The sequence below is a fragment of the Henckelia pumila genome, chromosome 1, assembly GCF_033568475.1.
Source record: "Henckelia pumila isolate YLH828 chromosome 1, ASM3356847v2, whole genome shotgun sequence".
Lineage (NCBI taxonomy): Eukaryota > Viridiplantae > Streptophyta > Magnoliopsida > Lamiales > Gesneriaceae > Henckelia > Henckelia pumila.
The window spans coordinates 91,410,805-91,482,893 of NC_133120.1; the positions used below are offsets into that span (position 1 = coordinate 91,410,805).

A 72,089-nucleotide genomic window follows, 5' to 3' on the forward strand; every position below is an offset into this window, starting at 1 on the left:
AAAATCACAGACCGGAAAATCTCTGACAGAGAGAGGGAGGGGCGGCCGAATTTCTAGAGAGAGCTAGGGTTTTTTTTCGAAAACTGTCTCTCAAAATTATGACCAACTGTGTGTAATTTCTGTACTGCAATAACTTATTTATAATGCAGGCCACTAACACCTTAGGGCCCATTAGTCATAAGTTGAGGCCCGACAAGCAAAGCCCGCATGTTCAAAAATTAATATAAAATTCATCGTGACTCCGATTGATAAACCGATTTTACCAATGTGCACAGAAACCATTTCTGCACATTTTAAAGTCAAGATAAATTTTCCTGAATCCGAATTCAGTGGTTTCCAAAATTGTACATCCCTATGTCATTTTAGGAAATCCTACTCCCTTACTCTTATTTAAGAAGTCCAACTTCTTTATTCATTAAATTTAACTCTTTAAATTTAACTATCTCAACGGGGATTAAAACTCCATTACACTGTGTGACCCTCAATGGTTCAGGGATACAGCTAGCCGTGGGCTCACAACTCCTTGTGACTCGGAACAACGATTTCCGACTTGCCCAACGAATCATGGTAAAGCGCCTAGCAACATCGCCCCATGATTCCCTAGGTATCACTGATAGTGCCTACAAGAACCAGTAGATTTTGGTTAGCGTACAGTACGGTCCCTTCATCCATATATCCCGATCGAATCAACAACCATTGGTATATCGAGAGTCGCTCAAGATTCGATAACTATGCAATACATCTTAAAGATCAAATTAGTGACATCGCATGTGCTACTAAGAAACCATTTCTTAAATCACATCAAGTACTCTGGCCAGAGATTCGTCACACTAATATCTCCTCAGATCGCATAGGATATCCACACTCGCAAGTATGTGGTGAATCCTTGACAACAATGCATCGACTCCTATATGTGTTGTAACTGTACCCAATCCCGACACCTGATGACCCCCATAGAGTCGGTAAACGAGTCAAAGCACAGTAATAGCATATAGAGTCTCCATGATGTTTCAAGTAGTAAGGACTAATGGTGTACAACCAAAACCGCGGACTTTATCCACTCGATAAGTGATAACCACTTGGAAAGTCCGGATAGGGTAGTTCGATCATTCATCATATGAATATCCATTTGCATGCTTCGAACATCTCTATGTTCCCTACCAATGAAACGTGGTACTCTGCATCGCAAATGCTAGTCTCACACTCGAGCGATCCTTATCCTTATTATCGGACGGCTCAATCGACTAGGAACAGTTTAGAATATACAGTGACTATAAGATGTGTTTCATGATAGACATCCCCATGTTCTACCACATCTTACATACACTATAGTATATTCAAGGTCTTTATCAAAACAACAATAGTATATCACAATATAACAATATGAAGAAAGATAAAGTCATTGCCATTAATAAAAGTGTAAATTATATTAAACAAAAGATTGTTTATACAAGGAGTCATCAAAGCCCTTAGCCACAAGTTGGCTCACTGGGCACCCACTCTTTCAATCTCCCACTTGCCCTATAGCCAACTAGTCATACTACGTAGACCCATTGCTTCGCGATGTTTGTCAAATAATGGTCCTGGCAAGGGCTTAGTAAGTGGATCAGCGATATTGTCTGCAGAGGCCACTCTTTCGACAGTAATGTCTCCTCTTTCCACAATCTCCCGGATGATGTGGTATTTCCTCAGTACGTGTTTGGATCTTTGATGAGACCTTGGTTCCTTTGCCTGAGCAACGGCACCCGTGTTGTCACAGTACACCGGGACTGGACCAACAACTTCAGGAATGACGCCCAACTCTTGGACGAAATTCCTCATCCAAACGGCCTCTTTAGCAGCAGCTGATGCTGCAATGTATTCAGCTTCAGTGGTGGAATCCGCTGTGGTGTCCTTCTTGGAACTCTTCCAAGAGACAGCACCGCCATTGAGCATGAACACAAATCCAGAGGTTGACTTCGAGTCATCCACGTCACTTTGGAAGCTAGAGTCGGTATAGCCTTCCAATTTTAGTTTTCTTCCTCCATATACCATGAACATATTCTTAGTCCTTCGTAAGTACTTAAGAATGTCCTTCACGGCTTTCCAATGCATTTGACCGGGATTAGCTTGATATCTGCTCGTGACACTCAGAGCAAATGCTACATCCGGTCTGGTAGATATCATCCCATACATGATACTACCTATGGCTGATGCATATGGTACATGTGTCATTTTCTCTATCTCTTCATCGGTCTTGGGACACATAGACTTGGATAGAGAAACTCCATGACACATGGGTAGATGTCCTCTCTTGGACCCATCCATTGAAAACCGTTTCAATATGGTGTCGATGTAGGTTGATTGAGTGAGTCCTATCATTCTCTTAGATCTATCTCTATAGATCTGTATCCCAAGAATATAGGATGCCTCACCCAAATCCTTCATCGAGAATCTACCTGATAACCATATCTTTGTTGACTACAACATCCCTACATCATTCCCAATGAGTAGGATGTCATCAACATAAAGTACTAAGAATGTCACAGCATCCTTAACTACTTTCTTGTACACGCATGGTTCCTCCGGATTCTTGATGAAACCAAAATCTTTTATTGTTTCATCAAATTTTTGGTTCCAACTTCTTGATGCTTGTTTTAGACCATAAATTGATCTCTGAAGCTTGCATACCTTATGCTCGCTTCCCATGGATGTGAACCCCTCAGGCTGCTTCATATAGATCTCTTCCTTAATGTCTCCATTAAGAAAAGCAGTCTTCACATCCATTTGCCATATCTCATAGTCATACCATGCAGCTATGGCAATAAGGATTCTTATGGACTTGAACATTGCAACTGGTGAAAAGGTTTCATCATAGTCAACTCCTTGTCTTTGAGTATAACCTTTCGCCACCAATCGCGCCTTGTAGGTCAATACCTTACCATCAGGCCCAAGCTTTCTCTTGTAGATCCATTTACACCCTATTGGAACAATTCCATCGGGAGGATCTACTAAAGACCAAACTTGGTTTGTATGCATCGAATCTATTTCCGACTGCATAGCTTCAAGCCATAAATTTGAATCCGCATCAGAAATTGCTTCCTTGAAGTTTCTTGGATCACATCCAACATCGGGTTCATCTTGATCCCCTTCAAGAAGAAGACCATATCGAATAGGAGGTCTAGAAGTCCTCTCGGATCTTCTAGGTATAGGCGTGTCCAGCAATGGTTCCTGAGGTGTAGGATCGTTATTTTGTATTTCGGGTTCTTATCGAATTTCTTCGAGTTCCATCATCTCGCCTTTCTTATCCAATAAGAACATCTTTTCTAAGAAGGTGGCATTACTTGAAACAAACACCTTTGTTTCAGCAGGATAATAGAAATAATATCCGATTGAATTCTTCGGATACCCTACAAAATAACATAAGCTGGATCGACTATCCAACTTATCTCCCACTGTCCGCTTCACGTAAGCTGGACATCCCCAAATCCTCAAGTACGAATACTTAGGAGCTTTGCCATTCCATAACTCGTATGGTGTTTTGTCCACTGCTTTAGTGTGGACGTTGTTCAACAACAATACCGCCGTTTCAAGCGCATAGCCCCAAAACGAAGGTGGAAGCTCAGTGAAGCTCATCATGGATCGAACCATGTCCAACAAAGTTCGATTACGACGCTCCGATACACCATTCAGCTGTGGTGTCATAGGAGGAGTCCACTGAGAGAGAATCCCATTCTCTTTCAGATAGTCCAAAAACTCGGTACTCAAGTATTCTCCACCTCGATCCGATCGAAGTGCTTTAATACTTTTACCTAGCTTGTTTTCTACTTCAGCCTTGAATTCTTTGAACTTTTCAAATGCTTCAGACTTATATTTCATTAAATATAAATACCCATACCTTGAATAATCATCAGTAAAGGTAATGAAGTAGGTGTGGCCATATTGAGTCCCAACTCTAAATGGACCACAAACATCTGTATGGATCAAATCCAACAGATTTTGACTACGCTCAGGTTTCCCCTTAAAAGGAGATTTAGTCATTTTTCCTTTTAGGCAGGATTCACAAGTAGGTAGAGAGTTAATATCAGACATATCAAACATGCCCTCTCCCACTAGCTTGTTCATCCTCCTTGAGGAAATATGACCTAGCCTAGCGTGCCAAAGGTTTGCCGGGTTTTTGCTATCGATTTTCCTTTTGTTTGTTGTTGCCGGTTTATCAGCATAATTTATTGGAACGTCTTTTAGTTTTAAGTTGTATAGATCGTTTTCAAGTTGTCCATTTCCAATCAAACATTCATTCTTGTAAATATTGCAAATCTCATTCACAAAATTGCAAGAATAACTATCTCTATCAAGCATAGAAACAGAAATAATGTTTTTAATCAAATCTGGAACAAATAAAACATCTCTCAAAAAACTTAAAATTGTTCTGCAAAAATGTCTCCTATAGCTTTGGATTTATCTCTGGAACCATTCCCGAGCCTTGACTGGGTCTCACCCATCCTTAGCCTATTACTTCTTGTCATCATTTGCAACTCATTGCAAATATGAGATCTACATCTGGTATCCAATACCCAAGAAGTAGTATTAAGAAAAACATTTTAATGTAAAACATACCCTTTGCAGTTCGCAACTGCTTGAGGTATTACTTGCAGTTACGTTTCCAATGACCGGGTTTCTTGCAGTGATGGCAAACTTGTTTAGACTTGTCCAATTTTGCATGTAACATTTGGCCTTGAGATCATGGTCCAACCATTTCTCTAGTTCGGCCAACCTTTCGGCAGTTACATCAGCCGGGGCTGTTTTCGGAGAAGCCTTTTCTAACACTTTAGAAAATCTTTTCCGAACTTAGGACAATCTTAACTTATGGAATCATTCTGTATTGTTTGCGCCAGTAAGTTTGTTTTGTTGGAGAATAGAAACATGTGGATTACTGAGATGAAACAGACAATTATCGATGATTGTTTAAGCAATTTACTAAGACATAAAATAGGCGAAATTTATTCTATGAATCTCACTCCCACTATTTTAACGATTTCACTACCCTCTAGTGAAAACGGGAAACTGTTTTCCTTAGTGAGAACATGGAGTCCAATTGACAAACTTATGGTCCCGAATAATATCAGCCAACCATAATTTTCAAATGGTAGAGCCCAATTGCTTCCAAAGCAACCTCCATGTTTTTACCTCATGTCCAATAAGGGCCCAATAATATGACGCCATTTATTGTGACATGTCAAGATGACCCATCAATATTAAGTTGTGATGGACGGTCGCCATGTGGATCCCCCAATAATATGAGCCGATCCCATGGGAGTTCCACCCAACTTACAACATGTGTCGATCCAATGTACAGCTTTCCGACGAACGGGCCCCCCCCAATAATATGAGCCGGACCGTATCCGCGGGTAGCATCTCATACATTGATCGTTGATGGAAGGTAGGAACATTTAAACAAATTTAAATTTCCTTTATTTATCTTGATATCAATTTTAAATCATATTTAAAATGAGGGATTTTTAATTATAAAAATTTGTCTCATCATTTTTAAAATTTTGTATGCTTGTCGGATTCACACAATTATGTCTAAAACATGCATACAACTAAAATATCACATATTATATAGGATGATCGATTCCATTTCTAATCGACCCGTGGTTGCCAATCACGAGTCTTAGTCCAATCCTAGGTAATATGCAGTATGCAATGCAATCCTATTACATTTGTTTCCAATTTACATTTCTTCTGTCTTTATTGTCTGCTGGGCCCACCTCCATCTTCAAATCTTGATCTCCCACTAAATCTAATGTATTTACAATAAATAACAATGACAAGTAGGGATACATTTTTAAGGGTGGGAACGGGCCATAAACCAAGCCCGCTTTTATTACATATGACATTCATATTGGGCCATAAACCAGGCCCATTAATAAAACCAACAACAATAAAACAAATGTAAATTCCTAACATACACCTATAAAATTGGTCATGGCAATCGATCATCCTTATCCAATAACATTTAATTCAAAATTAATTTATTGGATAACATGCAATGGCAATTTAAATTTAAAAAGATAAAATCATATCTCATACATAAAATCTTATTTTACATATAAAATCATATTTTATCTTTTTATCAAATAAAATCATATTTTATCTATAAAATCCAATTTTATACATAAAATCATATTTTACTCAATATATCCATAAGATCATATCTTATCATCAATTGTACCAAAAAGTAATTAATTTCAAAATTCAATTAAAGGATAAAATATTAAAATTTTCCAAAAATTCAAATTTATCCAAAAATCAATTTTAAAATTTTCGGACTCGAACAATTCGATCCGACGCCTCGTGAACCAATCAAAAACAATTTTTGACCGGACAAAAATAAAATTTTAACACATTAAAATTAATTTAAATAAAAAAATAATTTTTCCCGCGGGCCGCCCGGGACACTCCCGGGCCGGCCCGCACTCGTGGGCGCGGGCCGGGGCAGCCCGGCTGCCCCTTTAGGGCAGCGACAATCGCTGCCCTGGCGGAGCCTGGCGCCGCCCCTGGGCGGCGCCGTGCGCTGCCCTGCGCAGCGCTGGGCAGCGCCGAGCGCTGCCCTGGCGGCGCTAAGCGCCGCCCCTGGGCGCGCGACGTGCGCCGCCGTGGGCGGCGCTGTGCACCCCCTTTGGGCGGCGCCGTGCGCCGCCCGGGGCAGCGACCGTCGCTGCCCGGGTTTTGCCCGAAAAAAAAAAATTTTTTATTTAAAATATTTATTTTGTTTTAAAAAAACCAAGACTCAAAAATTTTTGTACAATCGATTAATTTAATCATTTGATCTGAGCAACCTGGCTCTGATACCACTGTTGGAGTGCGCGGCGTTCAGATCAATCACGATTGATACCCGGTGCAGCGGAAGTTTAAAATTTTTAGTATGGAACAATTCCATAGTGTGGGTATCAACCATACGATTAAATTATTTGTGTGTGTAAAATTAAATAACTATTATTAAATTTTACCTTCAATCTCGAAGCGAGATTATTGGACACCACACAGATTTCTCTGCGCTTCTTGTATCTCCCTGGAACTGATGAACAAGCTTTCCTTCAATCAGGTCCACGAATGGAGGTTTAATCCCTCTGATAGATTGCACTAGAAAAATCTATCAGAAGTTTTCTGCGAAGAGAATAACGAATTTGATTCGCTAATCCTGTCTGCAATTCAAAATCACAGACCGGAAAATCTCTGACAGAGAGAGGGAGGGGCGGCCGAATTTCTAGAGAGAGCTAGGGTTTTTTTTCGAAAACTGTCTCTCAAAATTATGACCAACTGTGTGTAATTTCTGTACTGCAATAACTTATTTATAATGCAGGCCACTAACACCTTAGGGCCCATTAGTCATAAGTTGAGGCCCGACAAGCAAAGCCCGCATGTTCAAAAATTAATATAAAATTCATCGTGACTCCGATTGATAAACCGATTTTACCAATGTGCACAGAAACCATTTCTGCACATTTTAAAGTCAAGATAAATTTTCCTGAATTCGAATTCAGTGGTTTCCAAAAATGTACATCCCTATGTCATTTTAGGAAATCCTACTCCCTTACTCTTATTTAAGAAGTCCAACTTCTTTATTCATTAAATTTAACTCTTTAAATTTAACTATCTCAACGGGGATTAAAACTCCATTACACTGTGTGATCCTCAATGGTTCAGGGATACAGCTAGCCGTGGGCTCACAACTCCTTGTGACTCGGAACAACGATTTCCGACTTGCCCAACGAATCATGGTAAAGCGCCTAGCAACATCGCCCCATGATTCCCTAGGTATCACTGATAGTGCCTACAAGAACCAGTAGATTTTGGTTAGCGTACAGTACGGTCCCTTCATCCATATATCCCGATCGAATCAACAACCATTGGTATATCGAGAGTCGCTCAAGATTCGATAACTATGCAATACATCTTGAAGATCAAATTAGTGACATCGCATGTGCTACTAAGAAACCATTTCTTAAATCACATCAAGTACTCTGGCCAGAGATTCGTCACACTAATATCTCCTCAGATCGCATAGGATATCCACACTCGCAAGTATGTGGTGAATCCTTGACAACAATGCATCGACTCCTATATGTGTTGTAACTGTACCCAATCCCGACACCTGATGACCCCCATAGAGTCGGTAAACGAGTCAAGGCACAGTACTAGCATATAGAGTCTCCATGATGTTTCAAGTAGTAAGGACTAATGGTGTACAACCAAAACCGCGGACTTTATCCACTCGATAAGTGATAACCACTTGGAAAGTCCGGATAGGGTAGTTCGATCATTCATCATATGAATATCCATTTGCATGCTTCGAACATCTCTATGTTCCCTACCAATGAAACGTGGTACTCTGCATCGCAAATGCTAGTCTCACACTCGAGCGATCCTTATCCTTATTATCGGACGGCTCAATCGACTAGGAACAGTTTAGAATATACAGTGACTATAAGATGTGTTTCATGATAGACATCCCCATGTTCTACCACATCTTACATACACTATAGTATATTCAAGGTCTTTATCAAAACAACAATAGTATATCACAATATAACAATATGAAGAAAGATAAAGTCATTGCCATTAATAAAAGTGTAAATTATATTAAACAAAATATTGTTTATACAAAGAGTCATCAAAGCCCTTAGCCACAAGTTGGCTCACTGGGCACCCACTCTTTCATTAGACACTGAAAATTACTCTCATCGCACTCCAGTAAACCTCTAACTTGGGATGATTCTTTGAATGTAGAACAAAGTGTTGTGCCAACTGTCAATAAATCATCATAAGACGTAGGTCCTCGAACGTGAAGCAACAATAGACGCAAATAATACCTCTCACCCTCTATTGGATTAGAGACATTAACCCGGCCAATCACCTTCCCTTGCTTCCTTCTATTCCATGATTTCTCTCTACTATCCCAAACAAAATGACAAGGAAACTCTGAATATAAGTACTGCCTTGCCTCAATATTTGCACAGCAAGTCGAGAAATATTCAGTTAACATAGTTTTCCCCACATATCCAAAATTCAACACATTTTGCAAATTTTGATTCTTCCAAAAAGTAACACATTATTGATTCGGTAAATGCAAAGGTAAATTAATAACCGCGGGAAAAATTTCATTCAAATCGAATTCAAAGATTCTCCTCATTGCCTCGGGAGCAGAAACCCATCGAGCATCCTGAAAGGTCTTTATTTCATCAACATACGGCTCCATGCTAGATGGAGATACATGGACGGATATCTTATCATGCCCTTTATAGATGTATTTGTAGAGATATTTAACTGCTGTCAGGCCCGAGCAAATCTCAACATTGATATGGCAATCATAACGATATAATAAGTAGGGATTGTAAGGGACAACCCATTGAGAATTCAGTTGACAACCTCGCGCCTCAACGATAATCCCATTGTCCCTTCTTTGATACATTGGGTAACCATCACGACCCTGTCTTGTTTGATCCGAGTGTGATCGAGGGTAGTGATGTTTGCATTGTCCATTAACCATGCAAGGGCACTTTTTATTCAAATTTCCACACGGACCGTGCATCATATGATGCGAACCCAGCTCAAATAATCGTGGGAATAAATTCATGTTGGGAATTTCAGCAGAAACATATCTGTCAAATAAATCAGGCGAAGAAATTTTGAACTTGGGCTTGAGTATAACAAGAAAATGACAGTGCGGTAGACCTCTCTTTTGGAACTCGATTACATAAACATATGCTGCAACAGAACCAAATATCTTTTTCTTAATTATCTAATCTTTCAAATCAACCAACCTTGCACGAAAAACGCGTGACACTAAATCAGGCCGGTCATGGGGCGTTTGACCATCAAACAAATTATTCTTAATCTCGGGCCATTCAGGGTTACAAGTCATGGTAATGAATAAATCTGATTTTCCTAGAGATCTGACCAACGCCATCGCATCAAGATACCGCTTACGCATATCCCTTGGTCCCCCAATAAAAGATAAAGGGAGAACCACACGACGCCCAACCTCTGTACCACGTGTTTCTCCACTGGCCACACTGTCAACTATGCCTTGATATAATTATGATCTGATTTCTGCTTGATTTCTCCTGTAGTAATCGAGTCTAGTTATTTCCAACTTAATATACATATCGACAACAAACTGTTGTAATAACCGTCCACCATACAACAATAGTGAAGAGTCATTTTCTCGTATCTGTAGTCGATAACAATAGTATTCTCGGCACGACACCATTCTATTATTTTTCCCACGAACAGCTGCAACCAACGCATAAGAATTCGAAACATATGTGAACACAATTTTAATGCAGGGCACAATAATTTAGAAACTGAACAACGCGCGTATGATTAATCTTACCGTGACTTTCTTTTGAAACAATCTGATCAAATGAAGTCAAACCTTTGGACGGCAACACAACTTGGGCAGGAGGCGCACTGCGTTGGTCGTTTAAACATTTAAGAATATGTTGCTGCCAACCACAGTCACCATATGGGAAAAAAAGAGGATACTGTAATGGATCGTAACAACCAAAATAGTGTTTGATCTGATGGGTCTCGTCATCGTTTCCTCAGACAACTATATCTCTATCGTAAGGGATATTGGTATGATCATTTCCCTTGACCCAAATTGCTGCCACCTGATCAGCTGACGGACAATTGTAACACCTCTGATCGATTAAACTGTTCTTGCTTATATGAAATCGAACATCTTGGATAGATGAGTATTCATTTATTCTCCGAAGGATCTCTGCATAAGGATTATACTGCATAATATTCATCAATAATATCATAGTGGCCTCATCAACAGCCTCATCATTTAATGCAGATATTCTATTATGTAACTCATTATCATTATCCCAGAAATAGAGCTGGAAATACTTAGGTCTTCCTTGTTCAGGCACAAGTGGAGGTAATGTATGAAACACCTGCCCAGCAGCGCGGAAAGTGTACACTCTACGATTAAGATAAGCCAGACTCTTGTCTGTCCGTACGCCAAAAGATGTGAACAAAAAAATACTATTATACAAACGTATCTTGCGACGGAATGTAGTAGCCATCGGAGAAGAAGTGTCGACGAAAAGATTTATCAAATCTACTGGTGCATTTGGTGATACAAGTCGAATTTTGCCACGGTCGCAACAAAACGTTGGGGGTTCATATGGAAACCTGAACGCCCCACAAATTCCACACGTCGGAATTGTAGAGAGTGTAATAACATTATTTAATTGCACCTCCGTGACTGAAATATATAGTAAAAGAAAAATATAATGAATAAATCGACGCAAACAACGAAAGGGGAAAAAAAGATAAGTTTTTTTTCAAAGTAAACATGACACAAACCACTCACAAATAGGCAAGCAAGCTGATTGCAACATTGCATCCGAACTAAAACCTGTCATAACATAAAAAAACAAATTATAAGCTAGTTGGAGCATTTTTTTTTCTATTAGAAAACAAAGGCAATAATAATGTGTTTGGTCCCTGTTAGTTTCGATGGTTATTTTCAAATGTTCTAAATATTTATGTCCAACTCTTTTCACTCCTAGCATTGTTGGATATACAACACAATAAGAAGTAATATTGAGATTACTGTCAAAAGTAATATGTGATTTTGGCCATATTGTTGCTACACAGTTAAAAAATGACAGCATTATTCTTTAATCGAGTATATCAAATTTTAAAATGAATACTATTATTACAATGTTAAAATGATTTATACGTCAACACGTATTAATTCTAAAAGTATGTGCACCTCCCTAAAAAAATTTATATATACTGCAGTTATCACGTTTTCTTGATAATAATGAATAATATGGACTTTTGGAAATTAATTTTTATGAAAAGAGTATAACAATGAAGCGCCTGAAGAACAAAACTTTAAATAATATTACCATTTTGAAAGCTAGAGGCAACCTATTAAATGTGATTCTCTAATCAGAATCGAAATACATTGAACCAAGGGCTAAAAATAGTTATGACTCGGCATTTTTTTTAGATTAACTTAAAAATCACGTGGAATTTTTCCCTCAAGGTTTATAGATGTTGCACTTGTTATTTTATAAATTACAAATATTTATTTCAATTAACCAACTCTTTATATATTTATATTATATTATTTTATGACATAAATATTACAACATTTTATCTATATATATATATATATAAATAATAATAGACGATCCTACAAATGGAGATTTGAGATTTTATTTTGTATAATTAACTAACATGGTGTTTTGGGGAGAAAGTTGATCACCTAAAATTGAAAATGTGAACATGAGGATGATAAGGGGAAGAAAGGTATATATCTAACCAACAGTGATAGGCATCGCCCGATCATCACGCGCAATTCCAGATTCAAAAAGAGCACAACTACTGCAGGCAATGAAGACGACATTGAGATAAACAAATCGAATAAAGCATACAACAGACGACAACGAATACCTTGCAGCATATGCGGACATTGCGGAGGGACGCCGACCACGCATCACAAATGTCGTCGGGAAGTTATATGGTAGGAAAAGTTATCAGCAATCCAGAAGTTAATACCCTCTTCCGACAAGTGGTTTGAATTTGATTTCCTTTCTCAATGGATATTACAGGTGCATCAATCGTAAGGCATTCATTATACACGAAACAAAAAAAGTGTGCATGCAAGAAACAAAGCCTAATTGTTATAAAAAAAAGTGACGACTGACCAATGAGCAATAATTAATATATCAACATTATTACTCAAAATCAAAGCTGATGAATAGGACCGTAAAAGAAGACATAAAGGACCGTAAAAGAAGACATAAAAATTTGCAACGTTTTCAAATCCTTCATTAAGGTAGACGTAAGGACTATATATTAATTCTCTCCTATTAAAGATGAATGAAGAACGGTTTAAGCAAAGAATATGTATGTTTCGGCTGGAAAGCAAAAGGAGAAACATCAGTGAAGTGAATTCAATAGGGAGAGGTGATTAGGAGAAACATTAGTAATAAATTCAATATGGTCAACAGGGACAAATGAGTTTTTTCACAAATCAAAACTACATATTTATATATAAGATAGATAATTAAATTTTGGATTAATTTGATATTAGCTCAAGAGACTCGATTCAAAAAAAATAAAAGATTCTAACATTTAAAATTTTAGTCATGATAGTTTTTTAATCCTGATTCCGTTATTGGTTATATATATTAATTATTACATTTTTATCAAAAAATATATCAGATTTAATTTTAAATATGTAAGAAATTCAATAATTAGTACGGAAAACTGCAAATTTGGTCATGTATGTTTGTCACTTTGCGATTTTGGTCCTTTATATTTTCATATTTCAGTTTTAGTCCTGCATGTTCCGATTTTTGGTAATTTTGGTCCTTTTTATTCGAAAATGCTTACGTAGCACTGTACACGTCAGCTCCACATCAGCATTAGATTGGTGCCACGTTAGCGTCACATTGGAAAAAAGAATAAAATTGCCAAAAAAATAAAGATATCGAAATAAAACTAAAATTTAAAAATATAAAGGATTGAAATCGCAAAACGACAAATATATAGAACAAAAAACGCAATTTTTCCAATATAATATTAGGAAATTGCGCATGTTTGACGTGATGGAAGCAAATCAATACGTTTTCATTCTTAGAATCTCCCACTCTATTAGCTTTGAATGGATGGATGATTTTGATCACGCGTACGTGCATGTCAGTGAAGGAGAGAAGAAGTTGATAGAAAAATCACCACGAAGATATGCACCTGTCCATCCAACAACGAACGTGTCGATATTCTCTCATGCAACATTTATTCTCGTGCATTTTTATACTCCCTCAATCGCCTCACTCGCATTTAGCACTGAAGCTAGCCATGGATTTTGTGAACCTATTCTTGAACATTTTCGCACCCATTTTCACCTTCAATGCGTTCTTGTTCTTGTTTCCAGTGTATCTTTGTTTCAGGTCGCTCCGATATGTCTTCCGTTCGATTTTCCGGGAAAATGTCGCTGGAAAAGTTGTGGTAATCGCCGGAGCTTCTTCTGGGATCGGTGAGGTAATAATGTAAATTAATGAAACATATAATTATAATGTCCATGCATAATTAACTGATTAATTTGTTTAATTTGGAATTCATATCATGTGTTTGAACTTTGAAGCACCTAGCTTATGAGTATGGTAGTAGAGGTGCGTACTTGGTTATCGGGGCTAGAAGAAACAAGGCTTTGCGAGATGTGGCGGAGACTGCCCGTTGGCTCGGCTCTCCACTGGTTGTTCCTATACGCACCGATGTCTCGAAACCCGAAGATTGCAAGCGTTTGATCGAACAAGCCATCGAGAGTTTCGGCCGATGTAAGCAATATTAATTGCATATCATATGTATTAATCTTTATTGTTTCGTATCGATTAATGAATTAATTTACGATTTGTGGATTCAGTGGATCATTTGGTGATACCAGCTGGGATCACTCCTGCGTGCATGTTTGAAGATACCTTCGATGTTACAAACTTCAAACCTGCTATGGTAATGATCAGCTCACTATTAGGAAAATTGCTTTTTCCGTCACGTGTGTTTGTCACTTTGCGATTTCAATCCTTTATATTTTCAGATTTCAGTTTTAATTCGTTATCTTTATTTTTTTTGCAATTTTAGTCCTTTTTTTACGTGGCGCTGACGTGGCACCAATTCGGTGCTGATGTGGATGTGACGTGTACGTGCATTTTCGAATGAAAATGATCGAAATTGTCAAAAATCAAAACATGCAGGACTAAAACTGAAATATAAAAACATAGAAGACAAAAAAAACATACATGACCAAATTTGCAGTTTTTTCCTACCATGTATTCATGGTAATAAATATATATAGCTAGCATCTTCTTATTTCATTGATAATATCTGTTTGATTTCCTTTGGAATTAGGACATAAATTTCTGGGGTCCAGTTTATACGACTTATTTTGCTGCGCCATACCTGAGGATGACAAGGGGCAAGATTGTAGCGATTGCATCTTCGAATAGCTGGTTGAATGCACCAAGGCTAAGCTATTACAGTGTGAGTTTGGGACATTTAATTGAGTAGTATGTGTCATGATGATAACACCATCTTAATTGCTTTGGTTGGTTACGTGCAGGCAAGTAAGGCTGCGGTTGTGAGTTTCTTTGAAACCATGCGAGTCGAGTTCGGATCCGATATAGGAATTACGATTGTACTGCCTGGATTAGTTGAGTCGGAGATGACCAAGGGAAAAATCCTTTCAAAAGATGGGAAAATGGTAGTGGACCAAGAAATGCGAGATGTAAGCTAAGGCCTCTAGCACTAGTACTACACATTGATGGCCTAATTAATTAGTGTTTACATATGTGTACTGTATATATATATGAAATTTTGTTATTGATCAGTTTGGAAAAGGTGGCTAACCTTGAAGTACTCGTAGGTTGTGATGAGCGCTGTTCCGATAAAGGCCGTGGACCGATGCGCGAAGGAGATTGTGAAGAGTGTGTGCCGAGGGGACAAATACTTGACGGTGCCATCTTGGTTCAGAGCATTGTTCTTCTTCAAGATGATGTGCCCGGAAGCGGTAGATTGGTTCAACCGCTGGTTTTGCATCACCGAACCAGAAAACATGCCCACCATAAGCCAAAAAATCACGAAATTGCCAGGTTTGAAAGATTTCGTGCATCCAGATTCTGTCCGATCTCCCAAGATCAAAACCTGACCAAGAATAGGAACATGATTTGGTTTATATATCCATGCCATTCCGGGTTTAATATGTTGTGATCATCGATTAATGTAATAAGAAGGTGAAGGTGCCGGACGAATATATATTAGCTTAAATGGCACTTTTTGTCCGGGAATGTTGAAGTTATCATGAAGAGGGGGAGGGTACTCGGGGATCCCCTTTTATTTAATTAGTTTGTCTTCCATTTATGCCTATCATGTTGCTTGTATTAGGTTAATATCGAGTAGCGCTGCAATATGCTGATTTATATGCAGTTACATATATATATTGATGATAATATAAACACTTAGGTTTTGTTATATAAGATAGATATTTCAAACCTGATGTTCATGATGAATCATGCTTCAACACTTAAAAATCAAGTGCATGTGACATTCATACTAAAAGGGATTCTGTACAATATTACATGCATTCCCAATTGCTCAAAAGTTCCCCAGTTTACGGTTCGGTTCGGCCTTGATCAAAAGTGATTTATTTTGAGCCATCGCGGCGGGGTTAGGAGGCCATAAGAGCTATAACCTTTGGCCATGTCGCTTTTGCCTAACCGTCGCGCAGGATTGACGAAGGGACTGCAAGAGGCGTAGGTATAATCATGATCGGTACTTGTGGTGCATTTCATTTCAGCCAACACTTTGCAAAAGAGATCGACTTCACATGGCAACAGCAAAGGGCCATCACAGTTGAACCCGTATTCCGTTTCGGCATCCTCCAGCAGCATCCTGAACAGAGAGTGGTTCAAACACTTGGTCTCGATCACGAACCTTTGCTTTTCCGGCCCGACGTACACCGAGAAACACCCGTTGGGAATGCTTACACGGCCTGTTTTACTACCGTGCCAGGACCTGCTCTTGGAAAACATACTCGTCGCCGCGGAAGAAGAAGAAGAAGAAGAAGACGATGATTTTGATCGTCGGTTCATCGACATGTAACTCTCGAGTTTCTTGAACAGGGAATTACTTTTCTTCTTCGTCTCCGCCTCAAATTCCATGTATGTATATATATTAATAAAAACTGGGAAATTAAAAGATGAAATTTCGGATGCAGCTAGCTTGTTTCAATTAGCCTCTGTCATAAGCTAAATTGATCAACATGTACCTCAACCTTGGCGTTCTTGAATTGGTCATGTTTTGAATAAAGTATATATATATAGAATTATGCAAATCAAACAAGAAGCTTGCTTGAGAAAATGTATCGAGAAGGTGGGAATGGAAAAGGGTTTTTTTTGGGTAATTAAGTTGGTATATATTAGCCGCCTCGTGTGGCCACACATATATATATAAATCAAGATCCACAGCACAACTTCATATGCAAGAGATAAAGAGTCTGTAGCGGAGAAAGAGATAAACTCGCCAGTTGAAACCTATACTTGAAATGGGCAATCGCTGAATGAGGCAGGCGATATATATGTTATATAGTCCCATACCCGTATACAAATATACGACGAGACGAGACGAGACACCCCCATAATTAATTAATTACAACTAAAAAGTCAACTCATGTACACACGCACGCACACACACGCACATATATATATATAGTACGTGTTATTATAATTAATTCATCCAAAGAAAAATATATATGTTGATACGTATAAATGTAAAGGATTATAATAACAACATTTCATAATATGAGATTTAGTGATCGGGGGATCAACAATGAGTAAGATATGAATTTTGTCATCTCAAAATAATATATATTTGATCCATCGGGAGCTATATTGTTCAAAATTGAATGAGTAAATATTTGGTTTGTTCTTTAAGTGAAAAATGAGGACAAACTGAGGTAGGCATTTTCCTAATTTCAACGCTAGTGAGATGAAAAAAGAGCTAGCCATTAATATATAATAATTTTATTTTGGAATCAATTTAATTAATTTCAAATGGCGGCATAAACTTTCTTTAAATGGAAATTATATATACAAATCCCACTTGAGTTGGAGCATTAAATATCAGGCAATGAGTTGGTGAAGTGCTTGTCACGGTGCAACGTATTAGGTTTGGATCGCATTCCCTCGCTAGATTACAGTTTTAGTTACGCAATTCGAGAACGTTTTATTTTTTTTGTTTCTTTCTCGAGTCATATTTTTACTAAATCCCACACATTAATATAATATAATATAATAATATTGTTTGTCGCCACGTGAACACTCTTATAACCCAAAAAAAAAACTAAAATAGAAAAGCGCAAAATGATGGATTAATTAATCTAGAATTATCATGTTTTAATTGAATTAATCACGATTAAAAAAAATCAGTAACATCATTTTATTTCCAGAGTGTTCCACACTTTTGTCTTTCTTCCAACATTTAAAAATTTGATATTTTGGAACTACCTAGGTTTGGATAATGTACCAAATGGTGGTTAGAGACATCATTTTTCTTTAAAATTTTAATATTCGACCAATGACACGTGATTATGATCATAATTAACTCGAAGTTCTAACACCATCCTACGTTTTTCGTTGACTTTTTAAAATTATTTTCCTATATTATATATGTAATTATATATATAGACTGCCCAACAATATTTCCCCGCTTCGTTTCCGAATACTAAAATCCGGGTTTAGTTGTTTTTTTATTTTTCGCATAACTAAAACACGATACCGGATTTTAGTGATCGTTGACGAGTTGGACATCTTTGTTGGACATCTGAAAATTTATATATATATATATATATACAAAACATATTTAACAACAGCACGTAATTGATCAAAATTTTGACCACCAATGTTTATCCTGAATCCTGATTAGGGGCATAAAAAGAAATATTGATGATCGAATACTTTAAAAACTGAATGTGTTTTAAGAATTGGTGAAATTCAATTATTTAATCTGTGTGAGATAAAAAAATGTACAAATTAACATCCTCAATTTTTAAATATTACCTTTTATTTTTGAAATATATGTTTATAAGAAGCACTTGATCCTATACATAATACTATATGTTTTATTTAAAATTAAAATATCATTAATAAAAAAACAAATGACTTGTAAAGAAAAAGATATTCAATGAACATGGTCAAGTGATAATTAATAATTAATTTTATAGCTCAACTATATAAGACGTACACAGTGAAGCAATTAACTCCGATTATTATTAGTTTTATCATCACCCAATTATTAGTAGCCAGAAGAGAAAATTCAATACATAACAATTTCTTTTTGACTTTTAATTAATTAATTAATGCATACATAATTTATTGCATTATTGCCCCGTAGAAATCAAGTTCAGGTTGAACAAATTGGTCAACTAACAGGCCGGGATGGCTTATAATTTGTATTATATATATTATATCTGTATCGTCTCTGTTCCAAACTTCCAATTACTTAATTAATGTCGCATTTCATGTTTGACTTGTTTAAATTACAAATATTTTTTGAAAAAATAAATAATTTTTAACATCCCAAGGTCGAACAATAACAGTAATTGATGATTCATGAATTTTTTGGTTATAAACAATAGGGAAAATGATTTTTTTTTATCAATTAATTAATTTGTGATTTTTTTGGTTTTGGTTAACTTTCAAAATTTGGTTTTGATGATTTAATTTTTAATTTTCGATTATTTTGATCCAATTACTTGCGTGACAGCTTGATATTTCAGCATTTTCCGATATCACATCAATATTTTTAAGTGTCACATCATTCGTTGAAATAAAATAATCGAATATTAAAAGTTAATACATCAAAACCAAACGTTAAAAAGTGAATCGATAAAAAAACTAACAAATCAATTAACAAAAAAACTATTTTCCCCGGTGGATATATATATATATATCTATCTTAAAACATATATTTCTTGATCAATAATTTCTTGAGCAATTGATTTTGGAAACAGCGAGTGGGAAACTGAATGTGTTGGCGTATTGGAAGGAAAGCGTCCGGCCGTTGAGGAGAGGCTTGCCGTCGTTGACGAGACAGTCGTTGAATCGGAGACGTTTGAATATTCGAGGGTTGACGATCACAGCGGAGCTGAACCAGCGGCAGCTGAGATGTATCCCGGAGATATGGCAACCTGATAAGCAGAGATTGGTGATCTCCACTCTGTACGTGGGGATTCCGCTGGGGAGAGGCTCGCTGGGGCCTTGATTTATTACGATATCGGAATGCACGCATCGTACGCGCCGCCGTACTCCCTTTGCTTCCGCCGCCGTCGAATCGTTTCGGTTTCCTCCGCCATCGATTTCCTGTTTGTGTAACGCTGCTGCTGCTGCTGCATGCATACGTACGTGAAGAAATTAATCGCTTAGACCCATGCATGCTAGTTTATTCAACCATTAGAAATAATTAAATATGATTCCAATCAAAAAGAATAAATAAATAAACATGCAATTGAAGAACAGTAGTACAAATTACCTGTGCAGACTCCAAATATTAGAAATAATAATCTCATGTCCCCAATGAACGAAGTTCTTCGAGGCAGACTCATGATTTCTGCACGAATCGAATATCGGCGTTACGTTATATGGCTGCGATACGGTAAAATTAATTGTAAATAAATATATCAATCAAACAAAATCTTGATTTCGAAATTCAGATTCTCTTCAAAATTGTGTATATAGATCGCTTTATAAGATATATATATATATATATATATATATATATATATATATATATATATATATATATATATATAATAATGCTTCGGATTTTCGATTCGTTTATAAACGTCACTCCCAGATAATTATGGAAATCGAAAGATCAAAATATACGCATAAAGATATATTCTATTTTTATTCATATATGTGATTTCATGACATGTTTGGAGAAAAGAAAAATCTCGTCCCAATTAAATTATCACGTTTCCTTTTTTGTTTATGATTTCAAATATATAGACATATTACATTTCCTCGTTCTAATTTTTTTTAATAACTAATATATCTCTATTTAATTTGGTAAATAAGAGTAAAAATTAGAAAGTTGTTTGTTAATCGATATTTACAATGAATTGAGAGATTTATTGACTTCATTATTTAATAATAGATATTTGTAAGAGTTTATAGATTTTATCGACTCGTACAATTTGGAAGACTTTTATAGACATTTATAATTTTTTTTCACTGATTCGAATGGACTGAAATTAAAAAGTAAATACATCAAATATATTTAACTAATATCATTTTATAAAATTTGTTATATGTTTATTCAATATAATTATCTTTGGTATGCATATGTATATATGTGTGTCTTGCAGAGGCAGAGATAGTATATGGGGCAAGAGTGGGCTCTTGTCCGACGGACTTTTGCCCAAATAATTTAATATACTCAAGTTCATATATAATTACTCATAATATTATATTTTTTTTATAGTAGACTTGTTTGTTTTTAACATTTCCAACTAGTCCATGACTCATGAGTTTAAAGTAACTATAATTATTTAACTCAACGTGAGTTTTATTTTTGGGCCAGTTATTAGTTCAATCATGACACATTCTATTGTTTGATATAAATATATATCAATAATTCAATATGTGGACATATCACACGAGAAGATAATTCAAAAAAATTTTATTATTCAACTATCAATTGCAGCCCCAGTGCCTCTAGATCAACCGCACCCGGCTAATTGGTGCGAATACTTCCGACCATTTTGATATGAATTTTGTACTCTATATGAAACGATTCTAACTCTATAATTAATAAATAAATATGTGAAAAAAAAAATTTCTAAGTAAAAATATGTACATACATGTCCATACATATATGCACAGAATAAATAGATTTAAAAATAAATAACTTGAATAAAAATAATGCAACAAATCGAAAACTTAACATTTCATAATTTAAATATCTGAGTCATGCGTTAAATAAAATACTGACCAAAAGTGAAATAAATTAAAGTTTTGCATGCACTGAAAATTACTTAAATAAAATATCCCGAATCACAACCACTGAAAATAATTAAAATGTAACATGCTAAAAATTTGAGACATGCATAAAGACTCAGACAACGGTCACGGGGATCACTGCATGTCCGCTCATATGTCCTCGTCGCCGGTGGGTACTACGTCATCCTCTACGTACTCACCTGCACCATACCAGTGTAGTGAGCCTAGAGGCCCAACATGCTAACATAACAAGGGTTTAAATTAATTTAAATCACTTTAATACTAATACATAACATATACATGAATGAGCATGCTAAAAAAAATATCATGACATAACATAACTTAAATTAACTTAAATAGCATAACATAAATAATACATACATTGTTGAGCAAAATATTTTCTAACATCGCATGGTTGTATCCATAGTGTAACCTGAAATCATACATTAAATACTGATCAGCGTGGAAACCAACTTACGTGACGGTGACGAATCACCTCTTAAATTGGCAGTAAACTGCCCTTCAATAGTTCACATATGGGGACGAATCCCCCTCAAATTGTCACACTACTTCAACTTCCAACATAAAATATTTTCTTTTGCTCAACCTTATACATTAAATCATGCATAAAATTATTTCATTAATGCATGCACTTAAATAAAATGTGTGTCCTTCATATATATTTAATTTAATTTCATACTAACATATAAATATAAAAAAATAACTTCAATGCATAAAAATAATTAAATATATAATCAGGACACATGCAAATTTCTCATGGATTGTACTGACTGCTGGCCCTAACACTCAAGCCCATTTACTTAAATCTGACCCATTAACACTGAGACTGACCCATTAACATACTTAAGCCCAACATTACATTTCTAAGCCCAATTAATTAATTAAAGCTCATTAAAATACTCCTGGCCCAATAACAACCTATTCTGGCTCAATGGGCCCAAAAGCCCAAAAATTGACCCAATAACTTTCATGGGCCCCAAGGCCCATAAAAATTAAGGAATTAACTTAAATTAATTTAATTAAGCCCAAAAATAATTAAATTTAACCCAAAGAAATTAAATGGGCCCAAATAAATTTTGAGATTTAATTAGGCCCATTAAACACTTAATTAAACTTAAAACTTAAAAAATAAAAATACCCGAGCCCGACTATCTTGACCCGGACCCGGACCCAACGAACATAACCCATGACCCACGGATTTGACCTGGACCAAACGACCCGACCCGAAAACCACCCATAACCCACAACCCGTAACCCCCTTTCCCAGCTGCTCTCGGCCGTGAGCAGCAGCCACTCCATGGCTGCTGCCGGCCTGCTCCGACCGCCCCTGGCCGGAGCGTCGCCGCCCAGACGTAGCCCACGTCTGGGCGGTCCTAACCAGGCCCTAACCCCAGCCCCATGCAGCCCTAGCCCCCTTAGCCGAACACCTTTCTCCGTAACCCTAATCTGTGCACACAAAGGGCCGATCCGCATCAGCTGGCTTCCTGGGATCGTTTGGCTCGAGCCACTCGAGCCATTCGAGTCTAGGCCTCCCTCACGCATCCTAAATCCCCTTGACCAGCAGTGGTACGAATCATGGTTAAGAAAAACATAAATATGATCAAGAAACGCAAGAACACACGCATAAAACCAACACTGATCTCGTTTTTCTGAAAATTGTTGGAGAAATCTGATGCTCACGCACACACACACATAAACACTGATATGTACGAAAAAAAAAAAAGAAATAATCATGCCTTGATAATTAAATCGACGAAGATGGATGCGTTTACGGGCTCTGGGACGACGATCGAAAGAAAACTAGACAAAACCTTCAAAAGTTGGCTATGAATTCCTCCTTGGCTGATGGCTCGATGAAGAAAAATTTTAAAATGTAAAATTTTAAACTCTTAAAAATAAAAAATAATCTACTATCAAACATAAATCCCGAAATTAAAAGTTAAGGGAATTTTAAAAATACTAAAAAGCCAATATTTTGGCTTATTTTGAATAAAAACGGACTCCTAAAATTATACAAAATTAAATACTAAAATATTGAGGAAATAAAACTCAAAATAATATTTTTGGGCTCTAAAAAGACTCATAAAATAATTTGGATTGAAAGCTATCATTTCGTCCGTCCACGGTCCCGTCTACGCGATCAAAAACAATTAAATACTAAAAATCATAAAATCACCAACTATGGGTTAAATGCTTAAAAATAAATTAAATCATGCACAAATAATTCCACATAATTATTTAACCCATAATCTAAAATTCTAAATAAATAAATTTCCTAATTATGCATGCGAATTCACGTATTTAAAATACCGGGTGTTACAATTCTCCCCCCCTTAAATTGGATTTCGTCCTCGAAATTAAAGTACTTACCCAAACAACTCTGGGTAGCGAGTCCTCATATCTGCCTCGGTCTCCCAAGTAGCTTCCTCCTCCGAGTGATTCAGCCACTGGACTCTGACCATCGTTATGACACGCGTCCTAAGCCTCCGCTCCTCCCTAGCCAAGATCCGTATAGGCCTCTCCTCAAATGCTAACTCCGGTGTCAACTGAAGAGGCTCAAAATCCAACACATGCGACGAGTTGGATACATATCTCCGAAGCATGGATACATGGAAAACGTTGTGCACTGCTGCAAGCCCTGGTGGTAGAGCTAAACGGTAGGCCAACGTGCCAACTCTCTCCAAGATCTCGAACGGCCCTATATATCTCGGATTAAGCTTGCCTCTCCGGCCAAACCGCACTACTCCCTTCATAGGTGACACCTTCAGGAATACGTGATCACCTACAGCGAACTCTAAATCTCGTCGTCGAGTATCTGCATAACTCTTCTGACGACTCTGAGCAGTCCTCATCCGATCCCGAATCTGAGTCACAATGTCAGCTGTCTGCTGCACAATCTCAGGACCAAGTAAAATCCTCTCACCAACCTCATCCCAATGCACAGGAGATCTGCATCTCCTCCCATACAATGCTGCATAAGGAGCCATACCTATAGATGACTGAAAACTGTTATTATAGGTAAACTCCATTAATGGCAGTCTAGTCTCCCACGAGCCCTGAAAATCGATGACACAAGCTCTCAGAAGATCCTCGAGAACCTGGATCACTCTCTCAGACTGACCATCTGTCTGAGGATGGAATGCTGTGCTGAACAAAAGTCTAGTCCCCAAAGCTGTGTGCAGACTCTTCCAAAACGCGGATGTGAATCTCGGATCTCTGTCTGACACAATCGACACTGGTATGCCATGCAACCTAACAATCTCCTTGATGTAAAGCTCTGCATACTGTGTCAATGAGTAAGTAGTCCTCACCGGCAAGAAATGAGCTGACTTGGTGAGTCTATCCACAATCACCCAAATCGCTGTGCAACCTCTGGCACTCCTCGGTAAGCCAACTACAAAGTCCATCGTAATATTCTCCCATTTCCATTCCGGAATAGGAAGAGGTCTAAGAAGTTCTTGTAACGTCCGGAAATTTGCTACGTAAATCCGCATGCATAACTAAGAGATTTAATAAGTTTAAAATAATGTGAAAATGTGTTAAATTGTTTTTATGAGTGATTATTTAAATTATGTGATTTATTTTCATGTTTTAAATATTTTTTCGGCATTTAAATTTGTTTTCTGTGGTTTATGAATTTATTTGAGAAAGTTTATTTTATGATCGCGTAGGCGGGGCCGTGGACGGACGAGATGTTTGTTTTCACCCAAAATATTTTCGGAGATTTTTAGGAGCCTTAAAATATTATTTTAAGTTATAATTTGAAGAAAATTATGGTATTTATATATATGTATATTTAGATGTCCGTTTTTACCCAAAATAAATCATTTTAATGACTTTTATTAAGTTTTAAAAATCACCTATTTTATTATTTCGGGATTTTTAAGTTTTTAGCAAATTATCATGTATTTTTTTAGTTTAAATTTTAGTAATTATCTACCCAAAGTATTTATTTAAATATTTAACCTAGACTACCCAAATATTATCCTAAGATTTTCTACCCTATCTCACGCCTCAACTCCCTAGCCGCCTCCCTCAACCTTTCTCCATCATCTTCATCGTTCCAGCAAGATTTTCACAGCCCCGTAGCCGAGCTTTTAAGATTTTATATTGGTTGGAGATCTGTTCGTCCCGGAGAGCCGTACGACGCGACATAAACGTTATTTCTTGCAAATATTCATCAAGGCACGTTTGAATCCCTTTTTGAACACCATTTAAGTCATATTATTCTGATTTTAGCATGAAAATTATGATCTTGCATGATATATGTGGTTTTAATGAAGAACATTCATGAACATGCATAGAACCTACGTTTTTAAAGCTTATGAATCAATTTTATCACGTTTTTCTGTCATGGATTGTTCTAGCTTGCTGACCAACGGGTTGAGGGTTGATATAGGGTCCCTAGGGTCATTTTTGGATGACGGTTCAGTGGCTTTATTCGTTGGTTTGGGCTAGGTTCATGCTGGACGCAGGTTTAGACGCAAACTGAGCGGTTTGCGTGCGAGGGCTCGTTCTTGGTCCACAGGACGAGTTTTAGGTTGGTTCTAGTTGAGTTATAATCCCAAGACCTTTGGAAAGTTTTTCCAGGTGGTTCTCCGGCCTGTGGTGGCCGGAGATTGGCGGCCGAACGGCCGGAATCAGCGGTCGCGTTCTGCACAAACAGCAACAGAGGGGCTCTGTTGTTTTGGTTCGTTCTCCTTCTACAGGGCTCGGTTTAAGGTCAAATTTGTTGGGTTAGAACTGTCTGGGTGTTGGCTAAGTATGGGAGGTGGTTTCACATCCAAAGGTGGTCTGAGCAGGCCGCACGATCAGATTTTTGGAAGCCGCTTAGGGCTGCCTCGAGTTGGGCTTAGGGAGAGGTAAGCTAGGGTTGTGTCTGGTGTTTTGGCAGGCCGGGCTCGGCTTTTCGGGTCCGGGTTGGGTCTAAAATATAATGGGTCAAGTTAGTTTGGTTCGGGTTTGGTTTATATTAGTTGGACTCGGGTATTTTTATTTTGAATTAAATAAGAGATTAAGTTAATAATAAATGAGTTTGGGTTCGAGTTAATTAATTAATTAGACTAGTTTAATTTTAATTATGGGCTTAATTAATTAATGAAGTGATCCCACTAATTTGTCATGGGCCGTGTGATCCATGAAAATTATTGGACCAAGTTGTGGCGGGTTTAGTAATTTTATCGGTCAAATTTATAAGTTAATGGTTAGTTAATAATTTTATTAATTTAACTTTAAGTTAATAAGTTGATGGGCCTAAATTATGTTTTTAGTAATCCCATTAGTTTTCCATGGGCCTGGGGCCCCATGAAGCTTAATGGGCCTTTCAGGTCGGGCTTTTGGGTTTTTGAGTCAGTCTAAAAATTTATGGGTTTAAGTTAAGTGGTCAGCAGCTCGAACAAGTCCTTGGAAAAATAAACGTCCGTAAATATATATTTAATTCATGCATGCATTTTTATTAGATATATAAGTATGATTTTTAAGAAAATAAATTAAATATATTTACGGACAAATTTTCATGAAATAAAGAAATAAATGATATTTTTTTTAAGTTCATGCATCATGTAAGAATTTTTATGATAAGTTTAAATGTATGTTAAGAAAAATATATTTGTATGGAAGTTGAAGTGAAGGTGGAAAGTGATGTGGTTGGAGGCCGGGATACCTGGGCCCGGTGACCTTCCTAATGATGTATAAGTATGATGAGCTTATGGATCCAGCTGAGAGGGCTGGTGAAGTGGCAGCACAGAGGTGAAAACCCCACCGCTGCGTACGTTGGTTTATAGATTGATCAATCGCTCAGTATGATGCCACCGACATGGATACGACCTGTTGAAAACTAAGAAATTATGATAAGACATTTTATGAGATTTATTAAATATGATGTTTATGTTTAGCATGATGATGAAGCATTATAATTATTTATTCATGTTTATATGCATAATATTTTAAGAGCATGCACGTATAATTATTATTCACGTATTTTATATGATATGTGTTTGTGTGTGGTTTCATTTTGTTATATAAGGATAGAACGTGCTGAGCCTCTAGGCTCACTAGATTTAAACGGTGCAGGTGAGCAGAATGTTAATGAAGTTAATGTGTTCCCGATTGGTGGCGAGGGCATATGAGTATCCAGGTGGCTAGAACCCGTGACCATTGCTCTAAGATGATTTTTATGTTGAGACTAGAACATATATTTCCGCATATGTATTATTATTATAGATTTTTAGTATATGCATGGATTTTACATTTAAGTAATTATTTTCTAAGTTTTCATGAATTTTTGTGAAAGAAATATTATTTAGGAATTTTATTATGACATTCTTATAAATTATTATTTAGTAATTAGTTTTAAGTATTTAATTGCATGCGTGTACCTTTATTGTATTTTTTGTGTATTTTTATTTTAAATTAAGTAAAGTTATTTTTAAGTACGATATATATATGTATGGACATATATATATTTATATTCATTATTTTATAATAAGAGATTTAAAAAAAAAAAATTCAGTAGTAGTTTTAGGATGTTTCAGTTCTGCTGGACGCTGATGCTCTGCCTTGACCTGCTGACAAGTCAAGCACTCTGACACAACTCTCCCGATGTCTCTCTTCATCCCGGGCCACTAATACAATAACTGCAAATCTCGATACATCTTCGTACTTTCGGGGTGAATGGAGTACGGAGATGTGTGAGCCTCTGCTAAGATCTCAGATCTCAACTGATCGACGTTCGGTACCCACATCCTACCACGGTACTGAACAATGCCATCCACAACTGTATACAGAAGATTACCCTTGGCCTCATCTCTCTGTCTCCATCGCTGCAACTCCTCATCAGTAGACTGTCCATCCCTGATCCGATCTCGCAGAACTGGCTGCACCGTCAACACTGACAAGCTCGGTGCATGACCACTCGAGTAAAACTCCAAATCAAACCTCTGAATCTCACTCTGCAGTGGTAGCTGCATTGACAAACACGATACCACGGACGACTTCCGACTCAAAGCATCGGCCACTACATTAGCCTTACCTGGATGGTAGCTAATGTCACAGTCATAATTCTTCACTAACTCCAACCATCTCCGTTGCCTCATGTTCAACTCCTTCTGAGTGAAGAAGTACTTGAGGCTCTTGTGATCCGTGAAAATCTTGCACTTCTCGCCATACAGATAGTGCCTCCAGATTTTCAAAGCGAAGACCACTGCTGCTAACTCCAAATCATGCGTCGGGTAGTTATGCTCGTGAATCTTCAACTGCCTTGACGCATAAGCAATAACCTTACCACACTGCATAAGTACTGCGCCTAAACCTAGCTTAGACGCGTCGGTGTACACCACTAACTCCTCGTGTGGTACTGCCATCGCTAAAACCGGTGCGGTAGTGAGTGCTTCCTTCAGCTGATCGAAGCTCCTCTGACAGTCTGGACTCCAAATAAACTTCGCATTCTTCTTGGTTAAGGAAGTCAAGGGTACTGCAATAGAGGAAAAACCCTTGATGAACTTTCTATAATATCCTGTCAAACCCAAGAAACTGCAAATCTCCGAAGCATTCCTCGGAATACCCCATTTCTGCACTGCCTCAACCTTCGACTGATCCACTGCAATCCCATCTCTCGAAATAACGTGGCCAAGAAATGCCACCTGCTCGAGCCAAAACTCGCACTTGCTGAACTTGGCATACAAACGATGCTCCCTCAAAGTCTGCAAGGCTGTCTGTAGATGCTGCCTATGCTCCTCAATGCTCCTAGAGTAGATCAAGATATCATCAATGAAGACTATGATGAACTGATCAAGATACGGCTGAAATACCCGGTTCATGAGATCCATGAAAACCGCTGGAGCATTGGTCAACCCAAATGGCATCACCAAGAACTCGTAATGCCCATAACGTGTCCGGAAAGCAGTCTTGGACACATCTGCCTCTCTAACTCGCAGCTGATGGTAACCAGATCGCAGGTCGATCTTGGAGAACACCAAAGCTCCCTGCAACTGATCAAATAAGTCCTCTATCCTCGGCAGTGGGTACTTATTCTTCACTGTGACCCTATTGAGCTCTCGATAATCGATGCACAGTCTCATACTACCATCCTTCTTCTTCACAAACAACACTGGAGTTCCCCATGGAGAAAAGCTAGGACGAACAAAGCCTTTCTCTAATAACTCCTGAATCTACTCCTTCAAATATTTCATCTCGGTAGGAGCAAGTCTGTACGGTGCCTTAGAGATAGGCACGGTGTCTGGCACCAAGTCGATGCTGAACTCCACATCTCTCACTGGTGGAATTCCTGCAACATCCTCCGGAAAGACATCCGGAAAGTCACGAACCACCTCTATCTCTGATAATGATCTACTAGATGGTTCTGAGGCCGTGACAATACTCGCTAGAAACCCCTGGCAACCCCGTCTCAACAACTTTCTCGTCTGAATAAGAGATATCACCTGAGGAAAATCACTGCTCTGAGATGCATGGAAATTAAACGGGTCGCCTCCTGACGGTTTCACTAACACTGACCTCCGACGAAAATCAATCGAAGCTCCATTGACTGTCAACCAGTCCATACCCAATATCAAATCAAAGTCGCTTAATGGCAAAACCACTACATCTGCGCGAATGGAGTGTCCCTGTAGCTCTAACTCCAGCTCTCGGATGACACTAGAGGTAGTAATAATCTGTCCTGACGGCATAGTGACATCATAACCACTGTTGGCAATCTCCGGTGTGATGCCTATCCGTCTGATGAACTCTAGGGAGATAAACGAATGCGTAGCCCCTGAATCTAGCAACGCAAACGTGGAGTTACCTCCAACTAGAATTCTCCCTGCACGCAGAAGAATCCCAACAATTTCATGCCACTACTAAACTTTCCCCCAACAAGACACTAATAACCCTTAATTCTAATCACAAGTAAAACATGCTTCTTATTCTAACATGCAGATAGGTAACCCAAATAACAACAATTTTGCAAGAAAACGAGATTCTTAACTAAAGGGAAAATTATAAAATTCTAGGGATAAGATATACCGGTGATCAAGGAGGTGTCTGGGTCTGCCTCCTCCGCCTGCATGACGAACACTCTACCAGCCATGTTCTTCTTCCTCTGGCAGTTAGCTATCTGATGCCCTGGCTTCCTGCAGTGGTAACAAACTCCTGCTCCCAACAGACAAGGTCCCGAATGCATCTTCTGACACTTCGGACAAGTAGGAAAACCTATAGCATTAGGGGCCCCGCCCCTCTGCTGCTGCGGCCTCTGCTGCGGATTCGGGCCCTTAACCAGCCCAGTAAACTGCTTCTTCGCAAGAGGCTGCGAAGATGGTCGCTGATACCCCAACTGAATCTGTCTCTTCCCCTGCTGCTCTCGCTGCATCTCTCTCCTACCCTCCTCTGACCTCAGTGCTCTACTAACTGTCGCCTCATATGTAACGACGTCCATCATACGTACGTCGTGCTTAATATCCGCCCTCAGTCCCTCCACAAACTGCCTTATCTTCTCCGGTGGACTGTCTGCAATCAGAGGCACAAAATGACAGCCCCTCTCGAACTGGCTCACGTACTCCACCACTGACCTGTCCCCCTGCCGGAGACTCATAAACTCCCGGATCATGCGACTCCTCACATCCTCCGTGAAATACTTGGCGTAGAAGGCACGTTTGAACTCCGCCCAAGACAGTGTAGGGAGGTGTACTCCCCTGGCAGCACCCTCCCACCAAAGAGCTGCGTCTCCCCTCAACATATACGTCGCACAGTTCACCCTGTCCGCATCTGTGATCCCCATATATGCAAAGATGGACTCCAAAGAACGAATCCACCCCTCAGCCACCAATGGATCGGTGGTACCAAGGAACTCCTTCGGCCCCTTCTTCTGGAACCGCTCAGCTACGTCCTCCTCATGGGACATTCTGGGACGTGAAGCCTGCTGCTCTAACAGAGCAGTAACTCCTGTCATCAAAGTAGCATTGGCCTGCTCCAATGCTGCAAGTGGGTTCTGCGGAGGTGGAGGTGGAGGTGGAGGTTTAGGTGGAGATCCCCTACGTCTGTTCATCGGTCTGGGAGGCATTCTGCACCACCACATATTTCTTTACGTAAATCGTCATGCATAACTAAGTGGTTTAAAATTAATGCTAACTTAAATCCTTAAAAATAAATCATACTATAAACACTTAAAACTTATAGACCGGTGGCGTGGGTTTCTGAGCTCGCATAGCAGTAATGACCCCTCCGAGGACCGTGCTTTGATACCAACTGAAACGACCCTAACTCTATAATTAATAAATAAATATGCGGAAAAAAAAAAATTTCTAAGTAAAAATATGTACATACATGCCCATACATATATGCACAGAATAAATAGATTTAAAAATAAATAACTTGAATAAAAATAATGCAACAAATCAAAAAATTAACATTTCATAATTTAAATATCTGAGTCATGCGTTAAATAAAATACTGGCCAAAATTGAAATAAATTAAAGTTTTGCATGCACTGAAAATTACTTAAATAAAATATCCCGAATCACAACCACTGAAAATAATTAAAATGTAACATGCTAAAAATTTGAGACATGCATAAAGACTCAGACAACGGTCACGGGGATCACTGCATGTCCGCTCATATGTCCTCGTCGCCGGTGAGTACTATGTCATCCTCTACGTATTCACCTGCACCATACCAGTGTAGTGAGCCTAGAGGCCCAACATGCTAACATAACAAGGGTTTAAATTAATTTAAATCACTTTAATACTAATACATAACATATACATGAATGAGCATGCTAAAAAAAAAATATCATAACATAACATAACTTAAATTAACTTAAATAGCATAACATAAATAATACATACATTGTTGAGCAAAATATTTTCTAACATCGCATGGTTGTATCCATAGTGTAACCCTAAATCATACATTAAATACTGATCAGCGTGGAAACCAACGTACGTGGCGGTGATGAATCACCTCTTAAATTGGCAGTAAACTGTCCTTCAATAGTTCACATATGGGGACGAATCCCCCTCAAATTGTCACACTACTTCAACTTCCAACATAAAATATTTTCTTTTGCTCAACCTTATACATTAAATCATGCATAAAATTATTTCATGAATGCATGCACTTAAATAAAATGCGTGTCCTTCATATATATTTAATTTAATTTCATACTAACATATAAATATAAAAAAATAACTTCAATGCATAAAAATAATTAAATATATAATCAGGACACATGCAAATTTCTCATGGATTGTACTGACTGCTGGCCCTAACACTCAAGTCCATTTACTTAAATCTGGCCCAGTAATACTGAAACTGGCCCATTAACATACTTAAGCCCAACATTACATTTCTAAGCCCAATTAATTAATTAAAGCCCATTAAAACACTCCTGGCCCAATAACAACCTATTCTGGTCCAATGGGCCCAAAAGCCCAAAGACTGGTCCAATAACTTTCATGGGCCCCAAGGCCCATAAAAATTAAGGGATTAACTTAAATTAATTTAATTAAGCCCAAAAATAATTAAATTTAACCCAAATAAATTAAATGGGCCCAAATAAATTTTGAGATTTAATTAGGCCCATTAAACACTTAATTAAACTTAAAACTTAAAAAATAAAAATACCCGAGCCCGACTATCTTGACCCGGACCCGGACCCGGACCCGGACCCGGACCCAACGAACATAACCCATGACCCATGGATTTGACCCGGACCAAACGACCCGACCCAGAAACCACCCCTAACCCACAACCCGTAACCCCCTTTCCCAGCTGCTCTCGGCCGTGAGCAGCAGCCACTCCATGGCTGCTGTCGGCCTGCTCCGGCCGCCCCTGGCCGGAGCGTCGCCGCCCAGACGTAGCCCATGTCTGGGCGGTCCTAACCAGGCCCTAACCCCAGCCCCATGCAGCCCTAGCCCCCTTAGCCGAACACCTTTCTCCGTAACCCTAATCTGTGCACACAAAGGGCCGATCCATATCAGCTGGCTTCCTGGGCTCGTTTGGCTCGAGCCACTCGAGCCATTCGAGTCTAGGCCTCCCTCACGCATCCTAAATCCCCTTGACCAGCAGTGGTACGAATCATGGTTAATAAAAACATGAATATGATCAAGAAACGCAAGAACACACGCATAAAACCATCACTGATCTCGTTTTTCTGAAAATTATTGGAGAAATTTGATGCTCACGCACACACACACATAAACACTGATATGTATGAAAAAAAAAAGAAAGAATCATGCCTTGATAATTAAATCGACGAAGATGGATGCGTTTACGGGCTCCGGGACGACGATCGGACGAAAACTAGACAAAACCTTCAAAAGTTGGCTATGGATTCCTCCTTGGCTGATGGCTCGATGAAGAAGATGATGGAGGATGGGTGTGTCGGCTGAGTGAGGGTAATCGGGTGAGGGGTTGGGTAGATTAGGTTAAGTTTTGGTTTTTAAAATAATTAAAATTAGTTAGATAGATAATATCACTTAATTAGATTAGTAATATACATAAAATGTAAAATTTTAAACTCTTAAAAATACAAAATAATCTACTATCAAACATAAATCTCGAAATTAAAAGTTAAGGGAATTTTAAAAATACTAAAAAGTCAATATTTTGGCTTATTTTGAATAAAAACGGACTCCTAAAATTATACAAAATTAAATACTAAAATATTGAGGAAATAAAACTCAAAATAATATTTTTGGGCTCTAAAAAGACTCATAAAATAATTTGGATTGAAAGCTGTCATTTCGTCCGTCCACGGTCCCGTCTACGCGATCAAAAACAATTAAATACTAAAAATCATAAAATCACCAATTATGGGTTAAATGCTTAAAAATAAATTAAATCATGCACAAATAATTCCACTTAATTATTTAACCCATAATCTAAAATTCTAAATAAATAAATATTCTAATTATGCATGCGAATTCACGTATTTAAAATATCGGGTGTTACACTATAATCGTTTTAATATTTATTATTTTGAAAACTATGATGTATGAGGTGTATTTATTCCGCATAATGACATAAGTTGGTTTGTTCAAGTTTTTATAGGTATATTTTAGAAAAAAATCAGTCAATTTTTGCTTTTAAGATATTATTTCTTTTAAAATTTATTCAAAGTCATTATTTACTGTTAAGTTATAAAATTATTAGAATTCATTTTATATGAGTTCATTTTCACCCTTAATGTTTGTATAATATGGTATGTATTTTTCTATGATCATTCATATGTTCAAACAAAATTTAACTCAACACAAAAATAGTTTATTAGTACTTTCGATTCTATACGCATATCACAATAGCATAATAATATATATAATTAACAAAATTCATAATTTTATTATGTGTCCCTTGTGATAATTCCATTATTCCAGAAGAGGTCACATATTATCACGTGTAAAAAAGCTATATACTTTTATCACGTGTAGAAAAACTATTATACTTTTATATTGGACACGCTTTTGTGTAAGAACCATGATCAAGTATTTTATCACATTTGCCTATAATATTCTGATTAATGTTGTTATTATTATTATCATAAAGCCATCGAAATTCTCAAGCCATTACCGAACCCCCAACAAAATATACAAATTGGTCTCATTACAAATTACTTATTGGGTGTGTAGCTTTCAAGTTCTGTGTCAAGTCTATAGTGCATTGTTCCATCATTATACACACAAAAAAATTAGCTGACTACAGCCTACAACTACAACCCAGGAAATGAACAAAATAGCTTTAGATTACACTTGATCTGTGATGAAAGAACCACCTAAAAATTTCCAAAAAATTTTTTTACTTCATGAACTTCCTCACTCACTACCTTGGATCCCCAAAGTTCTCCGAAACTGCTCGTCTGCGACCGAACATGATATTCATCGACCAGCCAGCGGATGATGGATAGAATGAGTTGATAAATCTTCGCGAGGGGGCCCTATGGATCTGTTCTGCACTGTTTTTCACAGACATGCTGTGACGTAAAGATCTTGATGACTTTGAATCGAAAATGGAGAAATTGAATGAGGTGTCGGATGCACCAAACGATACAGGTCCATATGCATCGAAACGTCGGCCAACGGCTCCATCCTGATGCGGTGGTGGGAATTTTTCACTTTTGCTTTTGGCCTTGATATCTGACATCATTCTCAACCTCTGCAAAAAAATGTCTCACTCATCAATTTTCCAACTACAATGGTTATGGTATACAATCGATTTCGTAGAACCTATTCGACAAATATTCGTCCAAGTTTAACAAGAATTATGAGGCTTAATTGGAGGATAAGTATGATTTGTTGTATTGGGGAGAGAAGGGAGTAATGTGAATTTTTTGAGAAAAATACAGAAAAAAATTCGAAATCTTCTCCAATGGACATCCTAGCCCCATGGATGTACTGACATCATAAAAAATTTGCTCCATGTTCTGTTCTCTGATTCTTAAGGATTGGATAAAAATGCTTCTTCAATGCGAAAAAGCATTTTTCTCTTCGATTGCTCTTTCATTATTCACCCCAAAGAAAGGCCGAGATGACGCCAATCTATTTCTCCTCAATTATTTCTCAATGCCAAAGCATGATTAAAAGGAGAACCACAGGGAAAAATTATATTATAAAATGGTTTTTTGTTAGCTTACATCTATATTTGATTGAAGTTCTGCATTGGCTTCAGGCGCTGGAACTGCACGGCTAAACCTATCACGAACTCTTGGCTTTCTGTTGCCATCTATAGCAATAGGTTTCCCTTCCAAACCACGTAGCCTGTACAAGAAAACCTGATTATGTTGGCAAATCTTCATTCATTGAAAGAAAGATAAGAAAGGTAAACTAATGGCACCTTCTTGCTTCTTCATCTTTGAGTTTTATGTCCATTTCCTTGCTTGGCGGAAACTTTGGCAAGCTTGATGGTTCACAGGCGTATGGTTCAGTGGTAAAGAACTAGTTGTAGAAATAAAACATCAACTTTTCAGTTGGATTCAGCTGGAATGTTAAAAACGTTCACGTAAATACTTACCTCACTATTCAAGGCTTCAGTGGCGGAGCCTCGTTCATCAGGATCAATCTCAAGAAGGGTTTCTATCAGAGCAAGAGAAGATGGAGGGAAATCCTTATAAATCTCGGCAATGCAACGTTTGTACGGATGCTGAGGTTTATAAAGAGTCGCATTTGGGAGCCGGGATTTCTTCCAGTAATCTTCAGATGGAGAACCACATAGTTTAAATATCTTATGGAGTTGCTCAACCTATCAGCAAAAAACGGGTCTAATAAACTGATAATCTTTAGCAGGAGATATACCTATAACAGTATGCAGTAAATTGAAATTTTAGAGTAGTTGGCTCGATTAGTATCTTCATCAGATAATTAAGTAATACACTGTCAATGGTTTCTGTTCTTTTGGGGTGGAGGAAGTTATTGCTAGAAGTTGATGTTGCACCACACCGGACACGGTGTGTGATTGATGCCACCCAATATTCTGAATAAATTATATCATACAAAATAATTATTTATTTTCGACAGAGGACTCGATTGTGTTGCACACCCTGTTTTTTTTCCAATTGTATCAATAGGAAGTTCGAGTTCAAATGTAAATGTCCACAAATAAACAGAAGCAAAGGTACCTCAGTACGCCCCCGCAATATTGGCTTCCCAGCAAGCAACTCAGCCAGAATGCAGCCAGCACTCCACAAATCAACACCAACCCCATAATAATTTGCACCAAGCAGAAGTTCAGGAGGACGATACCATAATGTTACAACACGACTTGTCATTGGTTTCTTGCGTTCTGGATCAAAGAAAGAGGCTAGCCCAAAATCTGCTATTTTAAGGTTTCCTTCATTGTCAATTAGCAAATTTGAGCATTTAATATCACGATGTAGGACACCCTTGCTGTGGCAATGCTCTAGACCAGAAAGTAGTTGCTTCATAAAGCATTTAACCTGTATCAGGGAACAAAAGAAACTTTACTATAGAAACTCAAATACAACATAAATCTCATATTTTGCAAGTCCAGTGAAAAAGGTTTAGGTTCAATTTCTTCTCTCTTATTTCAAGAAGAAAAATGGCATTAAGGAAATAAGCATATTTTTGTTTCATGAATCAACAAAAAAATGTCATTGAATCCAATTTCAAAAACAATATTTCGAAAAATCAGACATTGACTAGCCACCGAGATCAAAGTCAATTAATTGCCTCTCTTTTCCTGCTTTTTTCTAGTAAAAAAAATTAGCAAATGATAAAAATCATGAGAATTGAACATCATCTTATATCTAGATTAAGAGTTATGCAAAATGCTCAATTAATCACTAGAAAACAATAGCCTTGGATATCCACAAGCATTTGCATCTTGCCAACCATTTAAGAAACAACATACTGATCGATTCCATGAAACAATATAATAAATTAGAAATGGATTATTTTGGATTCCTTCGGAACTTTGTTACCTGGGCCTCAGTGAACTTGACACTTTGGACTGATGCCAGGCCTGTAAGATCATGGTCCATGTACTCAAAAACAAGGTAAAGGCTACAAGACATTCTGGAAATAACCAAACCCTCAAGCTTAATGACATTGGGGTGATTCAGGCTCATCAGCACAAGTATCTCTCGTGCCATGAACCGGACAGCTTCTGGCTCCAAGCTGTCAAACCTTACTTTCTTTAACGCCACGACTTTCCCAGTGATCAAGTCCCGAGCTTTGTAAACATTGCTGTAAGTTCCTTGCCCAATCTGCACAATAAAAACATCATTTGATGATAAAGTGTTTATTAAGCTTTTCCATCCCGCCATGAGCCAATGTTCAGGGGACCCGCAAGTGAGACGGCAGCTATGGACTACTACTCAGTTTCATTAACCCTCTCTACTCATTCTCACCAGTAACTTCAAAACATTAAGATCAATTGATGCCCCTTAGATGTGAGGATTATGAGTCTGAGTCAGAAGAACTGAAACTGAGATCAAAAAACTTTGTACTGATTGATGTTCAGTGTGAATTGCCCTACTAAACTACTAAACTATTACATGTTCAGTGTGAATTGCCCTACTAAACTAAGGTATGACGGTGTCATACCTTAGGCATACTCAAGGTAATTTTTTAAAATAAATTAACGTTTATTTTACAACTCCCACCCCTCTCACCAAAGTCATTCCATCAGAATGCATGCATCTAGGTAGTGTTGCTTTCTAACAAATAATTGTAGTTGTCTCTAACATTCACGGCGTTGCAGCACACAAAGCTCAAAGAACTGACCAATGGCTATCGGGGAGGCCCAGCAAAATAGCCAACCATTAAAAATCAAATTTTATTTAAAATTTATGCGGGTAATTTACCTTGTCAAGTTTCTCAAAGGTGTTGGCACGGCGGGGTTTCCAGTTATCAATGACAGAGCCAACCACGTCCTTCAGCCAAGACGGCCACCCTTCGCCAGCACCTCGCACTCCTCTTCTCAGCCTGAACTCAACCGCCGGCGCCGGTGCTGCAGCGGGAACCACTTCTATCTTTTTCTCCACCTCCTTCTGCCGACTTTCCGCAACGACATCGTTCTGCGCCTTAACGGCCACCGCTGCCTCTGCATCCCGACTTGCATCATTTCTTTGCTCCCGACGAGAACTCCGGCTGACTTCTCTTTTCCTGGCGACCCTTTTGCCAAGAACACACCCCATAACACAGAGTGTTATCTCAACTCATTATCCGAAATTAACTTCAGCACCCCATTCCATTCATTGAAGAAAAACAACACAACACAAGCATAAATCAGACTTGTAAAGACAATCTTTAGCTCCAGAAGCAAATTTCAGCAGCCCATTTCATTTATTGTAGAAATAGAAGCGGAAGATGAACACCAAGGAAAAAAAAAGAATCTTTTTTTAAGCAGTTAGAAACAACGCCGCATTTATTGCTCACTATGCAGTATTGCGCTGATGCAAATACGGTGGGATAAATTAAATTTCCAATAAATCGTCGAAAAAAAGACAAGAAAATAGAAGAAGAAACGCTCGAGAGTAGTCTATTCACTCATGAATACGGAAAACCAGCTAGATGAGTAAAAAAGATTAAAGAAATACAGAAACCACCAATTGTGTAATCGTATGTAAACGTGCATTTAATGCTCCATTGGGAGTTTGCGTGTGAGTTTGTGATACAAAAATTTAATGTAAAAATTCCATCACTGCATACATTAAACTACACTGCGGGCGAGGGAGAAAAGTTCAAAGGCTGTTCTTTTTGGGGGGATTATGTAATTTCCCAAAAGATCAGGTCCGTTAATATAAATTCATTTGGCCTTATCCGGCTAACCTCATATTGCCATTGGTCCATAATTTTTTAATTAGATATATTTAATGATAATAACAGAAAATATTCATATTTTCAAATTATAAAAATATTCTTTCTTGTATAATAGAAATATATCATAGAACATAATTTAATAAATTTGTCTAATTAATAATTAAGCATGTCTCAAAAAATATTTTTCATCTTTATTTATATTGTTGAAGTTCCAAATAATTATTTTTAATATAAAAATCATTATAAAAAATCAGTTTTAAAATTATTAATTAAACTTAACTCGTATACTAATGGATTTGTTCAGTAAGTAAAACCAAAATTAATCTTACATATGTTGTTATCTTTTTTTTTTCGAAATACATATATTGTTATCTAAATTTCCAAAAAAATAATAATAATATCACTATATTTATTTATTTATTTTCCCAATAAATATCACTATAGTTAAAAATGAGAAATCTTTCGCACAACAGAATTTGCCTATCTCGAAATAACTAAAAGTCTAAAAGTAATGAATGGTGTGTCATTGTTTAAGAAAATAGTAATAAATAAAAGTAATATTAATTTAAAAAAATTTAAAGTAATAATATAATGTAAAAGTCGCTCATAATTAAATTCCACCTACCTCCCAACACTATTTAAGAGACTTTGTTGCTTCGATAGAAAATTAGTGCAAAGGGTGATTTAAGGTAGTAAAAGACCATTTGAATTATCTTGTTTGAAATCATTTTTTTTTTTGGACCAAATATTTTTAAAACATTTAATTGTTCTGTAGATTTAAATGAATAACATATATTACAAAATACAATATATCGTGAAAAATTACGTGTTACTGATAAATATCTTAGCTTATTTAAAATAATATTATGAATGTAAAATTTTAATTAATAATATATCCATGCACTAGTCCCCATTTCACTGTTTTTTTTATGATGATATTATATTTCGTATACATATTTTTTATAAAAGAACGACACGGTTTTTAAAAATAAATTTTAGTTGAAAAATACATGTGATTGTGAATACTCATCAATATATATATAATGAAACATGATTTTTCCTCAAAAAAGAAAAAAAAAACGAAACATGATTTTAAAAACAATAATTGTTTGCACTTACTCAGGATTTATTTTGTCTGTCTCCATAAAGTCATTTTTTATTTATTGTTGAATTTGAGTGGCATAAATTCATATTAAAAACACGTTAATCAATAAAATTCATTGATTCAACTATAAAAATTAAAATAAATTCCTATAGATAATATTTGTAAAGTTTAGTATAGATGATATTTAATTATTGGTTACAGATTGGCCGTTGACCCTCAAGAGAATGGAAAAGGACATTGCAAAGAATTATAGTGCTGCGTGCTCTCATATTGTCCCTTTAATCATTTGTTGCGCATTCATAGCAATGACCAAAGGAAATTGATATTCACTATTAATTAGTTTTTATCCATTTTTTAATGCTAGTAATATAGCATAGATTTTTTAGAATCTAGTCAAATAAAATTTTTCAGTAGTTGCAATTAACGTATTAAATATTTAATTAAATTCTGAGCATTTAAAACTCGAAACAGATACATTTTCTTAAATTTAAGATCCTAGTGTTAGATAAATTACAAGTAATCGAAAAAAAATGTAAATTGGAATGCACGAGACCAAAATAACAATTGGCTAAGAAGATGTATAGAGTCATTAAGTCATGGGACACAGCGGTCGGTATTAATCGGCCCTTGACCATAGAACTTGTATTAATCTAATAAGTAAAATTTAATCAAGTATGGACATTAATTAATCAATATATATCCCAACTAAAAACAACTAGTTCGAATCAATCATAATGTCTTGATATAGATTGCTTTGAGATAAAGAAAACCCAACCAAAGAGTTGCCTTTCCATGTTACAGAAGTGTTTGCCTCAAAAGTGGAATTCCAAAGTTGTCATCACTCAGCATCAAGAATCCAAGACAATTAAATCATAATAACAAGATGCATGATGAATATATTCATATATATACATGCCAATCTTTTTGCTTCGTCGATAATATTCCTAGTACATTTGAGTTTTGGTATATTCTGCTGTATCGAGTCTACATAACATATTCTTAAAATTACAAATGTTATCTTCTTCCATTAAAAAAAACTCAAATCATCTCTTGCAGTTTCATTTGTTTTCGATCGAAACGAGCCACCTATTCGATATACTGGCTCTAGCAACAGTGGAAAAATAACGGGAAACAATAGATATACCCCACAAATTAAGATCACTTTTTTGTTTTGAAGCCTACAATATATAAGAAGATCAATAATATTAAAAATTGAATTAGAGTAAAAATCACATGCAATAGTATATAGAGCTAGCGATATTGGGACCGACACCCAAGAAAGAAGTTTGAAGGACATTGTATATATAGAAGAGGTCGCTGAGGAGACAATTTCATTAAAGTTTCTTACCTTAATGATCAACACCAAACCTTTCTACTCGATCGGATATATGTAATAAGGTTAAGATAGATTTTTTTTAAAAAAAATTCTAAAGATAATATTTAAAAGTTTTATTATAATGCATTTTGTTTCGCCTACAAATATAATGATATTATTACAGGGAATAATTATTCAGAAGAAAAAAATTGATATATTCGTGAGAGATCGAATATAGTTATTTATGGATAAGCTATAAATATTAGTGATCGGATCAACACGTGTTACGTATGCTATAAAATACGAGAGAAGTTGATCGAAAGTGAAATGACATAAGTGCATGAGACATTAACCAAATAAAAAATAATAATAATAACAACGGGGTAGAAATTTGAGAAACTTTTGACCATTATTACAAGACTCTCGACTATAATAAAATAGTAGTGGTTAGACTAGCTATACCATGAAAGATAAATTAAAAACAAAATTATACGTAAATAGTTCGTAGTATATTCTAGAGTCATTAAACACAACCGATTTAGGAAATAGTCACATAGAATGATAGAATATATAGACTCAAATAATTAAAAAAAAATGTGTCGTTTTTGTGTGGATGAAAATGAAGCAATTGGAAGCATAGAGGGATCATGTTTATGTATATTACATCTTCATGCTTCGGATACCCTTTCGATTGCGATGTTATGAAAAGATAAGGCAATCTAAAACTCTCCCGATGCAAAACTATACATATTTAGAGCCACAACTTGCACATCCCCCTCTCGTAATATTAAGGATTGACCGCACAATTTTTTTTTTTTTTAAACAAACAAATCCGAACATATTTTATTTTTTTTTGCAAAATAAGATTGTGACGCCGGGGCTGAAGAGGCAGGGAGTGATCGCCGGTGCCAAGAGGTTGCACGAACAATGAGCGGCTCCTGGTAGGCTTCTAGGCGGAGGGAGACATGAATGAACCGATCCCGTGCCGGAATGAGAGGGATTCTGATACTGTGTAGGTATGAGATTACATGGTTGAGGATGGCTTAAAAGATTTCATATGTAATATTCATATCAAGAAGGTGCATCTTCTTTTCGGGAGCTCATCATATAAGAACTCTGAAAATTATAGGATGGGTGACCCCCTGGGAAGTTTTCCATGGTGCGTGTGAGTGAGGACATATCGCCGATGCCAAGAGGTTGCACGGACAATGAGCGGCTCCTGGTAGGCTTCTAGGCTGAGGGAGACATGAATGAACCGATCCCGTGCCGGAATGAGAGGGATTCTGAGACTGTGTAGGTATGAGACTACATGGTTGAGGATGGCTTAAAAGATTTCATATGTAATATTCATATCAAGAAGGTGCATCTTCTTTTCGGGAGCTCATCACATAAGAACTCTAAAGTTAAGCGTGCTTGACTTAGAGAAATTATAGGATGGGTGATTCCCTAGGAAGTTTTCCAGGGTACGTCGAAAAGACCCGTCTTGATACAGTGGGTCGTTACAAAGATATTTTGAATTATGAAGGAAACATTTATATTGTTTTCGTTTCAACTTATAATATATAGCAACAAATCACACACGAGTTGTGTAGCATATAATATAAGCTGAAAGTTTGAAAAGATTCAAGTGACATTTACATCAAACTAATTTTCTATAGTAAGTTCAACAATACAATAAACATTTTAAAAAACAGATATAACTACCAAAAGGAAATAGAGTCGAATGTACACATAAGACAGAGATTAATCATTGTATGATTTTTTAATATATATATGAAAATAATATAAAACAGAATATCTATATATATATATATATGAAAAAATATATAAAATAAATGAAACCCAGCATTCACTTTTATTCCCTTATTATGCTGGCAATAATGTTTTGATTTTAAAAAATAAAGATTATGTTGAAAATATATATAAATATATATTATTATTTATTGTTGAATGTTGAAGGTTGAAAGTTGAAAATTGAGTTGTAAAATATTGAAAATTAGTGTGTGATGATGTATTAATGATGTATTAATTTTTGACTAATCTCCAATTGAGATCTATAAATAGGTCTCTCCATTTGTGTAGAAAAACACAATTGTGAAGAGAGAAAAATTTTATAAAGTGTAGAATTTGATAAATTTTGAGTTTTTGAGTTTTTACTTTTTACCGTAAATTTTTACTTTTTCACAACACGTTATCAGCACGATCGCTCGAAGGTTCTCTATATTTTTCGACGCTCCAAAATACAAGAAGAAGTCAAAAATATTCAACAAGTAAGAATTTTTATTTTACTGTTTATATATTTTTTGTGTATATATTAATATATAATATCATGTTATGATTTTTTTTCAAAACTTGTTATAAATCCTGGGAGGATGTTAAGACGACATCCCACACTCCCGGTAAGGGATACGACAAGTATAAAAGTCTCTAAGATTTTTAAACAATAACGTTATATATATTTATTATGTATATATATTAACTATATTAATATATAATTTCATGTTATTATATAAAAGGTTGTCTATGACACTAACCTTATAATAACGTGATATGATATATATTATTGTGTATTTATATACTAACCATATTTGTATAATCTCATGTTATTATATAAAAGGTTGTCTACGACACCGATCTTATAATAATGTGATATGATATACTATACCTGACTTTATACTAACTATATTGGTATAATTTCACAACATTATATAAAAGGCTGTCTACGACACTGACCTTATAATAATGTGATATGATATACATAATTATTTAATTATGATTATCATTATATGCATTACATGATTATCACGAATTTTTATTCAGCACATACTCAATTTTTTCTTTACCCCCAACGGTCACAAACGGTAACAAAACGGCTAGTTTTTGCCCTATAAATATGTTCACTCAAACTCATTTTCAATCACACCAAATTCATTCTTTCTCTCAAAATATTTTATCCTCGGTTTTTTCGAAGATGGAGATGATGACATTTATAAGGATATTTTTCATAACGACTATGATCATCATGCTCACGAGTCTTTTACTCACCAGCGATTTTCCAACACATATTTTTTCTCTATTTGTATACGCACTTGTAATTTACGTTCTTCCATTATTTTGTATTGTCATATTTATGGAAATTAACTAATAAAATGCATTGTTATTTTCTAGTACCACCATGTCGAACTTGGCGAAACTCGAATTCATTGCACTTGATATAACCGGAAAGAATTATATGCCATGGACCCTCGATGTAGAAATGCATCTCGAGTCATTGGGTCTTAACGAAACTATCAAAGAAAATAACATATCATCCTCACAAGATAAAGCAAAAGCGATGATATTTTTACGCAGACATCTTGATGAGGGGTTGAAATGTGAATATTTGACCGAAAAAGACCCAATGATTTTGTGGAAAGGGTTAAAAGAACGTTTTGAGCATATACGGGAAGTTATACTTCCGACCGCACGAGATGAATGGAATACTTTAAGATTCCAAGATTTTAAAAAGGTGAGTGATTATAATTCTGCGATGTATCGAATTGTCTCACAGCTGAAATTTTGTGGGCATAATATTACTGAGATGGAAATGCTTGAAAAGACATTTTCCACATTCCACGCATCAAATATAACTCTACAACAGCAATATAGAGTGCGTGGATTTTCAAGATACTCAGAACTCATCGCATGTTTACTCGTGGCGGAAAAGAATAATGAATTGCTCATGAGAAATCATCAGTCCAGACCTACTGGTTCAACGGCATTTCCTGAAGCAAATGTCGTAAGTAAAAATGAAAACCAAAATCAAAGATATAGACAAGATTTTGGTCGAGGTCGTGGACGAGGACGTGGGCGTGGACGTGGGCGTAGAAATGATCGCGGTCGTGGTCGAGGCCGTGGATTTGAAAATAAAAGAGATAGTTATTTCAATAACTCATCTCAAAGGAACGTCACGAACCACCCACAAAAGAGGCAGCATGATAATACGGGTGAAAATGAAAATCATCCAAAAAGAACTGAGAGTGTTTGTTATAGATGTGACACTCCAGGACATTGGTCAAGAACTTGTCGAGCCCCTGAGCATCTGTGTAAGCTCTATAAAGATTCAATAAAGGGGAAAGAAAAAGAGACCAATTTTACTGAAAACATTGACCATGCAAGTGGTTCAATGAATTTAGATGCTGCCTACTTTTTGAATGATTTCGAAGATATTGATTAAATGTACTGGTGGGAAAAGAATGTAACAATGTAATTTTTATATTGTAAAACATATTATATTTTGCATGTATTGTTTTATTCTGAAATTAAATTGTAACATATTATAATTTGCATGTATCTTTCTTAATTCATTTTATTGCATATTGTTTTTGAAGATCATTATGGAAAATGCTATGATCAAAGATGGAAATAATGCACTGGAAGTTTGCATACCAGATAGTGGTACAACGCACACTATCCTCAGAAATGAAAAATATTTCTTGGAATTAAAACCAACAAAAACAATGGTGAATACAATATCAGGTCCTGTAGACTTGATTGAAGGATGTGGCAAAGCACAATTTTTGTTACCTAATGGTACAAAATTTTTGATAAATAGTGCTTTATATTCACCACGATCACAAAGAAATTTGTTGAGTTTTAATGATATATATTCTCATGGTTATGATACGGAAACAATAACCGAAGGAAATGAGAAATATATGTGTCTTACTACATATAAATCAGGAAAGAAATATGTAGTTGAGAAATTATCAATGCTCCCTACTGGATTGCATTATACACATATAAGTCCAATCGAATCAAATATGGTTATTGGAAATTCTTCAATACTAACAAATTGGCATGATCGATTGGGACATCCTGGTTCAATAATGATGCGAAGGATTATAGAAAATACAAGTGGTCATCCACTGAAAGACCAGAAGATCTTTCAGAATAATAAGTTTCAGTGTAAAGCATGTTCTATGGGGAAACTTATTATAAGACCATCACCAGCTAAAATCCAAAAGGAATCACCCATATTTCTTGAACGTATTCAAGGTGATATTTGTGGGCCAATTCATCCACCATGTGGACCATTTCGATACTTTATGGTATTGATCGATGCCTCTAGCAGATGGTCACATGTATGTTTATTGTCCACTCGGAATGTGGCATTTGCAAAATTGATGGCTCAAATAATAAAATTGCGGAATCAATTTCCCGAATATACGATCAAGAAAATAAGACTTGATAATGCTGGAGAATTTACTTCCCAGACTTTTAACGACTATTGTATGTCGATGGGAATTACTGTTGAACATCCTGTAGCTCATGTTCATACACAAAATGGATTAGCTGAATCATTGATTAAACGTCTGCAGTTGATTGCTAGACCAATGATTATGAGAACGAAACTGTAACACCCGGTATTTTTAATTACATAAATCCGCCTGCATAATTAGGATTTTTAATTATTTAAATGTATGATTTATGGGTTAAATAATTATGTGAATTATTTATGCATGATTTAATTTATTTTTAAGCATTTAACCCATAATTAGTGATCTTTATGATTTTTAGTATTTTATTATTTAATCGCGTAGACGGGACCGTGGACGGACGAGATGACAACTTTCCACCCAATTTATTTTATGAGCCTTCTTGGAGCCTTAAAATATTATTTTGAGTTTTATTATCCCAAAATTTTAAGTATTTAATTTTATTTAATTTTAGGGGTCATTTTTATCCAAAATTAGTCAAAATATTGACTTTTTAGTATTTTTAAAATTCCCCTAAATTATTATTTCGAGATTTTTATTTAGGTGATCAGATTTTTAAAAGTTTAATTAAGAGTTAAGTTATATTTTAATTATTTAAAAAAAAAAAAAACCTTTTTATTTTATTATTTAACCTATATCTTAATTAATACAAAATAAAACCTAATCTACCAAACCCTACCCTAGCCGATCCATTCTTCCTCACCTATCAGCCGTCACATTCTTTCCACCGTCTCCTTCACCGAGCCAACCTTCAAGGAGACTCCATAGCCATTTTCGAAGGTTCCAAGCAAGCCATCGTCGTCCCGGCGTCCCGAAGTCCGTCCTACGCGTGTTAAATCCTTATCTTCGGTGGAAGGCATGTTATTTTCTTATTTTTTTTGCTATATCAGTATATATATCATGTATATTACAGTAGACATCCGAATCTTTTAAGAACTTTTCAGAAAATCGTATGAAGTTTGTTGTTGGTGCATTACCTTCGAATTTCATGGCATGTTCACGTTTTTTTTCTATCCATGCATGGTTCGGCTGATGGCTAGGCTTCCGGGGGTGTGGGAACGTGGTCTGGGCTCGAGTGGCTCGAGTGGTTCGAGCCAAACGAGCCCAGGTGGTCACCTTGTTCAGCAATGGGTTCGGCCGAGTAGCAGTTTAGGGTTCTAGGTTTGGAGGCATCGGGTTCAACGTGGGGGCAGCATGGGGTTCGAACCAGGGGGTGGTTCGAACCGGCAGGACCCTGGGGAGGTCCTGCCGGCGGGGCTCCGGCCACGGCGGCCGGAGCTGGGCTGCAGCAGGCCGGGAAGGCCTGCTGCACAAGCCTCGGCGGCCGAGAGGAGTAGAATGACTAGGGTTCGGGTCTAGGGTTTATGGTGGGTCCGGGTCGGGTCAGGTGGTCCGGTTCGGGTCTAAAATAATATGGGTTAAGTTAGTCGGGTCCGGGTCCGGGTTATTTTATTTGGGCTCGGGTATTTTATTTTTAAGTTTTTAAGTTAATTAGGAATTAAATGGGCTAATTAAATTCCCAAAAATTTAATTAGTACCATTTAATTTATTTAGGGTCCATTAAATTATTTTGGGTTAATTTAATTATTTTTGGGCTTTTAATAATTTTATTTAAATTTTTAAGTTGGCCAGAAATTTTTATGGGCTTGGGAGCCTATGAAAGTTATTGGGCCTGATATTGGGCTTTTGGGCCCATTGGGCCAGGGACAGTGTTTTTGGGCCTAAGTTAGTCTTAATGGGCTTTGGGTGATTTATGGGCCAAGTCTTAAGTTAATGGGCTTGCACGTCTAGGGCCAGCAGCTGTATCAAACCATGAGAAATTGCATGTGTCCGGAGTTTATATTTAATTATTTTTATGCATGAAAAGTTATTTGAATATTTATATGATATTAGAAAATGAATTAAATATAAATGAAGGACACACAATTTATTTAAGTACATGCATTCATGAAATAAATTTTTATGCTATGATTTAATTTCTATGGTTGAGCGAATAAAATATTTTAGGTGGAAATTGAAGTAGTGTGGCCATTTATGTATGGGCAGTTTTCTGCCATTTATGTATGGGTGGTTCACCACCAGCCTCGTACGATGGTTTCTTAGACTGATCAGTCGCACTATGGGTCACACTTACGGATAGGACCATTCGATGTTTAGAAAATAAATGCTCAACAACTTATGTATGTATGATATTATGTATGTTATGTATGTTTATTTATGTAAGTTATGTTATGTAATTTTTAAGCATGCTCATTCATATATATGTATGTATTAGTATTAAATTGATTTAAATTATTTTAAACCCTTGTTAGTATGCATGTTGGGCCTCTAGGCTCACTACACTGATATGGTGCAGGTGAGTACGTAGAGGAGCAGGTTACTCCTACCGGTGGTGAGGACGTATGAGCAGCGCTGCAGTAGCCCCGTGACCGTGATAGCTTCTGAGTCACCGTGCTGATGTCTTATGATACATTTTATTATTTTATTTGGGTTGAGGTGTTTGAAATATTTTATTAAGTATTTTAGTGCATGCACACTTTTTATTTATTTTAATTATGCAGTATATTTTTAAATTATGGGGTTGACTCAGATATTTATTTAATTCATAGAATGTCTTTTATTTAAGTATTTAATTATTTATTTATTTAGTCATGTATTTATTTTCATTATTTTATTCTGTGCATATATGTATGGGCATATATGTACATATTTTATTTAGTAGTATAAAAAAAAAAAAAATTTCCGCATATTTATTTATTATAGAGTTAGGGTCGTTTCAGTTGGTATCAGAGCACGGTCCTTGGAGGGGTCACTACTGCTATGCGAGCTCAGAAATCCACGCTACCGGTCTGTAAGTTTTAATGTTTATAGTATGATTTAATTTCTATAATTTAAGTTAGCCTTAAATTTTAAACACTTAGTTATGCAAGGCGATTTACGTAAATAAATATGTGGTAGTGCAGAATGCCTCCCAGACAGGTGAATCGACGTGGGAGACCTCCACCTCCACCTCCACCGCCACCTCAGCAGCACCCCATGACAGCACTGGAGCAGGCCAGTGCCACGATGATGGCGGGTATTACTGCCTTGCTGGAGCAGCAGGCTGCCCGTCCCAGACTGTCCCACGAGGAGGACGTCGCAGAGAGGTTCCAGAAGAAGGGGCCTAAGGAGTTTGTGGGGACCACCGATCCGTTGGTGGCTGAGGGATGGATTCGCTCTCTTGAGTCCATCTTCGATTATATGGGGATCACAGACACCGACAGGGTGAGCTGTGCGACGTACATGATGCGAGGCGATGCAGCCCTTTGGTGGGAGGGTGCAGTCAGAGGAGTCCATCTACCTACACTGACGTGGGCTGAGTTCAGGCGTATCTTCTACGCCAAGTACTTCACCGAGGATGTGCGCAGTCGCATGATCCGTGAGTTCATGAGTCTCCGTCAGGGGGACAGGTCGGTTGTAGAGTATGTGAGCCAGTTTGAGAGGGGCTGTCATTTTGTGCCCATGATTGCTGATAGTCCGCAGGAGAAGCTGCGACAGTTTGTGGAGGGCCTGAAGGCTGAGATCAGGCATGATGTGCGGATGGCAGACGTCTTTACATATGAGTCTGCAGTCAGCAGGGCCTTGCGTTCCGAGGAGGGACGGAGAGAGATACAGAGAGAGCAGCAGGGTAAGAGGCAGTTTGTGCAGACAGGGTATCAGCGACCATCTTCGCAGCCACCTGCGAAGAAACAGTCTACAGGGCCATCTAAGGGCCCGAATCAGCAGAGGCCTCAGGGGAAGCCATAGCAGCAGACTAGGGGCGGGGCCCCTACTCCAGGGAGATATCCAGTGTGTCCGAAGTGCCAGAAGATGCATTCCGGGCAGTGTCTTATGGGAGCAGGAGTCTGCTATCGTTGCAAGGAGCCAGGGCATCAGATTGCCAACTGCCCGAAGAGGCAGAATGTCAGTGGGCGAGTTTATGTGATGCAGGCTGAGGAGGCAGACCCAGATACCTCCTTGATCACCGGTATACCTAACTCCTAGAACTTTTTCAATTCTTTGTTTTTGTTTAATTGCAATTATATCTGAATGCCTGTTACATGAGTTTAATTATCAGCATGCTAGAATAAGAATTTTGTTTCTTTGTGATTAGAATTAAGGATTTTAGTGTTTTAACCTTGGGGGCATAGTGGTGTGAATTGTTGGGAAAGGGAAAATTCTAGTTGGAGGCAACTCCACGTTTGCGTTGCTAGATTCAGGAGCCACGCATTCGTTTATCTCCCGAGATTTTATCAGACGGATAGGCATTTCACCGGAGGTTGTAGACAGTGGTTACGATGTTACCATGCCATCCGGACAGGTTATCACTACCACTAGTGTCATCAGGGATCTGGCATTGGAGTTGCAGGGACACTCCATTCGAGCAGATCTAGTGGTTCTTCCATTGACTGGGTTTGACTTGATTTTGGGTATGGACTGGCTATCAGTTAATGGAGCTTCGATTGATTTCCGACGTAGGACAGTGTCAGTGAAGCCAGCAGGAGGTGAGATGTTTACTTTCTTTGCATCTCAGTCTAGCAGTATTCCTCAGATGATATCATTTGTTCGTGCGAGGAAACTGTTGCGCAATGGATGTCAGGGTTTTCTTGCTAGTGTGGTCACTACCTCAGATGTTTCTAGCAGATCTTTATCAGATATAGAGGTGGTATGTGACTATCCAGATGTTTTTCCTGACGATGTTGCAGGAGTTCCACCAGTGAGAGAGGTGGAGTTCAGTATTGAGTTGTTTCCGGATACTGTGCCTATCTCTAAGGTACCGTATCGACTTGCTCCTACAGAGATGAGAGAGTTGAAGGAGCAGATTCAGGAGCTGTTGGAGAAGGGCTTTGTTCGTCCTAGCTTTTCTCCATGGGGAGCTCCAGTGTTGTTTGTGAAGAAGAAGGACGGCAGCATGAGATTGTGCATTGACTACCGAGAGCTCAACAGAGTCACAGTGAAGAATAAGTATCCGCTACCGAGGATAGAGGATTTATTCGATCAGTTGCAGGGAGCTTCGGTATTCTCCAAGATCGATTTGCGATCTGGTTACCATCAGTTGAGAGTCAGAGATTCAGACGTGTCTAAGACTGCCTTTAGGACACGATATGGGCACTATGAGTTCTTGGTGATGCCCTTTGGGTTGACCAATGCTCCAGCAGTTTTTATGGATCTCATGCATCGTGTTTTCCAGCCGTATCTAGATCAGTTTGTCATTGTATTCATTGATGACATATTGATCTACTCGAGGAGCATTGAGGAGCATACACAGCATTTGCATACAGCCTTGCAGACTTTGAGGGAGCATCGACTGTTTGCAAAGTTCAGTAAGTGTGAGTTTTGGTTGGAGCAGGTGGCGTTTCTAGGCCACATTATTTCTAGGGATGGGATTGCAGTGGATCAGTCCAAGGTGCAGGCAGTGAGGGATTGGGGGATTCCAAAGAATGCTTCGGAGATTCGTAGCTTCTTGGGTTTAGCAGGATACTATAGGAAGTTCATCAAGGGTTTTTCCTCTATTGCAGTACCCTTGACTTCCTTGACCAAGAAGAACGCGAAGTATAGTTGGAGTCCAGATTTTCAGAGGAGTTTTGATCAGCTGAAGGATGCACTTACTTCAGCACCGGTGTTAGCTATGACAGTGCCACATGAGGAGTTAGTGGTGTACACCGACGCGTCCAAGCTTGGTTTGGGCGCAGTACTTATGCAGAGTGGCAGAGTTATCGCATATGCGTCACGACAGTTGAAGATTCATGAGCAGAACTATCCGACGCATGATTTGGAGCTTGCAGCAGTGGTATTTGCGTTGAAAATCTGGAGGCACTATCTTTACGGCGAGAAGTGCAAGATTTTCACCGACCATAAGAGCCTCAAGTACTTCTTCACCCAGAAGGAGTTGAACATGAGGCAGCGCAGATGGCTTGAGCTTGTTAAGGACTATGACTGTGACATTAGCTATCATCCGGGTAAGGCTAATGTAGTAGCAGATGCTTTGAGTCGGAAGTCGTCAGTGGTATCATGTTTGACTGTACAGTTACCACTACAGACCGAGATTCAGAGATTTGGTTTGGAGTGCTATCCGAGTGGCCATGCACCGAGCTTGTCAGTGTTGACGGTGCAGCCAGTTTTGCGAGATCGGATTAGAGAGGGACAGTCTACTGATGAGGAGCTACAGCGATGGAGACAGAGAGATGAGGCCAGAGGTAATCTCTTGTATACAGTGGAGGATGGCATCGTTCAGTACCGTGGGAGGATGTGGGTACCGAACGTTGATCAGTTGAGAGCCGAGATTCTAGCAGAGGCTCATGCATCTCCGTACTCCATTCACCTCGGAAGTACGAAGATGTACCGAGATTTGCAGTTATTGTATTGGTGGCCTGGGATGAAGAGTGACATCGGGAGAGTGGTGTCAGAGTGCTTGACTTGTCAGCAAGTCAAAGCAGAGCATCAGCGTCCAGCAGGACTTCTTAGACCTCTTCCTATTCCGGAATGGAAGTGGGAGAATATTACGATGGACTTTGTGGTTGGCTTGCCGAGGAGTGCCAGAGGTTGCACAGCGATTTGGGTGATTGTGGATAGACTCACCAAGTCAGCTCATTTCTTGCCGGTGAGGACTAACTATACTTTGACACAGTATGCAGAGCTTTACATTAGAGAGATTGTTAGACTGCATGGCATACCAGTGTCTATTGTGTCCGACAGAGATCCGAGATTCACATCTGCGTTTTGGAAGAGTCTGCACACGGCTATGGGGACTAGGCTTCTGTTCAGTACAGCATTTCATCCCCAGACAGATGGTCAGTCTGAGAGAGTGATCCAGGTTCTCGAGGATCTTCTGAGAGCTTGTGTCATTGATTTTCGGGGCTCTTGGGAGACTAGACTGCCATTAGTGGAGTTTACCTATAACAACAGTTTTCAGTCGTCTATAGGTATGGCTCCATATGCAGCACTTTATGGGAGAAGATGCAGATCTCCGGTGCATTGGGATGAGGTTGGTGAGAGGATTTTGTTGGGTCCAGAGATTGTGCAGCAGACAGCTGACATCGTGACGCAGATTCGAGATAGGATGAGGACTGCGCAGAGTCGGCAGAAGAGTTATGCAGATGCCAGACGACGCGATTTGGAGTTCGCAGTAGGTGATCACGTATTCTTGAAGGTGTCACCTATGAAGGGAGTAGCGCGTTTTGGACGGAGAGGCAAGCTTAATCCGAGATATATAGGGCCATTCGAGATCTTGGAGCGAGTTGGCACGTTGGCCTATCGTTTAGCTCTACCTCCAGGGCTAGCGACAGTGCACAACGTTTTCCATGTATCCATGCTTCGGAGATATGTCTCCAACCCGTCGCATGTGTTGGATTTCGAGCCCTTACAGTTGCCACCAGATCTTGTGTACGAGGAGAGACCAGTGCGGATCTTGGCTAGGGAGGAGCGGAGGCTTAGGACACGGGTCATACCGATGGTCAGAGTCCAGTGGCTGAATCACTCGGAGGAGGAAGCTACTTGGGAGACCGAGGAAGATATGAGGACTCGCTACCCGGAGTTGTTCGGGTAAGTACTTTAATTTCGAGGACGAAATTCAATTTAAGGGGGGGAGAATTGTAACACCCGGTATTTTTAATTACATAAATCCGCCTGCATAATTAGGATTTTTAATTATTTAAATGTATGATTTATGGGTTAAATAATTATGTGAATTATTTATGCATGATTTAATTTATTTTTAAGCATTTAACCCATAATTAGTGATCTTTATGATTTTTAGTATTTTATTATTTAATCGCGTAGACGGGACCGTGGACGGACGAGATGACAACTTTCCACCCAATTTATTTTATGAGCCTTCTTGGAGCCTTAAAATATTATTTTGAGTTTTATTATCCCAAAATTTTAAGTATTTAATTTTATTTAATTTTAGGGGTCATTTTTATCCAAAATTAGTCAAAATATTGACTTTTTAGTATTTTTAAAATTCCCCTAAATTATTATTTCGAGATTTTTATTTAGGTGATCAGATTTTTAAAAGTTTAATTAAGAGTTAAGTTGTATTTTAATTATTTTAAAAAAAAAACCTTTTTATTTTATTATTTAACCTATATCTTAATTAATACAAAATAAAACCTAATCTACCAAACCCTACCCTAGCCGATCCATTCTTCCTCACCTATCAGCCGTCATATTCTTTCCACCATCTCCTTCACCGAGCCAACCTTCAAGGAGACTCCATAGCCATTTTCGAAGGTTCCAAGCAAGCCATCGTCGTCCCGGCGTCCCGAAGTCCGTCCTACGCGTGTTAAATCCTTATCTTCGGTGGAAGGCATGTTATTTTCTTATTTTTTTTGCTATATCAGTATATATATCATGTATATTACAGTAGACATCCGAATCTTTTAAGAACTTTTCAGAAAATCGTATGAAGTTTGTTGTTGGTGCATTACCTTCGAATTTCATGGCATGTTCACGTTTTTTTTCTATCCATGCATGGTTCGGCTGATGGCTAGGCTTCCGGGGGTGTGGGAACGTGGTCTGGGCTCGAGTGGCTCGAGTGGTTCGAGCCAAACGAGCCCAGGTGGTCACCTTGTTCAGCAATGGGTTCGGCCGAGTAGCAGTTTAGGGTTCTAGGTTTGGAGGCATCGGGTTCAACGTGGGGGCAGCATGGGGTTCGGACCAGGGGGTGGTTCGAACCGGCAGGACCCTGGGGAGGTCCTGCCGGCGGGGCTCCGGCCACGGCGGCCGGAGCTGGGCTGCAGCAGGCCGGGAAGGCCTGCTGCACAAGCCTCGGCGGCCGAGAGGAGTAGAATGACTAGGGTTCGGGTCTAGGGTTTATGGTGGGTCCGGGTCGGGTCAGGTGGTCCGGTTCGGGTCTAAAATAATATGGGTTAAGTTAGTCGGGTCCGGGTCCGGGTTATTTTATTTGGGCTCGGGTATTTTATTTTTAAGTTTTTAAGTTAATTAGGAATTAAATGGGCTAATTAAATTCCCAAAAATTTAATTAGTACCATTTAATTTATTTAGGGTCCATTAAATTATTTTGGGTTAATTTAATTATTTTTGGGCTTTTAATAATTTTATTTAAATTTTTAAGTTGGCCAGAAATTTTTATGGGCTTGGGAGCCTATGAAAGTTATTGGGCCTGATATTGGGCTTTTGGGCCCATTGGGCCAGGGACAGTGTTTTTGGGCCTAAGTTAGTCTTAATGGGCTTTGGGTGATTTATGGGCCAAGTCTTAAGTTAATGGGCTTGCACGTCTAGGGCCAGCAGCTGTATCAAACCATGAGAAATTGCATGTGTCCGGAGTTTATATTTAATTATTTTTATGCATGAAAAGTTATTTGAATATTTATATGATATTAGAAAATGAATTAAATATAAATGAAGGACACACAATTTATTTAAGTACATGCATTCATGAAATAAATTTTTATGCTATGATTTAATTTTTATGGTTGAGCGAATAAAATATTTTAGGTGGAAATTGAAGTAGTGTGGCCATTTATGTATGGGCAGTTTTCTGCCATTTATGTATGGGTGGTTCGCCACCAGCCTCGTACGATGGTTTCTTAGACTGATCAGTCGCACTATGGGTCACACTTACGGATAGGACCATTCGATGTTTAGAAAATAAATGCTCAACAACTTATGTATGTATGATATTATGTATGTTATGTATGTTTATTTATGTAAGTTATGTTATGTAATTTTTAAGCATGCTCATTCATGTATATGTATGTATTAGTATTAAATTGATTTAAATTATTTTAAACCCTTGTTAGTATGCATGTTGGGCCTCTAGGCTCACTACACTGATATGGTGCAGGTGAGTACGTAGAGGAGCAGGTTACTCCTACCGGTGGTGAGGACGTATGAGCAGCGCTGCAGTAGCCCCGTGACCGTGACAGCTTCTGAGTCACCGTGCTGATGTCTTATGATACATTTTATTATTTTATTTTGGTTGAGGTGTTTGAAATATTTTATTAAGTATTTTAGTGCATGCACACTTTTTATTTATTTTAATTATGCAGTATATTTTTAAATTATGGGGTTGACTCAGATATTTATTTAATTCATAGAATGTCTTTTATTTAAGTATTTAATTATTTATTTATTTAGTCATGTATTTATTTTCATTATTTTATTCTGTGCATATATGTATGGGCATATATGTACATATTTTATTTAGTAGTATAAAAAAAAAAAAAAATTCCGCATATTTATTTATTATAGAGTTAGGGTCGTTTCAGAAACTCCTATTTCTATATGGGGACATGCAATTTTACATGCTGCTGCATTGATTCGCATCAGGCCAAGTGCATATCATAAACACTCCCCATTGCAGCTTGTATTTGGCAAAGAACCAGATATTTCTCATTTGAGAATTTTTGGATGTATGGTGTATGTGCCTATTGCACCACCTCAAAGAACAAAAATGGGACCTCAAAGAAAGAATGGTATTTATATCGGCTATGATAGTCCATCAATCATTAGATATCTTGAGGCTCAGACAGGCGATGTGTTTACAGCACGGTTTGCTGATTGTCATTTTGATGAAAATAACTTCCCAATGTTAAGGGAAGAAAAAAGAAACACATCGAAAAAGAAATCACATGGTATGTACCATCATTATTACATTTGGATCCTAGAACTAAACAATGTGATAAAGATGTACATCAAATTGTGCATTTGCAAAGAATAGCAAATCAAATGCCAGATGCATTTGCAGACACAAAAGGGGTAACAAAATCATATATACCTGCTGTAAATGCCCCTGCTCGAGTTGAAATTCCAAAGAAACAAAATGAAGACATTCATGATGTCATAAAACGCCTGAAGCGTGGAAGGCCAATCGGTTCAAAGGATAAAAATCCTCGGAAAAGAAAATACATAGAGAAAAATGATGATCAAAAAATAGAAAATGGTGTTCCAGAAGAAACACACGATGATGAAAATATTCTGTCAGAACCACAAACTGACGAGAATCATGAAATCTCTATCAATTATATTAATACTGGAAAAATATGGAACCGAAAGAATGTACAAGATATTGATGAGATATTTTCGTACAATGTGGCATGTGACATCGTAAATGAAGATAATGAACCAAAATCTTTTGGTGAATGCAAAACTCGAAAGGATTGGTCAAAATGGAAAGATGCCATCCAGGTTGAATTAAATTCGCTAAATAAACGTAGTGTTTTTGGACCTATAGTCCTTACACCTAAAGGTGTTAAACCTGTTGGGTACAAATGAGTTTTTATTCGAAAGAGAAATGAGAAAAATGAAATAGTGAGATATAAAGCTCGACTTGTTGCACAAGGTTTTTCTCAAAGACCTGGAATTGATTATGAAGAAACATATTCTCCTGTTATGGATGCAATTACGTTTCGGTATTTGATCAGTTTAGCAGTGTCTGAAAACTTGGACATGCGTCTAATGGATGTTGTTACAGCTTATTTATACGGATCACTTGATAGTGATATATACATGAAAATCCCTGAAGGATTTAAGATGCCTGAAGCACAAAGTTCAAAACCCAGAGAATTTTATTCTGTAAAATTGCAAAGATCATTATATGGGTTAAAGCAATCTGGCCGAATGTGGTATAATCGGCTAAGTGAGCACTTGATGAAAAAGGGATATGTAAATGATCCAATATGCCCTTGTGTTTTCATCAAGAAAACAACATCCGGATGTGTAATTATTGCTGTATATGTTGATGATTTAAACATCATTGGAACGAATAAAGAAATTCAAGAAGTTATGATGTACTTGAAGGAAGAATTTGAAATGAAAGACCTTGGAAAAACCAAGTATTGTCTTGGTTTACAAATTGAACAAAAAGAGTGTGGAATTTTTGTTCACCAGTCTAATTATACAGAGAAGGTCCTTAAACGTTTCAATATGGATCAATCAAATCCTTTAAGTACTCCAATGGTTGTCAGATCATTGAATATAGAAAAGGATCCATTTCATCCATGTGAAGATGATGAAGTTGTTCTTGGTCCTGAAGTACCATATCTAAGTGCCATTGGTGCCCTTATGTATCTTGCAAATTGCACTAGACCAGACATATCTTTTGCAGTAAATTTATTGGCAAGATTCAGTTCATGTCCAACGAAGAGGCACTGGAACGGAATTAAACATATATTCCGTTATTTACGAGGAACGACGAATTTGGGACTTTTGTATCCAAAAGATACAAATCAGAGAATAATTGGTTATGCTGATGCTGGATATTTATCTGATCCACATAAGGCACGTTCCCAAACCGGATATGTATTTACTCGTGGAGGCACTGCAATCTCTTGGCGATCACAGAAACAAACACTTGTTACAACTTCATCAAATCATGCCGAAATTATTGCACTACATGAAGCAAGCCGTGAATGTGTCTGGCTTAAATCAATGACTCGGCATATCCAAACTTCTTGCGGATTATCAGTGGACAAGAATCCAATCACACTGTATGAAGATAATGCCGCATGTGTTGCCCAAATGAAAGAAGGATACATCAAAAGTGACAGAACTAAACATATTCCTCCTAAATTCTTTGCATACACTCAAGAGCTGGAGAAGAATAAAGATATTGATATCTGTTACATTCAATCAAGTGAGAACTCATCCGATCTCTTCACAAAGGCACTTCCCACGGCGATATTCAGAAAACACATTTATAATATTGGGATGCGCAATCTACAAAATATGTGAAGAATCATTCATGTTGACATCAGGGGGAGTTTACGTGGCTGCACTCTTTTTTCCTTACTATGGTTTTTGTCCCAATGGGTTTTTCCTAGTAAGGTTTTTAACGAGGCAGTATACAACACGTAATGGAGATAGTCATTCTATCATGATCATCATCACAAGGGGGAGTGTTGAAAATATATATAAATATATATTATTATTTATTGTTGAATGTTGAAGGTTGAAAGTTGAAAATTGAGTTGTAAAATATTGAAAATTAGTGTGTGATGATGTATTAATGATGTATTAATTTTTGACTAATCTCCAATTGAGATCTATAAATAGGTCTCTCCATTTGTGTAGAAAAACACAATTGTGAAGAGAGAAAAATTTTATAAAGTGTAGAATTTGATAAATTTTGAGTTTTTGAGTTTTTACTTTTTACCGTAAATTTTTACTTTTTCACAACTTTTTCACAACAGATTACAAATAATAAAAATGTTACCATAATTTATCCCTTTGCTTTTTTTTTTTATTTCTAAAATATATATATATATTTTTTTAGTTGCTTTTTTTAACAAAAAAAAGGAATAAAATCAATTTAAAGGAGGGGTCGAGGTCTGAAATCTCGGCTCATTAGTTTCAACTTTCAAGAATCAAGGGGTGATCCTTCGGATGTTTTTTTTTTTAAATTTTTTTTAAAAATTATTTATATTAGAAAAAAATGTTTAAAAAATAAATTATACAACTACACAGTAAATAAAAATATGAATAAATCTCTTGTGAGACGATTATCGTAAAAATCCTGATCCATATTTATATTAAAAAATAATAAAATTGATCGACCATCTCAGAGAAGGCACAAGAAGAATGCATAGTAAGCATTAATTGAGTGCGATTTATTGAAAATAAAATAAAATGGGTTGCGGAACAGAAAAACATAAACTTTCCCAATGTTAAAACTTAAAACCAATCTCCTCCGAAACCACATGCAATAAAATAAAATTCAATTAAAACTCTAAAAATAAATAATAATCATACATGCGAGAAAAAAATTCTTGGATTTTCTCATTGATTGTAATCGGAAAACTTCCCCTGGTGCGTCTCTGTTGGATTATGATATTTCGACTTTCGATTCTCCGAGATTTCATCTTCTCTGATTTTTTTCTGGTGTTGATTCATGAGCTCCGGTTGCGTTTTACACTTTATTTAGTCGGTTGGATTCGTGGTTCTTTTGGTGCTGTGTGAAATGTGTGGGTATGTGTGGGATATTGATTGATTTGGTGGAAGATTGTTGTCGATGTTCGAGAGTTCTTACAATTTCATTCTAGAATTTTTTGTTTTTGGGTGCTTTTCATTTTTATTTAGTTGTCTGTTTAAGAGTCATCACAAGTCAAGATCATTTTTCATTAATTTTCCGCTGTACGAAAGGTTCTTTCCTTGTATTTTCTTCTTCTTCTTCTTCTTGTTATTATTATATATATATTTTTTGGGAAATTATTGTACTTCATCCAGAAGATTGTCTTGCATTTCATTATGCATGATCGATGTCTTGCTCCGCCTATTTACTTGATGTACTTCGTCTGGAGAGAGGACTAGTTCGTGATGCTACTTATGAAACCGATTTTCAGATTTTTTTTTCCCCTATACATTTGATATGCAGTCCCACTGTATTACTGCCGAAAATTGATTTGTTTTGCTATTTTCAGGATGGACAGTGATATCACTTCTTTGATAAATGGCTGGTTGCTTTTCCTTTCTGTGGCAGTGAAGAACATGCTTATCATGTAACTGGCTTTGCTTCATTGGTTACTCTGCATTTGAGTTTGGATTCTGGATTGTTATGCATCGTATTTCATATATTCATTTTGGGTTGTCCATGATAAATTCTAAAATTCAGTTGGGTGTATTGGGTGTATCACCTGAACGATTAAGTTGGGTATTTTTAGCTCCCATTAACCAATGTTCTGTAGGAACTACATGATGTTGTTTGTTGGGGAATTGCAAGATTCTAACCAGCAACATGATGCAGTAGATTAAGTAAGATCTTCTGAGGTAGCAAGAAAAAGTACAAATTATTAGCTAAGTCAGTCATGGGTTTGCCTCAAGTTCCATCTTGTAAGATTGTTGAAGAAGTGTCAACATCAGTAAGCACAATCATGGATATACCGGCTCGTTTTGTTGGCGTAAGTGGCTGTGATATGAGCGGGATGCACATTGGGCACTTGAGTAACAGGATGCCAGGGGATTCTTCAAGCACCTCTTCTTCAAGGGAACATGGGCAGGATTCTGATATTGTTACTTTGCGCAAGGGTGTTACATCCAATACACACATGTTGAGAATTGAATCAACCAAAAACTGTTACTTACATCAGGACAGCGGGAAGTTCATGCAAACTCCAATTTCTAGGATTGTGGGTTTTAAATCAAATGCATTAATTAACCAAGCCAATCAGTTGGAAGAAACACAATTAGATAATGTTCATTTGTCATCTAGAAGCAGCTCTTCTTGTGATGCGACCGATTCCTCGAGTTCCTTGGTCAGGAAACGCCTGTTGTCACCTTTGAATGGCATACTTTTGCCTGATAGGTTCAATGGTGAACCTCTAGACATTGGGAAATCGATTTTTCATAGTCCTTCCCATTTGAGAGGTGGTGATTATAATCTGACTCTGACGGAGAACAAAAAAGCTCACTTAAGCAACTTAGACTATGACAGTCCTCTGATATGGTTGGCGTCTAACTTTTCAAGAACCAGTATGCTACATGAAGAAGAGTGTGAAAGGAACTCTAGTATTATCACAGACGGACCTCTGCTTGAGAACCATGAAATTCGATCTCGAATTCTATCATCATCTCTCTGTGAGTTTGGATACTATAGAAAATCGATTGAAACGCATTCCAATAGCGAAACAATAGAGCTACACCACGAATCTGTTGCCTCTTCGCAGTTGTCTTTGTCACCTCTTGGACCTAGATGTTGTGGAAGGATGAGAAATTCTAGAGGATGTGGTGATTCAAAGAAAGAGCTTTTCGAGAGCTATATAACCTTCAAGGATATGGAACAATCTCTTGAAGGAACCATCTCAAGTGTTTTATCATCTCATAAAGACGAGAATGGTGTATTGCCAAGCAACATTCTTGAGGATGAAGTTTTTCCTATGAACTTTGACCAAATTACTACTGATAGCATGATAGTCATACCAGGACAGAGCCCGAAACATGCAACTTTGAATGCCAAACAAGGCAGAAGCTTAGGAGAACTATCTGTCCGAAGGTCCTTGGTGGGTTCATTTGAGGAGTCACTGTTATCTGGTCGATTGGCTTCTGGGATTGTGAGACAGGTGAATTACTTTTTAAAATTATCATGTGCATACATGTTATTAATATTTTGAACGTGTTGTAATTGTCAAAATCTGAGCACTTCACTTACTACTTTTAACATATGCAAACCACATGCAGAAGATAGATGGTTTCCTTGCCATTCTAAATATTACTGGAGGACGTTTTTCGCCTCATCCACAGAAGCTTCCATTTGCCGTGACAAGTGTGGATGGAGATAATTATTTATTGTACTGCTCCTCAATAGATCTTGCCGGCGGCTGTTTACCTTCTAATGAATGTGAAGGCCCAAAGTTAAAGAGAAGTCTCAGTGTTAACAGCTCCTCCAATGAAACACGTCTGAGAATACCTATGAAAGGGCGCTTACAATTGGTATTATCTCTTTGACTTAATTGATTATGTTTGTCGGTGTTACTTTGATGTTATCTTGACGATATTTCTGGTGAAGTGGAATAATCGTTGGAACTATTAAAGTGAAACTTTGTAAATAGTGAAAGGCTATCATAAAAATAAGGCGTGCATGACCCTTTTGTTAACTACAAAAAGATTATTCATGATGCTCCAGCCCTTAATAATTTTGTTCGCTTATAATTATATTGTTTAAGATAAGGAAATTACATTTCCTTATATTTTTTCCATGAGAAGATATTAGCATGTTTAATTGATGTTTCCTTGGTAAAATGTTTGTATACCTGGTGCAATTTTGCGATACCGATAGAAAGTCCTTTGTCGGAGTTCATGTAAACAGAACGCACTTGAAACTGGCGAATGATGGGCGTAGGGTCCAAAAGGTGTCTGGTTCATTTTTAATGTAGACCAGTAATAGTTAATTTTATGAGCTCTGGAGGTAACATGCCATCCTTCCGAATAATATTTGGTTCTGAAGAGTCTGAACAATATAAATGGATTTCCCAATCCCCTGCCCTTTACCAGCTGTGAATAAAGTTTCTCCAAACAATAAGTTTCATTTTGTTCTCAAAATTCAATCTCCACGACTCCCGAGTGTTGAGACGTCTCTTTCCCTTCATTGCATTAAAGTGGGTGAAAATCTGCACATTTTCAACAAATGTTACTGTACAACCTTCCTTGAAGGATGTAAATTGTGTGTCATCACTTGCATTCACTCGAGCTTTCTCAGTGCCTGTGGGAAGCCAAAGGGAATGTGATTGTAGGACTATTGGCCTAAGTACGTGTAAAAAATGTGTCTTCGTTTTTGTGTTTTCCAAGTGATTTTCAGGTTAGAGACTCGTCCTAATTATTTTGCAACTTATTATCACGTCACTGATGCCAAAATATTTTGAAAAAGTTTTTTAAACACCCAGTGGAAATGATATTGGAAATCTGTTATGGTGATTTTTCAAATCTGAAATTTTGATTTCTTTAACACAGGTCCTCAGCAATCCGGAAAGAACTCCTATCCACACGTTCTTCTGTAACTATGATTTGAGTGATATGCCAGCTGGCACAAAGGTGGGTCTGAATGTTATGAACTAAAATAACATAGAAATCACTTTCCTTTCTAACTTGTTGAATTCTTCAACAATTATATGTCAATCATAAATCAAGTATACTCATTCTTTCAAATTTATAGACATTTCTTCGCCAAAAGTCTACTTTAGCTGTGGATAGAGGCCAACAAAAAGACTCTGGTCTGAGGAATGAGGGCATGCTTCCTTCGATATCAAAATCAGGTGTTGATTCTTTACTAGATTGCTGAGACCTTTGGAATTAAATAAATGCTTAGGATATTTGGTATTGAGAAGTGAATAAATACTAATGGCAGGGACGATATCCTTTTTATTAGTCTGTTGATAAGAGAGGATTTCCGTGTAACCCTTCAAAGGCTAACAAAAATACTGCAGGTTCTGGTGTTCTCCGATATATCCTACATCTTCGGTTTTTGTGCCCCCACCGAAAGAAATACTCAAGGGATGCACAAAAATGCAAATCTGGACCATCCTCTTATCCTGCTAGGAGTAGTATTGACTGTGAAGGAGAACGGCGTTTCTACTTGTATAATGATATGAAAGTGGTGTTCCCACAACGTCATTCAGATTCTGATGAGGGCAAGGTAATGCCTATTAGTCTTTACTGGATAATATTCTTATCATAGAAAAGCACGGGGAAATTAAGTTCAATCCTTGTGCATGAAATGTTACTGTTACCATCTTCGACACGCTCTACATTTATGACCTTCTAGTGTTGCATTGGACTTCCACAACTTTCTGTCAGATGCTACTCTGAATGAAAATCTGAAAATATTTGCATGCTTACTTTTTTGTATGTTTTATACCAATCTCGGGTAGTTCATAGTAGTGTTATGTTACAACATTCCTTAGCAAGAGCATCCGAGACAACCTAGGATCTGAAGGAGAAGCTATGAAATATCTATAATGCTGCAACGGCAATAATATTGAGTGATACAATCTCATGACTGCCGCGTATGATGATGTAATTCAGTGATAATTTGTGTTTAGCTTTTACTGTATACTGTTGTATCGAAACAAACATTCAGGGTTGTGTTAGGATTTGATTTTTTCTCCCCTTCCGAAAACTCTCAATTATGGTCTCGAAATAGAACTCGGCAAGTCAAAAACAAACTTAACCCAGTGAAAGGTGGATTCTTTTGGGGATGTCCTGAACTCCATTATCCATATTACCCGTGAATCCATGTTGGATAGTTTTGTGAACCACTTTCTCAGAAAAATCAACAAAGAGAAATATACCAGCCTCCAAGATAAGTAGAACCACCAAAAGAATTAGACTATGGAATCTTGTGCTAGGATTATGGCAATGTGAGTGGCACATTGCCTTAGAATTGGTATATTTTGCAGTTGCATTTGTAGAACTGGCAGCTACAGCTGCTTCGTAGCACTGCTGGTATTGCTTCATGTTAGCAACTCGACAAGAATTTACGGTTCACTTTTCTTGTAACCATAATTTTAGCATCCTCTGAATGAAATGTACACAGGCAATGATCTGTTTTGCCTTAAATCTAAGTCAACCATGAACATGAATTTCTGGTTTGGTATTGCTCTTATTCTAGGTAGCTGCATATTTCATTGAAACAGAAACTTGGTTGTGTAAATGTAGTCAAGGACGGAATAATGAATTTAGTGAAGGGGTCACTGAACATATTTATATGGGATGCAAGTGCATTTTTTAGAAAATTTGTAAATGAAACTTGAACTTTTATTTGTAATCAACTGCCTGTAGTCCCCTCTTCTTGAATGAGGATCCGCTTCGAGAGGTAATGCTTCCTCAATTGATGGGATTTAGTCATAAATTCTATGCTTTTGCATCCATTATTTGTTCTTGATAGACTACTTGGCAGTGAGCTTATTTGGTTGAATTATGTTATGAATTTATTTTAATTTGATCTGTTGATGCAGTTACAAGTGGAATATCATCATCCCTCGAATCCAAAGTATTTCGATATTGATCGGTGAGACACTATTGGTGGATCATCTCAAATTGGTTCGTTTGTACAGTTCTGTAGATGCATTTCTCTTTCACATGTAAATACATGCTCCTCATCTGGCTTTTATCATGCTGTAATAAGTTGTACATGTTAAAATTTATTCTGGAAAGAAAAAAAAAATAGAAATAAGGGAAACAACTGATAACTAAATAATGAAATTATCTGGGAATGGATGGGTGAGATTCTACATCATCGTCTATTACATATGGCAGGCCACAACATGCTTCTGATTTCAGAATATGCCTTATCAAAATTACTATATGGAAATTACATATATTTCCTACAATTAAAAAAAAAATGATTGCATAACAGATAAATACATTTGGTGTATAGCATTTGACAGTATTTAAAAATTGTTTTTTTTTTAAAAAAAAGAAGATTAAAACAAATTATTCCTCGATTGAGCTTTTATTTGAAGAAAGGTTTACTTTCAAAAGCTGGAATCAAGAAGCCAAAACATGTCATATGTAGGTTTTGACTTGATAAGCTTGTATCCCATTTTTTTCTCCTCTCTTTTAAAAGCAGAGCTTTAAAATTTGGTATTGCACAAATTTTTCGGTGTGTTGATGTTTTCACTTGCACGCATCCAAAAAAATTACTCGAGGTCATCACCATTAACAATTTCTCAGCAAATTGCTTGTGTATGAGAAAATGATACTACATTTAATCAACTCAATAATTAAACAAAAAGTTTACGTATGAATGATTAGCACCATATTCTGAAAAGAATTAATAGTTACTTACCGTGTGATCAGAAATATCAAATAGCGGGAAGAAAAATGGATGAAACTCGGACACCCGTAAGTAATCTATATGCGTGAATATATGCATATTTTCCTATAAAAGGGAGAATACTTGCATATATTATGTCGAAATTATGATTATTTTTGACAAAGTCAAAATTATGATTATTATTATTACTTTTAACTAATCAGCTGACCAATGACTATACAACATAGGTACGTTACCAACTTTACTTGCGTTAGATATCAAGTTAGAAATAAATTTATGAATAATTTACACACAACTCTTTATAAATACTTAGCCACCAAACTCTATAAAACAAGCACACCTTTTTGGCATTCAAAAACTCATATTATCCTCAAATATGATGATAATGGCCAAAATCCCAGCTACCAAAACTCAAAAAATCTTCATTATATCCCAAATATTACTCAGAAGTTTGGCTATAGCAGCAACCCTTGCTGCTGCGTATATTGTTCTCACAAGCAAGCAAACTGTTGCGGTTTACGGGTTTCAAGTCGACGCTCGTTATAGCTATATTCCTGCTTTCAAGTAAGAACAATATCCAATTTCTGAGTAAGAATCATAATATTACATGTTTAATGGCAAAGAGTTGATGATTTTTCTTGTAAAAAACCGCAGGTTCTTCGTGTACGTGAATCTGATAGCATGTGCATGCTCTGTTGTGTCTCTTTTCGTAACTTTCATCTTCGTAGACAAGGCGGTGAATCTGAAGAATTACTTCTACGTATTCCTGCATGATTTGGTACTCTCTGTGTATACTTATTAATGAGATATGAATTTACTGTAGGTAAATATATATGCATGTGATTATTTAACATGCAGTAGTTAATAAAGATTAATTACTGGAAAATTTCACAGACGATCACATTACTGTTGTTGGGCGGATGCTCGGCGGCGACGGCGATAGCTTACGTGGGGAAATATGGGGATGACAAAGCAGGTTGGTTGCCAATTTGTGGTCACTTTGCCAAATTCTGCAACAAATTATTCATTTCAGGAGTTGTGTCTTATTTAAGCCTCCTTTTCTACTTGTTCCTCACGGTTATTTCTGCTCATTTATCCCATCAAATCCAAGCTTGAGGCTTGGAAGTTCCATATATAAAATGATTTCAATAATACATGCAATAAATTCATGTGATGTCATTTCGTTTGTTTCGATTTTAACTTTCAAGAGATCTTCTTGTTTTAATTTGAGGTTGAAATTTGACCCCCACATGTTCGTTTGATGTTTTACTTCTCTTTTTCTTGAGAATTTATCATGTTATGTGTTAAACTTGGGTGCTACAAATTAAATAATTAAGAGATGGAACGAAACTTAATTAACTTTTGTAAATAAGACAAAAAAAAAAAACTATATTTATTATGGTTTTTTTGGTTAATTAATAAGTGAATCACTTCGTTTTCATCGAGTCGGACCATTTACCAGCTCTACTAAATAGATATGGCAAGTTGGGTACAAAAAAAATAAAAATAGCCTCTAAAGTTGGGATTGGACAATAGTTTTAGGATTATTAATTGCTACGTAGTCTTCCGTCGTTATATAATAAGCGTGCTGGTTTGGTCGATCTAATTGGAAAGTCCAAAAGTTTGATATCATTCGAATATCTATTTTGAAATATATCTTAATTTTTACAGTAACTATTTTTCTCTTGTTACTACATTATGGAGTGTATATACGTCTTTATAATGCACAAGACAAATGCACATGCTGAAACCCTACCATGATCTACCAACCACATACTCGTTCAACACAAGCTTGCACTAACAAAGAAACTGGCAAATTGTTTATCCACGTGGTTGACACTGTTTGGTTCGTGAGACATGACGATGAAGATGTATGATAGAGGATCGAATAATAAATACATGTTTTTAGATAACACAACAATTTATAACTCTAATTTTTCGTAGAACTTGAGTCCGACCGTGGGAAGAAAAAAAAATGTACCATCAACTAATGTTTCGTTAGTAGCACCAAAAGTTCAGCCCAATTGCTTCTTAATGTACTGATTTTGTATATTTTATTAAAAACTATCACATTATACATAATAGATTAATTACACATACACATGATCAAGAATTCCACGCTCAACCAATGCACCAAATGGGATAATACAAAATGAATAAATTTTCTAGAGCAGAATAGGACCGGAACATATAGAGTTCAAGAATTGTGTCCGAATGAATGATCATGCAAATAAAATACCAAAAATGGTGCATCAGATATATTAAAAACAATATTTCTCAATCAACATCAGAAAGATATGAATAGAAAATGTGTCGGTTGAAGAAAGGCATGAAATACAGCAAAGCATGAGCTAAATTAAAACTGATGCGATTCACTAATATTATTGCAATTTGGTGGAAAAAACACAAGTCCCTACACTAGAGTTAGCTCACCAAACCAAGAAATTTAACATCAAAACAATCTTTCATCAACAATTAGTCAGACTGTCTATACACACTTTTATTTTTCTACTGCAAATTCTAACCAATTTATGAACAATACAGAAACATGACAGAATCATCAAAATTCAAAAAGATAAAAATTAGCAAACTATTGTACATACAGACTTAAAAGTATTGATCCGCTGATGGTCATTTCGGTCTATGATCCTTCAATTTGCTAGTTTAACTCAACGCTTTGCAAAGACTTCCCATAGCTTGCCACGGCCAAGACTGTCGACCAGATTCTTAGCACCTTCAACATCCAAATCGACGAGTTTCTGCAAATAAACGCCGGCACGAGCCGCCACCATTTGTTTCCGGCATTTCTTTGAATGAACAAGCGATGCTAATGTGGAAAGCAGATACTTTTTTTCCAAATTTTGAACTGAAGGATCCAAGAGCATAACAACAGAGGCAATCCCTTTTTCCTCCTTCCTTAGAATCCTCCGATTTCCGGCGTAATTCATCAACGTCGATAGTGCTTTCGCCGCGGCCTCTTTCTCCTCGACCGCCTTACCATCCAACATTTTGACCAGGGGCCCAATGCATCCTATTTCTCCCAACTCCTTTCTTGTTTTACTAGTGTAAGCTAAATCATACACAGCTTTTGCAGCTGCAATTCTCACCCCCATTGCCCCGAAACTCAGCGCTCCGACTACACGATTCAGAAAACCATTTGCGGCAAGGAACTCGGCAATGTTAGAACATGATGCCAGTGTCCTAACCAACTGAACAACCACTTCAAGATTCTGAGCCGTGGGAGCAGAATCCCATAAATTTTTCAGGTTTTCGATCCCAACTTCCCTGGCAACGAACAGTTTCAGATCATCATCTCCGGAGACCAAATTACACAAACATCCAATCGAATTTTCCTGGGCTAAAGCCGTACCGGAGTTACACAATGCTAACAAGGTCAAGACAGCATTTTCCTCGACAAAGTTATCTTTAATTTCTGTAAACACAGCTAAATTACGCAAAACCCCGGCTGCCACAGCCTGCGAAATCGGCGTCCCTTCTTGACAAATTTCCAGCAAAGACGAAATCCCACCTCTGGACCCAATTGCCCGTGCATTCTCCTTGGAATTACTCAGAGCTTTAAGGGCAATGCATGACTTCTCTTTCGCGAAAATGCTTCCGGATTCGAGAACCCGCAGCAAATTATTCAACAGGACCAAACCCTCGGCCAGCAAAACATGCTTGCTGGAATCCACGGTCGAGATTTTAGCAATAGCAGTGACAGCTCTTTCCTTGATTTCAGAAGAAGAGCTGGAATCCAGTAACCTCACCAGCACAGGAACTACGCCTTGCGCCACCGCAATCAAGACATTTTTGTCATCTTCCTGCAATAGCCCGAGAAGCAAATCAAGGGTCGAGTTCTTTGACTCGGTCGACCCGATCTGAAGTCGGGTCATCAAGTTCCTGGCCTCCGCACGAACAGACTCCCGTCGATTTGACTCGACAACAGGCATTGAAGTGGAGACACTTTTTCTATGCTCGGAAGGGGAAAAAATACCACTCCTCACGAGCACCTCGAGGTCATTGATGTGTGCATCGAGTTTCGCCGACAAGGAGTCGATATCATTCTGGGTCCTCAGCTTCCCCCCCTGCAGCGTGGATTCGTGACAGACCGCAGCCAGAGAAGCGGCGGCGGAGCAGGTGGCGGAGAGTGACCGGAGGAGGTCAAACGTAAGCGGGTTCTCGGCGGCGGCGGCGAAGGAAACAGAAATCTCCGATAGACGGGCTTCAAGAGTGGCGAGTTTGAGTCTAATGACAGACCATTTTCCCTTGAAGATCTGAACATGGGAGATGGAATTGAGCAGAGAACGCAGGA

At 37.4% G+C, this 72,089-nt stretch overlaps 7 protein-coding genes across 8 annotated transcripts in view; 3 read left to right on the top strand and 4 right to left on the bottom strand.

Annotated features, from left to right (window-relative positions):
• Positions 1-8,703: 8,703 nt before the first annotated feature.
• LOC140868562 (uncharacterized) lies at positions 8,704-12,506 on the bottom strand. The gene is made up of 10 exons (XM_073272927.1): positions 12,463-12,506; positions 12,332-12,393; positions 11,362-11,413; positions 10,596-11,187; positions 10,379-10,490; positions 10,176-10,278; positions 9,807-10,058; positions 9,179-9,644; positions 8,900-9,076; positions 8,704-8,790 (listed from the first exon to the last, which is right to left on the bottom strand). The coding sequence occupies exons 1-10, from the start codon at positions 12,504-12,506 to the stop codon at positions 8,704-8,706; spliced, it is 1,947 nt and encodes a 648-aa protein (XP_073129028.1).
• Positions 12,507-13,872: 1,366 nt separating this feature from the next.
• On the top strand, positions 13,873-15,715 carry LOC140868578 (11-beta-hydroxysteroid dehydrogenase A-like). Its single transcript, XM_073272928.1, has 6 exons — positions 13,873-14,055; positions 14,159-14,351; positions 14,438-14,523; positions 14,920-15,051; positions 15,131-15,295; positions 15,434-15,715. The coding sequence occupies exons 1-6, from the start codon at positions 13,873-13,875 to the stop codon at positions 15,713-15,715; spliced, it is 1,041 nt and encodes a 346-aa protein (XP_073129029.1).
• Positions 15,716-16,199: 484 nt separating this feature from the next.
• On the bottom strand, positions 16,200-16,727 carry LOC140868594 (auxin-responsive protein SAUR40). The gene has a single exon (XM_073272929.1). It carries the CDS (start codon positions 16,725-16,727, stop codon positions 16,200-16,202), a length of 528 nt encoding a protein of 175 aa, XP_073129030.1.
• An 18,417-nt stretch (positions 16,728-35,144) lies between these two features.
• Positions 35,145-39,712, bottom strand: LOC140875398 (probable serine/threonine-protein kinase At1g54610). The gene is made up of 7 exons (XM_073279063.1): positions 38,897-39,712; positions 38,012-38,296; positions 37,190-37,507; positions 36,586-36,813; positions 36,409-36,509; positions 36,209-36,332; positions 35,145-35,730 (listed from the first exon to the last, which is right to left on the bottom strand). Exons 1-7 carry the CDS (start codon positions 39,227-39,229, stop codon positions 35,398-35,400), a joined length of 1,722 nt encoding a protein of 573 aa, XP_073135164.1. The 5' UTR covers positions 39,230-39,712; the 3' UTR covers positions 35,145-35,397.
• Positions 39,713-62,315: 22,603 nt separating this feature from the next.
• LOC140881147 (uncharacterized) lies at positions 62,316-67,234 on the top strand. 2 transcript variants are annotated; one of them, XM_073286219.1, is made up of 6 exons: positions 62,316-63,566; positions 63,685-63,936; positions 64,954-65,034; positions 65,156-65,255; positions 65,427-65,635; positions 66,957-67,234. In XM_073286219.1, exons 1-6 carry the CDS (start codon positions 62,316-62,318, stop codon positions 67,011-67,013), a joined length of 1,950 nt encoding a protein of 649 aa, XP_073142320.1. In that variant the 3' UTR covers positions 67,014-67,234. The 2 variants fall into 2 exon arrangements, with proteins under 2 accessions (XP_073142320.1, XP_073142321.1); XM_073286220.1 differs by lacking the exons at positions 64,954-65,034; positions 65,156-65,255.
• An 892-nt stretch (positions 67,235-68,126) lies between these two features.
• LOC140876037 (CASP-like protein 1F1) lies at positions 68,127-68,956 on the top strand. Its single transcript, XM_073279876.1, has 3 exons — positions 68,127-68,341; positions 68,432-68,555; positions 68,672-68,956. Exons 1-3 carry the CDS (start codon positions 68,154-68,156, stop codon positions 68,891-68,893), a joined length of 534 nt encoding a protein of 177 aa, XP_073135977.1. The 5' UTR covers positions 68,127-68,153; the 3' UTR covers positions 68,894-68,956.
• A 1,175-nt stretch (positions 68,957-70,131) lies between these two features.
• The window catches only part of LOC140874883 (uncharacterized), a 2,050-nt gene continuing 92 nt past the window's right edge, over positions 70,132-72,089 (bottom strand). Inside the window, exon 1 of the mRNA XM_073278348.1 lies at positions 70,132-72,089. This exon is cut by the window's right edge and continues 92 nt beyond it. Within this exon, the coding sequence (XP_073134449.1) occupies positions 70,447-72,089 (1,643 nt within the window). The 3' untranslated portion in view covers positions 70,132-70,446.

Coding starts and splice junctions, on each gene's coding strand:
- LOC140868562 (XM_073272927.1), bottom strand. CDS start 12,506: ATGCGTGGTCGGCGTCCCTCCGCAATGTCCGCATATGCTGCAAG. Junction 10,491..10,595: donor CTTACGATAGAGATATAGTT/GTCTGAGGAAAC, acceptor TGTGGTTGGCAG/CAACATATTCTTAAATGTTT. Junction 9,645..9,806: donor TCACGCGTTTTTCGTGCAAG/GTTGGTTGATTT, acceptor TTTATTTGACAG/ATATGTTTCTGCTGAAATTC.
- LOC140868578 (XM_073272928.1), top strand. CDS start 13,873: ATGGATTTTGTGAACCTATTCTTGAACATTTTCGCACCCATTTTCACC. Junction 14,056..14,158: donor CTTCTTCTGGGATCGGTGAG/GTAATAATGTAA, acceptor TGAACTTTGAAG/CACCTAGCTTATGAGTATGG. Junction 15,052..15,130: donor CAAGGCTAAGCTATTACAGT/GTGAGTTTGGGA, acceptor GGTTACGTGCAG/GCAAGTAAGGCTGCGGTTGT.
- LOC140868594 (XM_073272929.1), bottom strand. CDS start 16,727: ATGGAATTTGAGGCGGAGACGAAGAAGAAAAGTAATTCCCTGTTCAAG.
- LOC140875398 (XM_073279063.1), bottom strand. CDS start 39,229: ATGGGGTGTGTTCTTGGCAAAAGGGTCGCCAGGAAAAGAGAAGTCAGC. Junction 37,508..38,011: donor TCAAGTTCACTGAGGCCCAG/GTAACAAAGTTC, acceptor TCCCTGATACAG/GTTAAATGCTTTATGAAGCA. Junction 35,731..36,208: donor AACTTCAATCAAATATAGAT/GTAAGCTAACAA, acceptor ATTTTTTTGCAG/AGGTTGAGAATGATGTCAGA.
- LOC140881147 (XM_073286219.1), top strand. CDS start 62,316: ATGGGTTTGCCTCAAGTTCCATCTTGTAAGATTGTTGAAGAAGTGTCA. Junction 63,567..63,684: donor CTTCTGGGATTGTGAGACAG/GTGAATTACTTT, acceptor AACCACATGCAG/AAGATAGATGGTTTCCTTGC. Junction 65,256..65,426: donor TCCTTCGATATCAAAATCAG/GTGTTGATTCTT, acceptor AAAATACTGCAG/GTTCTGGTGTTCTCCGATAT.
- LOC140876037 (XM_073279876.1), top strand. CDS start 68,154: ATGATGATAATGGCCAAAATCCCAGCTACCAAAACTCAAAAAATCTTC. Junction 68,342..68,431: donor AGCTATATTCCTGCTTTCAA/GTAAGAACAATA, acceptor AAAAAACCGCAG/GTTCTTCGTGTACGTGAATC. Junction 68,556..68,671: donor ACGTATTCCTGCATGATTTG/GTACTCTCTGTG, acceptor AAAATTTCACAG/ACGATCACATTACTGTTGTT.